Source organism: Gorilla gorilla, chromosome X (assembly GCF_029281585.2).
Source record: "Gorilla gorilla gorilla isolate KB3781 chromosome X, NHGRI_mGorGor1-v2.1_pri, whole genome shotgun sequence".
In the NCBI taxonomy this organism is placed as follows: domain Eukaryota; kingdom Metazoa; phylum Chordata; class Mammalia; order Primates; family Hominidae; genus Gorilla; species Gorilla gorilla.
Window position 1 is genome coordinate 115,936,022 of NC_073247.2, and position 72,089 is coordinate 116,008,110.

A 72,089-nucleotide genomic window follows, 5' to 3' on the forward strand; every position below is an offset into this window, starting at 1 on the left:
TTTAAGTAAACATTATACATACAGTGCACCAACTCTATGTACTGCTATCCGTATCTATGTCAGTATTTCTCACTGAGAAATATATGGAGGGACCTCTTTTTTTTTTTTTCCTGAGACGGAGTCTTGCTCTGTTGCCCAGACTCACTGCAACCTCCACCTGCCAGGTTCAAGCGACTCTCCTGTCTCAGCCTCCAAAGTAGCTGGGACTACAGGTGTGCACCACCACGCCCAGCTAATTTTTGTATTTTTAGTAGAGATGGTGTTACACCATATTGGCCAGGCTGGTCTCGAACTCCTGACCTCAGGTGATCTGCCTGCCTCGGCCTCCCAAAGTGCTGGGATTACAGGCATAAGCCACCGTGCCTGGCCTGGGACCTCTTTTTAAAAAAAAAAAATTCTCTCACACCCAAACATTTCTGTAAATTCTTTTTATAATATTTCTTAAATGTAAACAAACATTAAACTCTACATGTTCATAAAGCTCTTGTACAAATGTAACACCAAAGCAAATTTACAAATTGTGCACAAACTTTTTTACAAACTCAGTGTAATGTGTTATATATGATGAAACAAAACTGCCCTAGAAACGTGAACATACTACTGACTGGCAAGCATATGCTCTTGGCTTTCGGCTTGTAAGTATGTCTTGGGGTTGACTCCACTTTCCCATCACTTTATTCTCTTCAGACTACTGCAACCCTTCATTTTTTAGGAAGATGCCAAGTATGAGGTGCACCTCATTTGTCTTCTCACAGGATCATGACAATTAAAGTAGTATTACCTTATGCTAATTCATTGTGAAAATAAACTCAAATACATGTCCTAATCATGTGGCAGCAGTTAGTTATCATGTGGTCATACAGATACTTCAGAATATGCTTAAACACAAAAGTAAAACACATACTTGTAGAAACCTCACAGACTCTATCATTAGACTCCTCTTTAAAAAAACACCTACCTCTTATAGTATGTGTAAAAGGTATATATATTTAAATTAGACCACCAGGCACAGTGGCTCCACCTGTAATCCCAGCACTTTAGGAGACTGAGGCGGGTCAATCACTTGAGGTCAGGAGTTCGAGACCAGCCTGGCAAACATGGCAAAACCCGTCTCTACTAAAAATACAAAAAATAGCCAGGTGTCGTGGCACGTGCCTGTAATCCCAGCTACTCAGGAGGCTGAGGCAGGAGAATAGCTTGAACCCGGGAGGTGGGGGTTGCAGTTAGCCAAGATCACCCCAATGCACTCTAGCCTGAGCGACAGAGCAAGACTCCGTCTCAAAAAAATATAAAATAAAATAAAATAAAATAAAATAGACTATTTCGTTAGCTTCTTATTAACAGTTCCTGGTGCTATTACCTGAGTGCCTGCATTATCATGCAGCACTTGACTCTTGTTTCATTTGGATAATCAAGTCTCTTGTTTTTGGGGACTAAGCCATGGCCCATTCAGCCTCACTGGCCTCAGACCCCTGGGGATTGGTGCATTAGGGACCATAGAACAAATCATCATCAGCCTCACTTCCACAAGTTTTAAATTGGTCAGCCTCATTAGATATTAATGAATGATTCATTTTGAAAGCCACATACACAATGCAACACACCTTCTTGCAATCTCAATGAAAGAAAGCAGGCATGCTCAACAAACAACCAAGTAACTGAAGCAAGATAATATATACATTTTAAAGGCACGTTGGAGGAGCTGTTTTCGCTATAAATTGCATTGGTAGGGCAAGGCACAGAGTTTAATACTGAATGGGGCTTGTTTTAGTGACAACCCCCCACTTCTCCTGCCCTCTTTCTCTTCTTCCTCCTGCCTTCTTTCATTTTTCCCCTCCTTTCCGCCTATTTAAGTTCTATGCTTTCCTGAAGGATCAATGTAGTTTCTTCATAAATATAGTTAATGCAAAGAATTGCTTTTATTGAAGAATTATGCTCTTATATGAAAATGTGCTTCCTTTTATAAAATAGTATTAGGTAGTTTTAAAAATTGTCTTCTTTGGGCAAAGTAAGAAATTAGTAATCTTGGGTTTCCTCTATTTTTTTTTAATCGTACGCATCCAAGAACAGGAATCACTTGCCCAGAATATAGAGAAGAGAGATGAGATAAACAGCAAAGTACACTATATAACACCTAACAAGTTGATTCAAGTTGAACAAGTTAAGCTCCATAATATATTTTCTACGGGAGGGAGGGGGCAAATTAGCAGGAGTGCGTAAGTCTCCTTTGGGAGTCAGGGAAGGCTTCACTGAGGAGATAACGTTTGAGCTGGAGTTTGAAGGATTAGCAGGGGAGAAATGGCAGGGCATTCCAAGCAGAGTGCCTATGAGCAAAAGGCGCAAAGCACAAAAGAGTACGACGTGTCCAGCAGCTCTGAGTAGGCGAGTGGCTGCAGCGTAGGGTTCTTGGAGTTAGGTGACCAAGGGTGAGGAAGGGACTATTTTTCCTGCTTGGACGATTTCTCCTACAGCTCATTGCACGGTGCTGGGCACACACTGCAGGAGCTCAATAAATACTTGTTGAATTGGGACAGAATGAAAGAGTGCGCTGGGAACCAGGGCATCTGGATGCTTTCTCACGCACCCGCAGTGTGACCTTGGCCAAGTCCCTTTTCTGGGACTGCGGTTCCTGCTTAGTAATCGAGTAGGAGTGAGAAAGCGGAGGAGGAGCTTGGCCAGAGGCGCCTAGCCTTTCTAGCGGCCTGAATCCCTGATTCGATGCGTAGAAGGCGGGGCGGGCCGCTTGGGGCCGCGGCGGGCGGAGGTTCAGTTCCTCCTCCGGTCCAGCAGGGGGCACGGGGAGTGGCTTCCCGCCGCCCTTCCCCTCCTTGCGGGCGCCCGGCAGACTGCTGCAGTCGCAAGCGGAGAGCGCAGTGGGCGGGGCGGGCCTGGCCGGGCCGGGCGGCGGCGCTGCGCTGACGGGCTGAGTCTGGCGGCGGCGGAAGCTGCAGAGGCCACCGAGGCGCTAACTGGGTGGCCGGTGGGCCGCTGTGGCCTCGAGCAGCCTCTTCGCGCGGCCCCGCACCCCGCAAGCAGCAGCGGGCCGCGACGCCCAGCCTGCCAGTGAGCTGCGACGGGCACACCCCGGAGCGTCGGCGACTGCGGACAGGTTAGAGTGGGGGCAGGGGCGGGCGCGGGAGCAGCCCAGGGCCAGAGAGGGAGCCCGAGCCAGGCCATCTCCAACCATGTCCGACGAGGCCTCGGCCATCACTTCCTACGAGAAGTTTCTAACCCCCGAGGAGCCCTTCCCACTCCTGGGACCTCCTCGCGGGGTGGGCACCTGCCCGAGCGAGGAGCCGGGCTGCCTGGACATCAGCGACTTCGGCTGCCAGCTGTCTTCCTGCCATCGCACCGACCCGCTCCACCGCTTCCACACCAACAGGTACGAACTGCACCTGAGGGCAGGGGTGGATTTTCCACCTCTGGTCGCCCCCCGCTCCTGATCCTTCGTCCCGGGCTGCGCTTCCAGTCGCCCCCTCCCCCACCTGCTTTCGACCAGCGCTCATTCCCGGCCTCCTTCCCTGCCCCCCCCCTCCCTATTTTCACCCCTGCCCTCCGATTTTCCTTTCGACCGGCGTTTTACTCTCTTTTCCTCATTCATATTCTGGCTATAGCGACTCCTCCCTTCCCTACCTTCTCCCTCCCTTGCTTCCCTTCCCTCCCCCCATCTGTACCCTACGAATCCCAAACCCCCACCCTTGATTTTTAGATACGCCCCTGTTTGTATCCATCTGCAAAAGTTTAACCCCTTCCATTTCCGGTACGCTGTAGAGGAATTTGGATGGCTCAAGATCAATCCATAGATCTTTTGAAAAGTGGCGTTGAAAGGTGGGACATTTAAAGCTAGAAGCTTCATTTTCCCTATTTTTAATCTGTCTCACAGTCCTGTTCCCCCCGCCGCCACCACCTCTACCCCATTTTTTTTTTTAGTTGAGCGCTAGGAAACTAGTCGATTCTCTCTTTTTTCCCCCTCCTTTATTAACTGTTTGCCTTAGCGCTTTAGGCTCTGCCAAAATTGGTAAGCTTAAATCTGGAAGATTCCTTCATATGACATATCCCTTGGTTTCCTTTCCCTTTGAAGAAACAGAGTAAGGCTTAGGATGGACTGACTTACACAAATTTATTCAGAGGGTGTATCTCCTCCTAACTGATTTCAGTAGAAGGTAGTGTTCTGGAGACTTCTCTCATGCAAGCATTTACGTGTTAGATCAAATCTTGGGGAGTGGGTTGAAGACGTTCTAGATACAGCCTCAAGTTTTAACATAGGTGGATATTTGAGATACGTATACAAAGGGCTGGGGGTGTGTGTGGATAAGGCTCTAGGAGAGGGGTTCAGCTATGGAAAATACTGGAGATAAATTAAGAAATCTAGTTCTGACTTCTGATCCAAGTTTATGATGTGAGTTTGATCAAATTCTTCCATATTTTAATGTATTTAGCATATTTCTCCCCTCCCTTCCCTTAAATCAGTCTGTAGATTGAATGAGCTTCTACCAGATACAAGGAATGTGTAAAAGATGTTTCTTACATAAATGAAAGTTATAGTCTATGAGAACAAGGTGTTATAGTTAAATAATCAGAATATCAGTATAACACATCTCAAAAGGAAGTGGCAGTAAATTTATTATGACTACTCTAAATCGTCATTGCAAAAAATGAAGAAACAGGCCCAGAAAGAAAAGATTGAGTTCAAGGTCATAAAACCTAGTCAAGCAAATCCAAGACTATTCCTTTGAAGCCAATGATTAAACTTGGAGCAGAACTAATTGATCCAGTGTTACAAATAGAACTTACGGTTTCCTAGACCAACTCACAGAAGCCTATTTAACCCCTGATGTCACTGTAATGTGAATGTAACATATTCATGAAATCAAGTGTGCTTAGGGTTATTTATGTTGAAAAATAATGTAAAAGAATACCTTTGTACATATTTGGCATTTAAGTTTTGCAGCCTTGGAGCAAGTCACATACCCAGGAAAGTTAAATGATTTCAGAATGATCCTGCTGTGATGATGAGGGCAAGGGAGTGAGGGCAGAGGCTGTGGGTAAGTACTGCCAAAACTGGGTGGAGGTGATGGGGAGTGAAGTTATGAGAATAATATGTTTCTTACAACTTGTTCTGTTCCTCCTCCTCCTCCCCGTTTTTTCCTGTGTTTTCTTTCCCTTAAAGACTGTGGTGAGGTCAGGACTGTTTTTCAATGGGGCAGTGAGGAGGGGAGAAGGAGGTTCTTTGCAAGCCCCAGTTTTTCCAAGTCAAGCATTTTTCCTAGTTACTGCTTGCTTTTTTTTTTTTTTTTTTTCAACTTCCCTCTCCTACCCTACTTTTCGCAAGGCTTGGCATGGTGGCAGGGGTTCTAATGCTCTGTATCCTTTTCAGCAGAGAGTAGGGGAAGCAAAATTAGCGATATTCACAGCACATGATGTTTCTGTCCTAGGCTACCTTGCCTTTTAAATGTATTATCCTTCTGGAATGTTCTGCTTTCTTACCCCTCCTCAAGATGGTGCTTGAGAGGACCATAGGCTTCCAGCCATTTCTTTTCAGGGAGAAGCACACAGCTAAATCATATATCGGGCAAAGTTTAGGGAGTTCTTTTATTTTGGAGTTGTATGTGTCACTTTTTTCCTTCACATCACATCATTTGTCAATTCAGGCAACAACCCAAAAATCAGATTTCAAATAGTTGAGTGCTGAAATTCTGCCTTGGGTTTAGTGATTGTAAAACAAATTTTCATTGGAAGTAGGAAGCTTGTTAATTGGTAGATATTTGACTTAACCTTAATTTTGCTTCCTTCTTGGTACCTGATAAGAAAAATGTGGAGATTTTAAAAATAATGCACTTGATAAGGACCTTATGATTATGACAATTTTGTGCCTACTCATTTACTGGATTCTGGGCTATATTTGCAATTTTCATTAACAAAGACAGTCACAGCACTAACAGTCCCTGAGGTTGAATGGTTGCAATATTCAGATTTTTTTTTTCTTTAAAGACAGAGTCCTGCTCTGTCACCCAGGCTAGAGTGCAGTTGCACAATCTTGGCTTAGGGCAACCTCCGCCTCCTGGGTTCGAGCGATTCTCCTGCCTCAGCCTTCTGAGTAGCTGGGACTATAGGCGTGTACCACTATGCCTGGCTAATTTTTATATTTTTAGTAGAGACAGGGTTTCACCATGTTGGCCAGGCTGATCTTGAACTCCAGACCTCAGGTGGTCCACCCACGTTGGCCTCCCAAAGTGCTGGGATTACAGGTGTGAGCCACCGCGCCCGGCCCAGTATTCAAATTAAAGTCATTTGTGATGTAGGTTGGTATGTCACTGGTCTAGGTTCAGTAGAAAATACATTACATGGACACAGCCAGTTTCCTAAGCATTCATACCTTAAGACCTACATGGATTGGTCTAGAATTTTAGGAAAATAGAATAAATTTCAATAAGCCAAAAAAGTGAATGAATTTTTTAAAAATGTGAAATGTCAGTGTGGAACATATGTAGTGTTTAAGGCATTTTCTTTGGTTTTGGGGGCAGTGATTTTCTGATGTAAATGGAGGTTTTCTCTTAGCACTTCCAAACTATTGCATAAATCTTTTACTCAGTTACGTGATTTTAGAGCTCCGTTTTCAATAACCATTAACCAGAAAAACCTAAAGACTATTGTGTGCCTTTGGTAACACCCGTAGTTTTCCTATCTAGATACAGAATTAGAGGTACAGAAGAGCTGTGGGTTGCAGGTGGGAGAACCATGTTGGAGGAATTTGGTTTGGGGACTTGCTGAGACAAGTTGAAAATGGGGGGTTAGGATTTGGAGAAATATCCAAGCTAGAAATACAGATTTGGGAGTAATCAGTAGAAGTCCGTGACATGATAGAAGTGGAACTACAGGTTACAAAGGTTGAGAGAGTGGAAGCTTTTCAATAAATTTAGCAGGGAAAGAAAGGAGAAGGGGAGATGTGAGAATTTGAAAGAGAAGTAAAGGTTTCTTTTTTTCTTTTTTTAACTTCATTTAGTTTTTCTTTTCCAAGAATAGAGATGTTAGCTCCTTAGAAGCAGGCCACAGGAAAGGGAGAAATTGAAAATATAAAAGAAGGTGGGATGAGAGATAGAGATGATGAACTCAGAAGTCCAAATGGGATCATTAGCCTTAGAAATGACATAGAGTGTTTTTTACTTCCAAGGCAATAAAGAGGGCAGGAAAGATGGGTAATGAACCCAACACAATTGGGGTAGCTAGGAGGAAAGTAGGGAAGTTAAGTGGGTAGAAGAAGGGGTTGTATATTCTCTAACTTGGAACCTTGGTGGCCTGTTGGACTCCAGAATAGCAGCAGAAGTCAGGTTGGCTATATGGGGATTCTGGCAGAGAGTCAGTGGTGAATACAAGTACTGATGGGGCACTGTCCCCTAAGAATGAGTATATAGCATAGACTTCAAATGACCTTCATCAGCTTGGCAGAACTTTATTCAACAGTGCTCATTGGCTGGATTCTTATCTTCAGAAGTGGCAGTCAGGTCCACCTGAGAGAAAAGGGGTGCAGAGGAATGTGTACATGGTACACATGCTTTTCTTAATTTTAACGTTTAAATGGCTGTTTACCAAAATACCATTGAAAGTCCTTAGTCTGTATATTCTTGCTGAAACACCTTGCAGAGAAATGTTCTTGGCTTTATTTTTTTTTTAATTAAAATTTGGGCAGCAAGCCTAGTTACTGAGTTAAACACCGTGTTTCACTGGAATTCTTTTCAACATCTTTCAAGATTTTGGAGAAAGTCTCCTTTGAGAGTAATATTATGGTTGTAGCTAGAGTCGAAGTGTTAGGTAACTTTCTCTTAGTGGAATATAATGTAAGGGCTTGTAAATTTAAATAGTTTAGTGCTGAGCACACAATGGACATTCATTACAAGTTTGAAACTGACAGAACAGTCTGAAAGAATCACACTTAAATTTTTATTTAAAAACTTATTATAGAAAACTGAGGGCATATAAAAAACTATAGACCACTCATGATCCTTTTCCCCAAAGGTAACAACTATCAACATTTTGATGTTTCTTTTAATGTGTCTATGTACAGATATAATTTTTAAACATCAGGATCAGTTTGTGACCTGCATATTTGCTCCTATATTGTTGGGTGTTTTCCTTTTGAATAATCTGAAAATATGATTTTTAGTGATTATAAAAATACCATTCAGATATATCATTTAATCCTCATATTTTAGGGGCATTTATTTTCCCTTTTGGACTATTACAAATAGTATTGTTTGGACATATTTGTTCACACATCTTTTTTCCAAATTTCTGTTTGGGGAAGGGAACACAATCCTAGAAGGGGAATTACTGATTCCAAATGAATGAACCTTTTTAAACGTCTAGATGTACATAGTACTGCCAAATTGCTTTTAAGAAAGATGATGTCAACTTAGACTGTCACTAGCAATGGATGAAAGTACTTCCTACTTTGTTTTTATCTATATTGCCTTAAAATTATGATTTTAAAAATTTGCAAATTAGAAGATATAAAAATTTTGCCAGATGCATTGGTTCACACCTGTAATCCCAGAGCTTTGGAAGACCAAGGTGGGAGGATTGCTTGAGCCCAGGCATTTGAAACCAGCCCGGACAACATGATGAAACCCTTTCTCTACAAAAAAAAAAAAAAAGAAATGTGAAAATTAGCCAGGCGTGGTGGTATGTGCCTGTAGTCCCAGCTGCTGGGAAGGCTGAGGTGAGGGGATGAATCAAGCCCAGGAGGTCAAGCCTGCAGTGAGCCATGGTCGCACCACTGCACTCCAGCCTTGGTTGACAGAGCAAGACCCTGACTCAAAAAAAAAAAAAAAAAAGGAAGATATAAAAAATGTTACAATCTTTACTAGTAAAAAATACTATTATTCTATTTTATGAATGATTTGTTCAATTATGAGCCCAGTTTACTTGCTGCTGATAATTAAAAACAAAAGACAAAGACTTCTAAGAACATTCAGAACCTTGTGATGATTACAAATCTGAGAAACACACTGACTTTGCCCAAAGGTAAGAGCACAAAATGAAGCAAATTCCTGACTCCTTTGGCAGTGATCTAATGGTTAGATTACTAAATATGGCATCTTTTTTTTTTTTTTAAGGAATGTCACTATTACTCATGGAGAGAAACACATTTCTACAGAATTTTTACAAACTAAAAAGAAATTCTAATTAAAAACAATTATCTAACAGTTTTTCCTAGCACCGAACATAGTACTTGGTACATAGAAGATACTGACTAAATGTTTGTTGAATGAGTGAATGAATAAAGGGAAAAAAATCACATGTAATTTGAAGACACAAGAGAAAAATAGTTTGCTCGGGACATAATGTAGATAGGGCTTACTGTGTCCAAAATGTATTTTTGTTTTGTTTTGAGATAAGGCCTCGCTGTGTTGCTCAGATTAGAGTACAGTGGCAGGATCAGCTTGCTATAACCACAGACTCCTGGGCTCCAGGGATCCTCCTGCTTCAGCCTCCCGAGAGTAGCTGGGAATACAGACATGCACCACCTTGCTCAGCACATTTTTTAACTTTTTATAGAGATACTGTCTTGCTTTGTTACCCAGACTGGTCTCAAACCAGGGTATGATTCCTCTTCATAACTTTTATTGCAAGACCTGGGATAATTTGGTTAATTAAAAATTTTTCTAAAATGAGGATACTGTTCACCTAGCGAGCATGTGATGAAAGTAATATTACAAGATATTCTAGGATTCTTAGATGAATTTTATTTTTTTTACTATCTATAAAAATTTATTGACATCTACTTTCTATTTACTGAATTATAATAGTGTGTGTGTGTTTCAGTGTTTTAAAATGGTCTACCTTCAAAAGAAAAGGTACCATAAAGTTTTTCAGGTTGTCCAAATTTTGTATGTAAATCAAGAACTTCTAAAAGATTAGCCATACAAAATGGAGGAAGTTAAAAAAAATGAAGTGCATAATTTAAGAAACAGTAGATTTAATGAAGGATGAGACACGACCTAATAATAGGTAAATAACAGACTTTTCATAAGGAAGTCATTACTTCAGGAGCTTGTTAGTACTGGAAATACTAAATAATTATCTTAAGGATTAATTCTCTATGCTACTGGCAAAGCAATGAAGATTATCTTATTAATAGTATAAAACTAGTGGAAATTTACAAAGGAAAACAGATTGATAGATTTCAAGACCAAAAAAAGATCCAACCAAAAAACCCTGCAATAAATACTGTAGACAAAATGTTAATATCCTTAATACATAAAGAACTCTTACAAAATTAGTAATGAAAATATTAGCACATAGGAAAACACCATAGCGAAATAGCTAATAAATATTTAAAAATTTGATCTTGCTGGTAATTAAATAAATAAAACTTGATATAAAAATGTTTCTGTGCTGGTGCAGTGGCTCATGCCTGTAATTCCAGCGCTTTGGGAGGCTGGGGCGAACAGATGGCTTGAGCTCAGGAGTTTGAGACGAGCCTGGGCAACATGGCAAAACCCCATCTCTACAAAAGATACAATAATTAAGTGGGCGTGTTGCACCTGTGGTCCCAGCTACTTGGGAGGCTGACATGGGAGAATCGCTTGAACCTGGGAGTTTGAGGCTGCAGTGAGCTGTGTTTGTGCCACTGTACTCCAGACTCAATGAGAGAAGTGAGTCCCTGTCTCAAAAAAGCAGGAAGTTTCTGTCCTATAAGATAGGTAAAAAAATTTTTAGCAATTTTAGTGCTGTTAAGATTGTGATGAAATAAGCACTTTTATATACTGCCCTGGGGAGTATAAATTGATGCTGCCTTTCAGAAAGGTGTTGACTAAATTGATCCTTAGAAATGTTCATATTCTTTGACTCAGTACTTACCTTTCAAGCAACTGTATCCTGAGATAATATATTTTGATAAATAATTATAAACAAGGCTCATCTCAGTATTATTTCTAATATTAAAAAATTAGAAACAGCTTATGTATCATTGGGGAATAAAGTTAAATAAATTATGATACATTTAGTCAATGGAATATTATATAGGCATTAAAATTTTCAAGTAATATACTTAGGAAAATGTTTAGCATATTAATGTTAAGTGAAAAAAGCAATATACTAAAATATATATACACAGAATGGTTGCTGATTCTGTAAAAAATATGTATGCACATAAAAATAAACTACCAAAATATTATAGATTAGTTATTGCTGGATAATGGAATTATTGATCATTTTATTATTCATTCCTTTCTTTCCAGCATCTTTGCAATGAGCCTGTACAGCATTAATATGAAAAAGTTACTTAAATATAACAAATACTTCTTGAACATCTACCTGTGTAGATGCTTGTTAGTGCTTTTCTCTGCCCTGCAATGGCCCCACTCTTCCTTTAACAATAATAATAGCTGTCATATATTGGGCACTTTTTATGTGTGCTACAAGTGCTGTGTATGCATTCTCATGTGATCATCACGATACCTCCATTGGGACACAGACTTGGAGAGAGTGTTATTTGCTTCAAATCAATTAGCTAGGAAGTGACAGAGCAAGAATTTGAACTGTCTGATTCCGGAGCTTACTCATAACCACTATGCTGTATGCTTTGTTTATGGATGAAGATTTTACTTTAGTCCTAATTTAAATACTACTTTCTTTTAAAAATAGTGTACTACAAAAATTTTCAGACAGCTACAAAGGTAGAGAGAAAAGTGTAATGGACCCCATGTTCCTGTCACCCAGCTTCAACATTTATTCATATATGGCATCATGCTTCATCTGTACCTCTATGCACTCCCCAACCCCTGCCTTATTTTGAGGCAAATCCTAGACATGTATCATTCATAAATATTTTAGTATATTTCCTTAAAAGGTAGGGGCTCTTTTAAAAATACAAAAAACCTCACATTCCTTATAAATGTTATAAATATGTCCTGTTAATTATATCTTAAAATGGTATGGATTCTGTAGTTCTCTTGATTTCTTTCGTGTTGTGTTTTTGAAGGTGGAACCTAACTTCTTGTGGAACAAGTGTTGCCAGCTCAGAAGGCAGTGAGGAGCTGTTTTCATCTGTGTCTGTTGGAGATCAAGATGATTGCTATTCCCTGTTAGATGATCAGGACTTCACTTCTTTTGATTTATTTCCTGAGGGGAGTGTCTGCAGTGATGTCTCTTCTTCTATTAGCACTTACTGGGATTGGTCAGATAGCGAGTTTGAATGGCAGGTAAGTTTTTTTGTCCTTTTCTTGACATTGTTACTACCGAAGTAGAAGTATAAACTTTTCTTTTGATATTTTCATCTCTACTTCAAAGTAAATTTCTCTAATGTTTATCCAGTCCTGGAGATTCTCTGACATGTTTTAAGGTTAAGAATTGGATGGGATATCTTTATTTTTCTAATGTACCTTTTTGATGCTATAGATATCCTTTTGTAGATTTTTATGTTATTTAATACTTGCGTAATATTACCATTATTATATATTATCGGTACCTTTCTGTGCATGAATCCAAGCAAAGTTACACTTCCTACCCTATAATAAATAGCTTTTGTGTCCTTATAGGACAAATATCAGTCACATTATGTACCTAATATCATAAACTGTTATTACCATAAATACATGATTTTGGTTCTGTCATCAGAAATATATAATTTCTCATTTTGTATTCTGTTTGTATGTAGACATGTTTTTCGCCTGACACTTTTTTCTTGTGGCATATATACCATGTAAAATGGCTTTGTGGTAAATTGTTTGAAAATCCTGCCTTATAATAAGTGCAGTTTGTCAGAAAATTTAGATTGTGTTATTACAACATTCATATTCTGATTGTAAAAACAATAAAACATTTAAAGACGTTTTCCCTGCCTACAGCAAAGATTTTATTCGCTAGATAAACTCGAATGTCTGCTACGTTTGAAAGCCATCTGAATACTTGAAGTTTTATTCCAAAAGAAGGATTGAATATTATAATTTCAAACAGCTTTCAAATAATACAGAATGGCATCAAATTAAAAAAAGTCTCCAAGTCCCACTCTACTATGGTTACCACTGTTAGGAGCTTATGCAGATATAAGTATGTTTGCATACTGTTAAAAACATATGGGATTATACTTCATCCACTGTTTGGCCCTATGCTTTTTTTCAGCTAACACATCTCATTCTTTTCCATAACTGGATCATAATTTACTTAATCCATTTCCTAATTATGGCTATTTCGGTTGGTTTTAGTTTTTTGTTGTTATAAACAATGCTACACTGAAAAGATGAGATTTTTTTTTAAGAAAAAACGTAATTCACAACCCTTCCATTTTTGTTTTTCATGTTATTTGGATTAAAACATTTTTAAACTTTTTAAAAATTTGAGATGAAATTCACCATTTTCATCATTTTGAAATGTATAATTCAGTAGTTATTAATATACTCACAGTTGTTCAGCCATCACCGCTAATTCCAGGTCATTTCTGTCACCCCCAAAAGAAATCCTATACCCATTAGCACATAGTCCCAATTCTCCCCTCCCCCTTATCACCTGGCAGCTACTAATCTAATTTCTCTATGGATTTGCTTTTGTGGATATTTCATATAAATGGATGAATATGTGGCCTTTTGTGTCTGGCTTCTTTCACTTGGAATAATGTTTTAAAGGTTCATCCATGTCGTACCATATAACAGTACTTCATTCCTTTCTATGGCTAATATTCCATTGTGTAGATGTACAGTACCACATTTTGTTCATCCACTCATTACCTGATGAACTTTTGGGTTGTTTCTACTTTTTGGCTGTTATAAATAATACTGCTGTGAACATTCAGGTTCAAGTTTCTATGTGGATTTATATTTTTAATTCTCTTGGATATACCCCAAAGAGTGGAATTGCTGGATCATATGATCACTTGCTATTTAACTTTTTGAGGAACTGCCAACATGTTTTCCAGAGTGACTACACCATTTTACTTTTCCACCAGCAGCGTATGAAAGTTCCCATTTCACCACATCCTTGTCCACACTTGGCGTTGTCTTTTTGTTTGTAGCCATCCTACTGGGTATAAATTGGTATTTCATTATGGTTTTGAGCATCTTTTCATGTGCTTATTGGCCATTTGTGTGTCCTCTTTGGGAAAATATCTATTCAGATACCTTGCTGCTTTTAAAATTGTGTTATTTTACTTTTTATGGTTGCGTTGTAAGAGTTCTTTCTATATTCTGGCTACTAGACCCTTATCATATATGATTTGCAAAAATGTTTTTATTCTGCAGGTTGTCTTTTTGCTTGTTAGCATTTGTTCACTTGATAGTGTCCTTTGACACCAAAGTTTTTAATTTTGATGAAGTCTAATTTATCTTTTTTTGGCTGTACTTATGATGTCATATTTTAAAAACCACTGTGTAATCCAAGATGAGGAAGATTTTCACCTGTTTCCTTCCCAGACTTTTAGAGTTTTAGTTCTTACATGTAGGTCTTTGACCACTTTGAGTTACTTTTTGTATATGATGTGTAAGATAGGAGTCCAGATTCATTCTTTCTTTTTTCGTTTTTTTTTGTTTGTTTGTTTTTTTGAGACAGAGTCCCGCTCAGCTCAGTCGCCCAGGCGGGAGTGCAGTGACGCAATCTCAGCTCACTGCACCCTCTGCCTCCTGGGCTCATGCCATTCTCCTGCCTCAGCCTCTTGAGTAGCAGGGATTACAGGCACCCACCACCAAGCCTGGCTAATTTTTGTATTGTTAGTAGAGACGGGGTTTCACCATGTTGGCCAGGCTGGTCTCGAACTCCTGACCTCAGGCGATCTGCCTGCCTTGGCCTCCCAAAGTGCTAGGATTACAGGCGCATTCTTTCCTTTTTTAAGAGCAGAGTCTCACTATGTTGTCCATGCTGGTCTCGAATTTTTGGGCTCAAGCAATCCTCTCACCTCATCCTCCTGAGTATCTGGGACTACAGGCATGCACCACTGCACCTGGCTCACAATTTATTATTTTGCATGTAGGTATCCAGTTGTCCCAGCACCATTTGTTGAAAATATTATTCTTTCCTCATTGAATTATCTTGGCACCCTTTCGAAAATGAATTAATCATAGATGTGTGGGTTTATTTTTGGACTCTAAATTATATTCCATTGATGTATGTGTCTGTCCTTACGCTAGTTACCACACTGTTTTAGTTATTATAGCTTTTCAGTAAGTTTTGAAATTGAGATGTGTTAGTTCTCCCACTTTGTTGTTCATTATAGAGATTGTTTAGGCTCACATCTGTAATCCCAGCACTTTGATAAGCCGAGATGGGTAGATAGCTTGAGCCCAGGAGTTCGAAACCAGCCTGGGCAACAAGGCAAAACCCCGTGTCTTTAAAAAAAATGCAAAAATTTACCAGGCGTGGTGGTGTGCACCTGTGGTCTCAGCTACTCAGGAGGCTGAGGTTGGAAGATCGCTTGAGCCCTGAAGGTGCAGGTTACAGTGAGCTGAGATTGCGCCTTTGCACTCTAGTCTGGGCAACAGAGCTATTTGAGGTCCTTGCAATTCCATATGAATTTTAGGATCAGGTTGCCCATTTTTTAAAAAAGAGTAGTTGGAATTTTGGTAGAGATCACATTGAATCTGTAGATTGCTTTGGGGAGTATTGCCATCTTAACAATATTAAATATTCCGATTCATTAATATGAGATGGAATATCTTATTTATTTAGGGCCTCTTTATTTCAATGATGTTTTGTAGTTTTCAATGTCTAAGTCTTACACTCTCTTGGTTGAATTTATTCCTAAATATTGTATTCTTTTTGATGCTGTTATAAATAGTATTGTTTTCTTAATCTTATTTTCAGATTGTTCATTGCTAGTGTATGTATAGAAATACAGTTGATGTTAGTATATTGATTTTGTATCCTGCCAACTTTGCTGAAATCATGTTAGATTTAATAATTTTTTCCCATGTGTGGATTATTTATCGTTTTCTATATTTAAGATCATGTCATCTGTGACTAGAGATAGTTTTCCTTCTTTTTTCCTAATCTGGATGCCTTTTAATTCTTGCTTAATTGCCCTAGCTAGATCTCCTGTACGGTGTTGAATAGAAGTGGTGAAAGTGAGCATCCTTGTCTTTTTCCTAATCTTAGGGGAGAGGTTCAGTCTGCTTCTCAATGTGGTTTTTTAGTATTTTGTTAAGGAATTTTGCATCTATATTCATAAGGGATATTGGTCTGCAGTTTTCTTTCTCAGTTGTGTCTTTGTCTAGCTTTGGTGTCCAGGTAATACTGGCCTCTCATAAGGAGGTAGGAAGTGTTTCCTCTTCTGGTTAAAATTTTTTAATAAGATTTTCTCATTTAAGATACAAACTTTTTCATGATATTGATAATGAATTTTTCTTTTCTTTTTTTTTTTTTTTTTTGAGACAGGGCCTGGCTCTGTCACCCAGGCTGGAGTGCAGTGATGCAAAAATGGGTCACTGCAGAATTGACCTCCTGGGCTCAAGCAGTCCTCTTGCCTCAGCCTCCTCAGTAGCTGGGACCACAGGTGGGCACCACGACAACCAGCTATTTTTTTTTAATTTTTTTGTAGAGACAGGGTCTCACTTTGCTGCCCAGGCTGGTCTTGAATTCCTGGGCTCAAGCGATCCTTCCACTTTGGCCTCCCAAAGTGGTGGGAATACAGGCATGAGCCACTGTGCTCAGCCAGTGTCTCTCTCTTTTTTTTTTTTTTTTCTCAGTATAGACTTTGTATTTAAAATCAGACTACAAGGATTCTTAGTAAAGCATAAATCAGATGGGAGTCCTGATAATTCTAAGAAATATTTCTTCTGCTTATTTAATGTGATTTATTTAGAGTTATCATCCATAATGTTGCAAGGTGGCAGGCATTTTTAAATTTTAATTGCTGGCTTCTTCACTCGTTATGAGTAGTTAAGAGTGGAAAACCATCCCCAGCCGTTCACCGTTAATGTACATGAGTGACTATGATGTCAGAACAAAAATCAGACCTGCCTTAGTAATGTGTTTTCCCACTTGTGAAATTGGAATATGGATACTCTATTACCATGGATATCTGCTGTTTAAATATGCTGAAAGATTTAAAGTGCTGTCTTGTATTTGTGGGATTTTGTAATCATGAGCAGTAAATTATCCAAGAATATCATTACAAATTATATGTTAGGATTAATATGGATTAAAAATCATTTACTATAGTTAAAAAATTTGTATTACTTCTGTTATGATTAAAAACTACATCTGTTTAAATCTTTCTTTTTAACAGATGGTTTAGTTACTACTAAAGTAAATATAAATGATTTATGGATTCTCTGGGAAGAAAAATGCTCACTACTTAATAAGATGAGATTTTAACCTTAGAATGAATTAGCATCTTTGCATTTTGCTTTGCTGATAATTTTCTTTGCTTTCAGTCCTTTTGTTATTAAGGATATATTTGACTAGTCTTAGAGTCTGAGAAATTATTTCTATTGTTGATCAGGAAAGCTTAGAAAATTTAAACAGTGAGTAATCAGCTGTCACACTTGAAACCTAGAGGTGCAATCTGAAATTACATATCAGCTGTTACAGAAATGAGCTTACTCATAAAATTCTGCTGCATTCTGCAGAAAATATGGCAGAGATTTAAGTCTCCCTATGTTTCACAATTACTGATCATAATATAAATATGCCAAATATTGCCCATGAAAAATATGGGCTGGGAGTTATTAAGTATTTATTCTGAAATATAGTATCAGTTATAAAATGGAAAATTGCTGGTCTAATAAATATACAGGAGCCCATACAATTCTCCTGTACAACCACTAGTCTAATCCCGTATCTCCAGTTGACTACTTGACGTTTCCACTTAGATGACCTTAATATTTAATACTAACCCATTATTTGATGCTGAGTCCTTGATGCAGTGTTGCAACTTCCAGTTACAGTGTTTCCATGGAAAAAATAGACTCTGCTTAGTGACATGTCTTACAACTTAGTGAAAAATTACTATTGTCTGTCCAAAGGACACTTGTGCTTGCTTCTCCCATTATCACTACAAACTCTTTATATCCCAAATTGCATTCCTCTCTTATTACAAACTTACCAGACAGGCAAAACTGTTTAGCATAGTTGAAAGCATTAGATTGGTGTCCTACTTTGGATTCTGCCACTAGTCGTATGACCCTCCCCAGACATCATTTTTTTCTTATATGTAAAATGAGGATGTTGGACTAGAAGATCTTTAACATCCTTTCAGTTACCTTGCTATGAAAATTGAGGTCTTTAAGTGTATCACTCTGGGTGGGTTGTATGACCTGAAATGTCACCAATTTTTTTCTGGTCTCAACATGAGACTCTTTATTACCTTATCCATTCAGTTATCAAACAGCTTTGTAATTTTTTTTCTTTTTTCTTTTTTTTTTTGACATGTAATCTTACTCTGTCGTCCATGCTGGAGTGCAGTGGTGCGATCTTGGCTCACTGCAACCTCTGCCTCCTGGGTTCAAGCGATGCTCCTGCCTCAGCCTCCCGAATAGCTTGGACTACAGGCGCACGCCAGCACACCTGGCTAATTTTTGTATTTTTAATAGAGACAGAGTTTCACCATATTGGCCAGACTGGTCTCGAACTCCTGACCTCATGATCTGTCCGCCTCGGCCTCCCAGAGTGCTGGGATTACAGGTGTGAGCCACTGCACTCGGCTTTGTAAATTTTCATGTTATATTTTTCCTATCTATTCCCATTTTTCTTTCCATGTTTGCTTATTTTCATCCACGCCTAGATTACAAGAGCTTCCTATCTAATTCCAATCTTTCCTCACTCTATTTTGTCCCCATAGTGCTTTTTAGCTGATCTTCCCTGAAGACCAGTTTCATCAAGTTACTTCTTAGAAAATGTTATCGGCCTACTTCTGCATATCATATGACAGTTTCTGGTTCTTCTGTTGAGCTTTCAAATCCCTAGCACTGATTTTCTGTGTTAATCATATTGACATATGATTAAATGATACGATATCTAGAATATATGTCACCTCATACTATGTTTTTTTCCATCTATGACTTTACTAAATTATTCTCCTTACCTGAATGTCTTTTCCTTTTCCCCCTATCATTCTGAAACACTACCTTGTGAAATTAACCCAGGCACTTTAGCAACATGTGACATTCTCTGAGGGATTGTGCTGCTTTTTTAAGGGTCCAAAACCATGGCAAGGGATGGAAAAAGAAAAGTATATCTCTTTATTGAGTGTTGCCTGTGTGCCAGGCATGTTACCACATTTAAACCACTCAACAATCCTTTGAGACTGATGATGTTGACCACATTTTACTACTAACTCTGAGGCTCAAAGAAACAAACTAACCTACACAAGGTCACACTGCTAGTGAGCAGTGGAGCTGGGATTTGAACTCTGGGATCTTTTTACTTATCCCTGAAAAAAAAATGACCAAGGTACCATTAATTACCTTTTTTACACCCCTCCCTCCCCAACAAACGCATAAAGAGAAGTAAAGGTACAAATTTAAGTGCCTAGCAGATATTCTCCAAGATTTAGGTGAATTTTTTTTTATTATATTTTGAAAGTGTAGGTATTTCAAGAGTTCTTCCGTTTACCTCATTTATCAAAGGAACTTGATGTAGGGGAGGCCTTTTGTCTGATAAGAAGTATCTCTTTTTTTTTTAGGGGCCACAGGGAGATTTCTGATGTGATTTGAAGTCAAAGAGAAAATAGCACGCATTTTCTTTTTTGCAATTAAAGGCTGAAAAAGAGATGGTATTCATATGTGCATTCAGCAATCATCCTTTCATAACACCACCTAGATAACAATTAGGGTCAAGGGTGAACAGTTCAAGCAGTGTTAGTTAATGAGATTTTATGTTTTGTTTTCTTTTGTTTTTTTTTTGAGATGGTCGCTCTGTCTCCCACGCTGGAGTGCAGTGGCACGATCTCGGCTCACTGCAACCTCCACCTCCCGGGTTCAAACGATACTCCTACTTCAGCCTCCTGAGTAGCTGGGATTACAGGTGTGCACCACCACACCCAGCTAATTTTTGTATTTTTAGTAGAGATGGAGTTTTGCCATGTTGGCCAGGCTGGTCTCGAACTCCTGACCTCAGATGATCCACCCACCTCCGCCTCTCAAAGTGCTGGGATTACGGGCATAAGCCACTGCGCCCAGCCGTTAATGAGATTTTAAAAGAAGTTATACAGATTGTTGGTAGTCACTTATGTACTTGGACTTGTCAATAACTGTCATAGTGAAAATGTGGTTTTTAAGAGTGGTAGTTACTTATGGGGATGTAGAAAGAATGGCCTCTCTCTTAGACAATTTCATTTTAAACATCATAGTCATCTTTTGCATAGTGATTGACTCCTGTCTTTGTGGTTTCATTTATTTCTTTGTGATTGATTCCCCAGTGCCTGCCTGCAGTCCATTGCAACTCTCCCAAACTTTAATCCTGCAGCTTCAGCCCACTGCTAGATATTTCCATTGATGACGTGTCATCTGAAACCTAGCATTCATCATGTGCTGTGTTGTATAATTGTATGTCTGTGTTATTGTATTACTTTCCCAAGTAAAGTTTTTGTGTAAGGACTTAACACTGCTTTGAATCTCCTGTACCTATTATACTGCTGTGTACAAAGTAGGAGTTCAAATACATGTGATCGCAATAGTCTTCATGACTGAAGTAGCTCTTCGCTTTTTTGGTAACCGCAGAAGCCTAGAAATCATCCAGAGTTCAGATACAGTTGCAAGCTCTATAGAACCAAAACACAGCAAAAAGGTACTGTTTTATACCTTGTAAAAATGAAGTCAGTATATTTGAAAATTGTCATGTGCTCCTTGTAGAAGAAAAGACTTTACCTTTTTGATGAATGACTTAAATATATTTATTTAAAATTAAATCCATTCTAACTTTTGGAGGTAATGGATATATTTATAACCTTGGTCATGGCGGTGACCATGCATATACTTGAGTATATGCATATGTGCAAAAGTATACATAAATATATATAAAATTATAGCATGTATTTTTGCTGTTTGTCTTAAATTGATTTTCTGTATGTTAGGCTTGCTTTTATTTCTCCTTTGTCTACACTTTGTCTTCTATGATTTTTTTCTAATTTTTCTCTTGTAATACTTCTGGTTCTTAAAGTGTTTTACTTTATTTTAACAGCATATTTAAAATTATTTTATTATTTATTTATTTTTTGAGACTGAGTCTTACTCTGTCGTCCAGGCTGGTATGCAGTGGCACAAACATGTCTCATTGCAGCCTCAACCTCCCAGGTTCAAGCGATCCTCCCACCTCAGACCACAGGCATGTGCCACCACACCCAACTAATTTTTTTTCCTTTCTTTTTTTTTTTTAATAGAGATGAGGTCTCGCTATGTTGGACAGGCTGCTCTGGAACTCCTGGGCCCAAGCGATCCTCCCACCTCAGCCTTGCAAAATGCTGGAATTACAGGCATGATAATTTTTTTTTTTTTTTTTTTTAGAGAGACGGAGTCTCGCCACATTGCCTAGGCTGGTCTTGAACTCCTAGGCTCAAGCAGTCCTCCTGCCTCTGCCTCACAAAGTGCTGAGATTACAGGCGTGAGCTACTTTGCCCGGCCTTAATTTATTTTAATTGTCTTGAGGTTACTAATACAGACTTGAGGTCAAAGACCAAGATGTATTTGTCTTTATATTGACAGTATGTTTAGCACAGTCTCTGGCGAAAAGCCAGTTAGTGGTACATCATTCAGGTCTCCCCAGATGGAGACCAGTGCTTCTTATTCATTACAGTGTGGAGGCCCTAGTCATATTCTCATTATACATTAAAAACTTTAATGATGATTGACTCTTCGGTTACCATTTTAATAAGTCTTGATTATGAGTCTAAGCTTTTCAAAAACATCTTTCATTGAATAACTATATGCAAAGAATATATATTTATATACTTATGTTGCTGCTTTGTATAAAATAGGCATGGATCAGAATTAATGTCCTCTGATTCTATATTTGCCATTAGTCTTTTTTCTTTTTTTTTCTTTTGAGATGGAGTCTGACTATCTCCCAGGCTGGAGTAGTGCAGTGGCACGATCTCGGCTCACTGCAACCTCCACCTCCCAGGTTCAAGCGATTCTCCTGCCTCAGTGTCCCGAGTAACTACAGGCACACGCCACCACACCCAGCTAATTTTTGTATTTTTAGTAGAGACAGGGTTTCACCATGTTGGCTAGGCTGGTCTCGAACTCCTGACCTCAGGTGATCCACCTGCCTTGGCCTCCCGAAGTGCTGGGATTACAGGCGTGAGCCACCACGCCAGGCTGCCATTAGTCTTATATTAAATGAAGCCCTCTTAGCACAGCCAGCAGCATGTCAGTCTCATAAACTAACTTTTAATCGATGTGGAAAATATATTGTAGTATTTAAAATGTAGTCTGAAAAAATTTTGCTTTCCTTCCCCGCACCCTCCTTATTTTTATAAAGTTACCAGGCAGTGACATTGCCAGTGGGAGTGATGTACTTTCTGATGTCATACCCAGTATTCCAAGTTCACCTTGCCTGCTTCCTAAAAAGAAAAACAAGCACCGGAATTTAGATGAACTCCCTTGGAGTGCAATGACAAATGATGAGCAGGTAAAGATCTTGACATTCTTAATTAAAAGCTTTTATGTGGAGACTAGGTAAAGCTCAGTTTATTGCCTGTTTAAAGCTACTGGGGAAATGTGGATTGCTTACTAAATCTGAATTTGAGCTTTAACGGTTTTTCAGGGAACAAATATAACCTTAAGTGCTTCTGCTATGTAAACACATTATAATTGACATAATAAAGGATCAGAAGTTTTAGCAATGATCTTATTTGTTGTAATTTTTTCATCACATAGGTGGAATATATTGAGTATCTGAGTCGGAAAGTGAGTACTGAGATGGGTCTTCGGGAGCAACTTGATATTATTAAGATCATTGATCCTTCTGCTCAAATCTCCCCTACAGACAGTGAGTTTATTATTGAACTTAACTGTCTCACAGATGAAAAACTGAAGCAGGTATGTAAAGAAAATACAGATTATTTACCTATTAAAAATACCACCATCTTATAAAATGTAGACTAAAATAATCATGTGTAAATACATAGATAATTAAGGCCAAAATCACTGCTGCGAAAGGTAATATTAGAAAAAAATGATGGCACATTGATTTAAGAGGTTTTATGTACATCTCACCTGCCAGTACCTTTCTGGGATCAATGTGAATCTAGAACCTGCTTTTCAGTTGTATAGGATTTGAAATTTAATGTCACCACTTACGGAGTGGTTAGGTTAAGGTATAGATTTATTCTAACTCAGTTTACAGGAGACTAATTGACAATCAAAATACTAATTAATGAGAGCTATTCTTTGCTAAACAGCTGAGGGATTTGAGTAGTTTTATGCAGTAATAATTGAGCCAGGCTAGGGTGAAACCTAGTGAATTTTCCCTCTGCTGTTCTGAAATACGCATCTCTGGTACTCTGGTATCATCATCTTTTTTTTTTGAGACAGAGTCTCACTCTGGAGTGCAGTGACGCGATCTCGGCTCACTGCAACCTCCACTGCCCGGGTTCAAGTGATTCTCCTGCCTCAGCCTCCCAAGTAGCAGGGATTACAGGCACCTGCCAACACACCCGGCTAATTTTTGTATTTTTAGTAGAGATGGGGTTTCACCATCTTGACCAGGCTGGTCTTGAACTCCTGACCTCGTGACCCACCTGCCTCGGCCTCCCAAAGTGCTGGGATTACAGGCGTGAGCCGCTGCACCTGGCCTCTGGTATCTTCTAAATACAATTTTTGCTGTTCTTTTTCTGGTACGTAGCTGAATGAATACTTACGTTCTTATGTTCTACTTTTGATTTGTTTCTTTGTTTTGCATTTATCATTATTTATGAAAAATTTCTCTTATTTCAGTATTTCTCCCAGCAGACATACTATAATTTTCTACATTCCAGCAAATTTTTCATTAGTATGATAAATTGATGTCTTGCATTTGAAGACAGGTATTGTTGGCCCCTAGCTAAGATTTAGGAAACACCCTAATCTTAGATAAAATCAGCAGCTTACTTAAATTGTCTTAAGTGGAGACTTTTAACAAATGCCTAATCTCATCTATTTTATTTTATTGTTAGTTTGTATTTTGAGTGCCATTTTTTTACAGTCCTAAATTTCTGAAGGCGAGTAGCCTTCCATTTACTGATTATATTTTATGTGCTTTTAAAATCCAGCTCTGTAACATGTTTTCTAGCTTTTTGAGCATTGTCTATTTTCTAGTACTTATTTCTAAATTTAGCCTTTCTATTCTACCTTACGTATGCATCTGCAGCACTTTTGACAATCTTTTAGATTAAGTACAATATTATTTTTCCCCCAGCATTTTGAAGATAGAACATCAAGGTGCAACACTAACCAGTTTGTGTTTGTGCATCCCAAGGTCAGAAACTATATCAAGGAACATAGCCCTCGCCAACGGCCTGCAAGAGAGGCCTGGAAGAGAAGCAACTTTAGTTGTGCAAGCACCAGTGGAGTGAGCGGTGCCAGTGCCAGCGCCAGCAGCAGCAGTGCCAGCATGGTCAGTTCTGCAAGCAGCAGTGGGTCCAGTGTTGGAAACTCTGCTTCAAACTCCAGTGCCAACATGAGTCGAGCACACAGTGACAGCAACCTGTCTGCAAGTGCAGCAGAGCGGATTCGGGATTCAAAAGTAAAACGTCTAATCAATACAAAACTTTACCTTTCAATATTAACATTAGTACTCCTTCATATAAATTTCTTGAAGAGTTAAAATGATCCTGCTGTCTAGATGCCTGTGGGTTTTGGTCTTAATTGAACAAGCAGGATGCTCTGCTGTTGAACAAAGCACTCCAGGCTGAGTGCTTTGAAATGCTGTTTTGACCCACAACCATATTGCATTCAATCTTACCTGATTTTTGTGTATGTTTTAAGTAAGATAAATTGGTGGAAATAATGAGTTATTCTCAAGATTGCAATATTGACTGCAACTCACTACTGAGCGAATCTCACTACGTTGCTGATGTTGCTGTCTATTAGCTCCTAAGAATGTTGTGTATGTCTTTTGTGTGTGTTAAATGTTTTCTTAATGTTTTAATCTTAAATGTTTCTTCTTAGCTAATTTAAAAATCTAATACTTTCTATAATTTCTGTCTACTCTTTTCACAGTTGAGAAAGTTCTGTATAATATTGTCGGGCACTTAAAAAAAAAAAAGAAGGTATAAGTATATTTAGAATGGTCCTGTGGCTTAGCAGGGGAGTTTGATTCCTTGCAATGGCAAGAATCTGGAGCCAGTTTAAAGATGATAAGAGAATCTCTCTAACTCTTTAGTGACCCAGTGGTGACTTGAAGATACACAATGATTCTTTCCCTGGTTCTTAGGGAAGTAGTAGAAACATAGCCAGTTTTGTTGCTAAGGAATTTCTCTAGATATGTGGTCATTCCTTTTTATTATCAGTTCACCAGTGACAAGGATGGGAGTACCCACTGAGCTTCTGATGGATTTTTAAGATGGTATTCGCCTACTACAAAAAAGGCATGATTTTTTTTTTTACCTGCCATTGTAAGATTGCTAGTGTTTTTGGATGAAAGGCACCTGAGAATCATAAGTATTAGAGATTTGGGCAGTGTTCTTCACAGTTGTATTCAGTATTGTCGCCTAGTATTAATTATGTGTTCACTATGCATTTGTACCAATGTACCTTAATGGAATTTAAAAAAGAAGTCTTTGAAGTGACTTTTTATCTATCACTAGCCAAAATGATTATCTCAACCCTTCCTAATCAGAAGAGTCACTGGTCAAATACCACAAAATTGGAATCTTAATCATTTTTAAGCCTAAGCCAGTGGCTCACTTATTGGAAAAAGGATCATACTACAGAAGGATTTGAACAGCTCTTAAAGTTAGAAAATAGAGAATTTGATCCATAAAACATTTTGGGGTGGATATGCCAAAAACTAAACCAAACTGATTTAGAAATTTTTATTTTGACAGAAGCGATCCAAGCAGCGGAAGTTACAGCAGAAGGCCTTCCGCAAGAGGCAGCTGAAGGAGCAGAGGCAGGCCCGGAAGGAGAGGCTCAGTGGGCTCTTCCTTAACGAAGAGGTGCTGTCCTTGAAAGTGACTGAGGAAGACCATGAAGCAGATGTTGATGTTTTGATGTAATAAGGGTGAATTTATCAACGTTCTTTGTGAGCATTAAAATACTCCATCCTTATGGGTTTACATGCATCTTGACCAAAATTTTGGTTAGGGCTGTGCTGATGTACCATTAATAATTTAAGCCAGTGGTTCTTGGCAGGTGATCCCAAGACCTGCAGCTTCAGCATCACTTGAGAATTTGTTAGGAATGCATACTAGTGGGCCCCGCCCCCAGACATAGTGAATCAGAAACCAACAGGGAGGTGCCTAGCATTGTTTTTTTAACAAGTGCTGGGTTATTCTGATGCACAGTCTAGTTTAAGAACCACTACTTTGGGTAAACGTTTTGACTGTTTAAAGTTTATGGCGGTGAAGTGGGCGTCTTCAAAGACTAGTACTTACACAGTTTAGAAGATTTCAAGGTACTGCTGACAGTAGTTTATTATATCAGTATACATACATGTGTAGAGATCATAATTTAGTTCCCTTCTTAATGTTACAATTTCTTTGTTTACTTTTCCTAAAGGGCCATAGCATAATTCTTGATTCCTGGTGGAAATCTTTTCTGAGGTGTGGGGGTGGGCAAGGTGTGGATTGCTGTTTACGATAGTGCCTTCATTAGTTTTAGTTCTGTCTGTTTTCATTCATTATTGACTCAAAGGTATTAGAACAGGCCCTTATCTTTTTCCTATTAGATTTATTTTTGTTTTTTACTTTATGTAAGTTCAGAATCCTTTTTTAAGTGATGACTACTGATGAAATAATGTTACTAGTAGCTGAATTTTAGACTTGATGCTATGTTGATTAATATTTAAATGGTGAAAGTAATTAGGCAAAATAAGCAATTCTGCTTTTCTGTTGCTTTCAGAATTTTTAGGCTGTAAAATTGTCTCAGGCAGGAAGTCAGTCTATATCTCTCTCAAGTTCTTATTGTAGGTCATTTTTTTTTCAGCACAGCTCTAATTTTTAAATATTTGGTATAACAGCTTCTGGCATGTGACCTAGTTAATGTTGAAAATTAACTGATGAAAACCCTTGTAGATCTGCTAAACTTCTCTATAAATTGCTAGAAATATACAGAGCAATGAGATATAGAAAACACCTTAGCTTGTTGGTTATTAATAGAGCTCTAATTTTAACTGTGAAATCATGGAGTTTCTTTAAATGTTTTCCTAGAGTGTTTGTTATCATGAACATTAGAAATAGCGTTATTCCTTTTCTTCTACCACATGTCTTGAACATTCACATGGGTTAAAGAAGATGGAAACTGATACTACTGACAATCAAGCTGCTTTCTGACTTTCATAATTTTCTTTATATTGTGGATAGCATTTTGAAGGTGACCGTGATTCTGTAGGAAGAGCTGTAATCAATACTTTTCAAACTCTAAGAGTACAGAGGTTAGTAAGATTTCTACTTTTTTTTTTACTTTTTGTTGTGTCAAGTAGCTTATTAAGAAAAAGATTCATGACTTAAATTCTTAATTCTCAGTTGATACAAAGGCTTATAATCATGTGTTTTAAAATTTTGATTTCATTTTCGTTCCTTGAAGGTTAAAGAATGGAAACTGGGGATAAAAATTAATACACTGCAGCTTTGCCAAGGTCTGTGATATGGTTGTAACCTTTTAAAGACTACTAAAGTCATAATTTGAAATTTTTACTAAAATAAAACATATGTGTCTATGGTTTTCAGTTGGAGTAGTCTTTCTTACTTTCCCCCTCCCACTCTTTGGTTCTCCTAACCAGCTCAGAGGACCCAAAGAGAGCTTAGGGATAGACACCAGAATACTCTGTGGAGGTGGAACAACTTAACCTCACTGTTTTCCCTTCCAAGTATAGGAAGAGCAAATAGAGCATAGTAACTGTATCTAAATTCTCTACCTGCTCTTAGCAAAAGCAAAATCCCACAGAATGATTGCCTGCTGTCTTTACCTGTTCTTCAAGGAAAACAGGCCACTTTTGGAGACCATAGAGCACCATTTATCTGTCAAATACTTGGAAACTATTTACTTAACGGTCATCAGTAAAAAAACCCTAAACAAGGTCATGATATAATTTAAGACCAATTCCCCTACTCTCCCAATAATCACATAGTCTTATTACTTTCAATTTAACTTGAGTCACTATTAAGCAAGTTTACCAAAGTGCCACAAAGTTGATTTTTAACGTTTGTAAAGGTTTGAATGTTTATAGAAGTGCATCATGAAATTTTGTGTCAATCCAGATGAATTGTCATTATAGTACTATAAATTAGAGATAGTCCATAAAGTTGGGTTGAAGGAGATTGAAAATATTTCCTTTGATTAAAAGAAAATAATTAACTAACTTGGGCTTGCTTGTGATTGAAGAGGGAGATTAGATAGTCCTCTGTCCCCCCAAAAAAGAAACTAGCAGAAAAAGACATAAAAAGCTCTTTGGTGTCTGTTCATGTGCTGTACGTTTTTTCCGTTTTAATGTCTTGTGTAGATAATTCAAAGTTTGAACTATTTCTTTCTTGGAATAAGTAATAATTTATTCAATATGGTGTATCTCTGAGTTCAATTTAAAACAATCCAACTCAGTAATATTTATTTTTAAATACAAATCCTAACTAACCAATTAATTAATAAAAAGGCAAGACTTACTTGCTATAGTATTGGTTCTCATCTGTAGAGAACTGACATTGGAGCAAATTTTAAGTCTCCCCTTTGAAAATAAGCCTTGTTAACTGAGGGCGTAATACATTTCCCACAGATTTATCCAGAAACATTTTATTAGAGATCTTATAGTAGTATCTCAGTTCCTACCACAGCTTTCTAAAGGATGAGACTTGCATTTAACAAAATGACATATATAATATTTTTCTATAGTTTTTGCAACTGAATTAAAGGAAGGTGATGTATTATAATGTGTAGTGAGGTATAAACGGCTAGTTCATTCTCTCCCAACAAGAACTTAGAATAAAATAACACTTTTTTTCATGAGACTTACCTCATTTTTGTTAGGCTATGGCAGTTTTGTCCAGTTCCTCTGTCCCTTGAGTGAATTAGATATTGCTGAATTAATCTCAGAAACTGACCTATAAAATAACGACTCATTATAGATTGGGTGAACTTCTCATTTTATTTAGCTTTTAAAAGTGCTAAATCCTCTCATAAAGGAAAGATTACAGGAAACTATAGCGGTATCCAGATTCTGATGAGCTTTAAAAATTATAAAATATAGCAAATGTCTTCATATTTTAGCCAGAAATATTAGTACACAACCTATATAGAAGTCTTATTTGTTTCTGGGTTCTCCAGCAGAGACTTTTTGTTTGTGGCTTACTTTGTATAGCCTCATGTGCCTTAAAGGTGGTGAACTCTAGTTTTTGTCAATATCAGGCTTTTCAAAACTCAAAAACAATCCAAATGTTGTAATTTGTTTTGCATAATGCCCATGGAATTGGATATCAGTAAGCAAAGCCATTAAATTGAACCAATCAATGCTAATAGAGTATATAAACAAAAACCTTCAAATTTTAAGTTTCATTTGCGTAACTTTATTTTCGGCCTAGCTAGATCATTGAAGAGCCTTGAAAGTTATCTAAAGTATGGCTTAATGTATTTTTTTCCCTCTGAAAAAGATCATATGCCAGGATACTTCTTCAAACCAGATCACTTTTAATATCTAGAAAGATAATTTTCAAGGTATAGGCAAAAGCACTTCAAGGACAGAGATTATGTAGCAAGTTGATTCTCTAGGAATTCTTTGAACTCATTTGTGTAATAGCTGGAACACACTCCTTTTGCTTTCCTTTAACAAATGAACTTTTAGCACTTCTGTCTTCAAGGAAAAACATTTGTTTGGAATTGGTGGAGGGTACTCGCAGTCCGTTTATAGTTTGGGACAATTAATAGGAAAATCCCCAGTTGCATTCAAATAATAGTGTTGATGTTGAGGGCACTGACTCATTCAACATGTCTGAACTAGAAGTAAATTTAATTCTGAAAGGACTATTAGTTAGGAAATAAGTATTTGTATACATATGTACTGTGGTAACTTTGGATTCATTTTAAGTCTGATAAAGTAAGATAAACTTTGTCTTAAAAATAAAATTATGCTAAGTGAATAAAAACTGAGATATTTTAAGCTAGGCATCTTTGTTAGCATAGTATCCGGAACATAACTACTTATAATGCTTAGGTCTTATTTCTTTGGAAAATAAGTTACTTATTCCAAAAGCCTTAGAAGGAATTCTGAAAATTCTTCTAACTGGCCATTAAGAGTAAGGAGGTTGCATGGTACTGCTGAAGATCTGAGTTGACTCACTGAAATTTTATTTTCTTATTTTTTAACATTAAAATTATTTCTTTTTGGCTCTCCCTCTAGTTATTTTTTAAATTAAGGTAATTACTGTTTTAACCTAGAGCATATAATGGCAAATTAAATTTTAATTTGACACTCATACCGAACTCAGAAAAGCTTGTTTGATCTTCTCTAAATTCTGTATGTAGTACTTTTTTTAATTGTTACATTTCTTTGTTACATCTTTGTGTCCAACAAAACCTGTGGAAATCTGTGTTCATTTTTGTGGTGAGGGATGGGGGTGAAAAAGGGGAGACTTGCTCTAATTATGCATATACATTTGACTATGTAAAGGTAGTTGTAGACTATATGTATAAATAACAAGTTAACACTTAATATTCTAAATTGTTCTAAGGAACAGTGGCCTGAAGCCATGACTAGTTTTGTGGAGCTGCTGGCTCTTTTAACAGTAGCTGACTTATTGGATTTAAACTGAGACTGAAATTGAGATTTGTGGTTAGGTTATCTAGCTGAGGCTTTTAACAATGGAGCAGATAATGTCTGTTCCTGTAGTGGATCCATTTAATTTCCTATTTGAGTACTCTCACTTAACAAGTATTATCTATTCTGAACCTTTGTGTTGGGAATTTAAGGACTATTGTCAAAGGCTATTAATGGTAAACAAGTATATGCAAAACAATTCACATATGGGTAAAAATTTCAAATTGTGGGTTTTTGTTTTTGCTTTTTAGTTTCAAAGATTAGTTATGTAGCAGCAATATCATAACCAAAGCAAGTAGGAAGTTGACTGGTTTGGAGAATCTTCAAGTAGTTTTAAATACTGTAATGTATCAGATTGTTAACCAGGATTTTTTTTTCCTGTATTACTGCTAAATGTATTACTATATTAATGCACTTTTGTATATATAACTGTCTTCTGTACATTCTGTACTTACTACAGTGTATATAAAGCCTGTTTTCCCTGAAGCTGTGAGGGAATAACAATAGTTGTATCATAAGTCATTTCTATTTTGAGTTCCTTCTTGTACTTGAAAGTAGTTCAATAGTGAAATCTAAATGAGTGTGTATGGTTGTAATTAAAACTGGCAATGTGGCAGAGCTGTCTTTTGAAACTGAATACCAGAATGAAAAGTGTTGTTTTGGTTAAGAACTCTTATAATATATTATTTCTTTTGATGTACCCTGAGTTGTTACACAACCCACTCACTGCTGCTTACTACTTTATACTTTTGAGTCAGCTCCTTTCATGCTCTATCCCAGAATATTTACCAACAGAGGAGAACTGCTCTCTTTTCTGTTGCTCACAGTTTGGTTATGGCTTTATAAACTTTTATTTGGTGAAAACCCCAGATACCCAAATGTCATTGGCAAAACTTATTTTTTTTTTTCTGGACAGATCAGATTTCTAGAGAGAGCAGATTTCTAGAGAGATTAGCATTCATAGTAAGTGAAAATTGTCTAATTTTTTAAATCCATGCTATTACTGGGCAGTAGGTCTATTTTTTTTTTTAACAAAAAATAGATCTATTTTCCTTATATATTGATTTAGAATCTTAAGTTAGAATTTTACAGAAGAAATGTATGAGCAGTTCTATGTATGGAGGAGCAATTCAGCTTTTCAGCAGCAACTTTATCTTTTGCCACTAGAGGGAGATGTGTGGTTGCTTTCTCCTTTGGAGAATAGCTGCTTTGCTTTTGTTTTTAATTTCTAAGGTTGGAATAGAACTTATTCTCAAAATTCCTTTAGTGTTATTAAATATTTTCATTTATTAGTCAAAGGTAAGTTAATTAAGCTTGTTTAATGACGCCAATCTTATGCTTTTCTGTAATCTTCAATTTTTAATAAATATGAGTTAGATATTAAGTGAAATGTGCGTGTGTGTGTTTCTTCTCTTAGGTACTCTAGAGCTCCATATGTGGCTAGTGACTACCATAATGGGCAGTGCATAATGTACTATCCATTATGGTAGTCACTAGCCACATATGTCTATTTAAATGAATTAAAGTTAAGGTAAATTTAAAATGTAGTTCTTTAGTCTCCTTAGCAATTCTTCAGTATCCAGTAGCTACCATGTGGCTACAGGCTATTTAGTGTATTGAAAAGCATGAGATGTAGAACATTTCCATCATCACAGAAAGTTCTGTTGGACAGTGCTGCTCTAGAGATTTGCTGGTTTATGTAGTGACCATTATCATCATTTTATCAGTGAACAGTAATTAGTGGCTAAAAAACTGCTGCCCACAGTTAACTGTTGTAGGTGATTGGTGTGAGAGGGAGATTAAACTTTTTCTTTTTTTTTTGAGACAGGGCCTTGCTCTGTCACTCAGGCTGGTATGCAGTGGTGTGATCATAACCCACAACAGCTTTAACCTCCCAGGCTCAAGCGGTCCTCCCACCTCAGCCTCTGAAGTAGCTAGGACCACGGGCACATGTCACCACACTCAGCTAATTTTTTAATTTTTTGTAGAGATAAGGTCTCTACAAAAAAATGTTTTTTGTCTAGGCTGGTCTCGAACTCCTGGGCTCAAGCAATCCTCCTGCTTTGGCCTCCCAAAGTTCTGGGATTATAGGTGTGAGCCACTGTACCCAGCCTGTATTTCATTTTCTGCTTCATTAAAGCCACTACCAAATTTGAGAACTTGGTGGTTTAATGGAGAAATTTATCATAGTGACCATTTCATTTGACTATGAATAAGATTTAATGTTTGAATAATGTGAGAAGTTTGGGCCAGTTTCACAGGTTTTATTGTTGCAGAGTGCTGCCATGCAGCTTTCTCTGTGAGTTAGTCCTTCGATGCAAAAAAAAAAAAAGCAATTGTAAATGACAGTGCTGCGACACAGAACTGAATACATTTTAGAAGACTCCAGTTGTTTAAAACTATGCTTACAAATAAGTAGAAACGTGAATTTCGGAATCATTCCCTCAGTGTTTGTTATTATTATTTTTTTTTTGGAGGGAGGCGGGTGGCGATGGAGTCTCACTGTGTTGCCCAGGCTGGGGTGCAGTGGTGCGATCTCCGCACACCACAATCTCCACCTCCCCGGTTCAAGCGATTCTCCTGCCTCAGCCTCCTGAGTAGCTGGGACTACAGGCATCCACCACCACACCCGGCTAATTTTGTATTTTTAGTAGAGACAGGGTTTCACCATGTTGGCCAACGTGTTCTTGAGCTCCTGACCTCAGGTGATCCACCCACCTCGGCCTCCCAAAGTGTTGGGATTACAGGTGTGAGCCACCGCACCCGGCCCAAAGTGTTTTTTAATAATTCTTGTGAGAGCCTTCATAGTCACTGTTACTTGAGTTGGACAATCCTCTGCCCTCTCACCATCAGTTTGGATCTCATGGTAAGTGAGATGTTTGTATTACAGTATCCTTGTTTCTTAGTAATAAGTTGATAGATACTAGATTTAGGTATAGTGTTGCTTCTCTTTGTAATGAGCAAACATTTTAACATTCCAGTTTATTCCTTTGGTTACCAGGATCCTGTTACATGCTTTTTTGTCTTAAAAATATGTATTTAGATTGGATTTATGTATTTTCAACTTTGTATTATAAAGAATTTCAGCTGGGCGCGATGGCTCACGCCTGTAATCCCAGCAATTTGGGAGGTCAAGGTGAGCAGATCACTTGAGGTCAGGAGTTCAAGACCAGTCTGCCAACACAGCGAAACCCTGTCTCTACAAAAAAAAAAAAAAGCCAGATGTAGTGGCACACACCTGTAATCCCAGCTGCTCAGGAGGCTGAGGCAGGAGAATCACTTCAACCTGGGAGGCGGAGGTTGCAGTGAGCCAAGATCACGCCACTGCACTCCAACCTGGGTGACAGGGCGAGACCCTGTCTCCAAAAACAAACACACAAAGAATTTCAAGTAGAGAGAACAGTAAGATGAATCCACACATACCTGTATCTACTTCAACTCTTCTCACAGACAATCTTGTGTCTTTTACTCCCACCTACCCACTCACCTTACCTCAACTCCCAGTGATACTAAAGCAAACCCCAGGTGACATATTTCATTTTTTAACATGTCAGTATATGATTTTTAAAAGGTAAGGACACTTTTATTTTCTTGGAGACAGAGTCTCACTCTGTCACCCAGGCTGGAGTACAGTGGCGCAATCACAGTTCATTGCAGCCTCGGCCCAGGCCCAAGCAATCCTCCTTCCTCAGTCACCCAAGGTATTGGGACCACTGGGACCACTGATATGCACAACCATGCCTGGCTAATTGTTTTATTTTTTTTTAGAGATGGAGTCCCTGTGTTGCCCAGGCTGATCTTGAACTCCTGGGCTCAAGTGATCCTCTTACCTTGGCCTCCCAAAGTGCTGGGATTACAAGCATGAGCCACCACACCCGGCCTTCCCATTTTATATATAATTATGATGCCATCATCATACCTCCTTATTTATTATTTATTTAAATATACCTTGTTTATTTATAAATAAAAATAGTTCTGTAATATCAAATATCTGGTCTACCTATTTGAAATCAAAATCATAACCATTGTGTTCATTTCAAAATCGTCAAAATTATAACCATTTGTGTTAATTTCAAAATCATTCTGCATTTTGCTAGCACCAAGGTAGAATAGTTATTTTTACTATTACTTGATAGGTCCTGATGGTGTCTTGAGCACATTTTAATTGAAAGTGAGGTATCTATTATTCTTAGATAAAAACAGATTCCAGTTGTTTTCCTCACTACTTTGTTGTTAAAGCCACAGGATAATTTGAGTAGCAGGCAGGAAAGTAACTGTTCAAGATAAGCTGAGCCAGGTATTTTCTGTCCCACCTTACCTCTGGGCTTAATAATTTTCTTTTTTTTAGCTGAAATCGGCCCACATGTAACAGATTCATATACCTAGTATTTATTTTTAAAAAAATGTAAGGATCCCATGGGGAATATAAGGAAAAATAGACATTTCTAACCTTTTATTTATTAGAAATTAAATCTTTTTTAACAGATAAAACAGAGACTATTGGTTTTTGTTTTGCATTTTAACTTACCAGAGTATACTTTTCAAATAAATTATAAAATTTGAGAACTTGAAAGGACTTTGGAGATCATCTGTCTTGGTTTTCGAACTTGAGCAGTGGATCAGAATCCCCAGGAGGGCTTGTTAAAACACTGGTAGTCAAGCTCCACCCCCAGAGATTCTGATTTGAGTAGGTCTGGGGTGGGGCTTGGGAATTTGCATTTTTAAAACAGGTCCTATGTGATGCTGCTCATCCAGTGAACACACAGAACTATTGATGCAGCTCAGTCCCTTTTTCTCCCTCCCTGCAAATGAGAAAATTTACACTAGGAGGAAAGTTACTTCTTTGCCCAAAACTGGTTAGTGATACAGCCAAATCTAAATCTAAATCTTGAGGTGACTTACCCCAAATCCAGTGCTTTTACTATTATATGTTTTTTCCCTTCAGAGTAGTTGGCTCCAGAAGCTTTCTTTCGAGTCTCCTCTGCATATGTGAATTTTCTTGGTAGTAGTAAATCTTTTGTCTTTCTAGGGCAGAAGTTACTAACCTGGAGTCTAGCGATCAAAATTACTGGCAAAATTTGTTTGCTGATATGTTTTTCTAGAGAGGGTTTTGTATCTTTTATCAAGTTCTCAAGTGAATTTCCTTCCCCCTAATGACTAACATTGTGTTTTTAGGGCAGTTTTGGTTTTTGAAAATAACCAAGGGTCATTTGGAAGCTGTCTGGTGGTTGATGTGAGTGAGAAATCTGGAAATTTCTGGATTTGGCCAGTGAGGTATAATTTTTAAAGTAATTACGCTGTTTTTTTTGTGTGTGTATGTGGCCTTAAAACTGGTGTTTACATACTAGAGTTCCAGAAATATCTTGGGCAAGACAGCATTATTGGACTAGGTGTATCAGGGTGACATAGAATGGGGTGATACTAATTTGGATGTATTAGCTCTGGCTTATTGATTTAAAAGAGTTTTCATTGCTTTATAATCATAAAATGTACTCTAGAGAAATCTTTCACTAATGTTTTAGAAATATTGGGTTAGATTTCCCATAATCACTTACCAAATCCGAGATAACAGAGCTAGTTGATAATCTGAAAATTTGAATGAGATATAGGCTTTTTGATTTAATGGTCATTAAATCAGTCTCTTTATTTTGCAGATGAGAAACTTGAGGCCCAGAGAGGTAAAGTGCTTCATCCAGATCACATGGCTGGTTGATGACAGATTAAGGGCTAGAATCCAAGTCTCTGGAGGTGTATCACGCTGCATATGTCATGCTGTTACTTTTCACAGTGGTTTGCACACTTGTACAACTCACACCAAGAAACTGGGAGAAACCACCTTAAGATTTTGGTATAGAACAGTGGTCCCAGTGTGTGGACCATCAAAATCAGCATCACCTGGCAATTTGTAGGAGGTACAAACACTCAGGCCCCACCCTAGACCTACTGAGTGAGATGTTCTGGGGGACGGGCTCAGCAATCTGTGTTTTTTTGTTTGTTTTTTGAGACAGGGTCTCACTTTGTCACCCAGGCTGGAGTGCAGTGGGGCGGCCACCACTTACTGCAGCCTCAACGTCCTGGGTTCAAACAGTCCTCCCCCCTCAGCCTCCCAACTAGCTAGGACTACAGGCATGTGCCACCATGCCCAGCTAATTTTCGTATTTTCATAGAGACAGGGTTTCCCCATGCTGCCCAGGCTTGTCTGGAACTCCTGAGCTCAAGCAATCTGCCCGCCTCATCCTCCCAAAGTCCTGGGACTACAGGAATGAGCCACCGCACCTGACCAGAAATCCATGTTTCAACAAGCCTGCCAGAGTATTCTGATGGACATTTAGATTTGAGAAACACTGATATAGAGTAGTGTATCTTTGGCTGAACATCAGAATCATCCGGGAACTTTTAGAAAACACTGGTGCCAGACCGGGCATGGTGGCTCATGCCTGTAATCCCAGCACTTTGGGAGGCCGAGGTGGGCAGATCACCTGAGGTCAGGAGTTTGAGACCAGCCTGGCCAACATGGTGAAACCCCGTCTCTACTAAAAATACAAAAAATTAGCCAGACGTGGTGGCGGGCACCTGTATTCCCAGCTACTTGGGAGAATAAGGCAGCAGGATTGCTTGAACCCAGGGGGCAGAGGTTGCAGTGGGCCAAGATCATGCCATTGCACTCTAGCCTGGGCTACAAGAGCAAGACTCTGTCTCAAAAAGACAAAGAAAAAATACTGGTGCCTGATGTTCCCTGTCCCTCACCCAGACAAATTAAATTAGAATCTCAAAGGTGAGGCCTGGGTATTTATTGTTTTATAATAAACATTCTATTTTGGAATAATTTTAGATTTACAGAAAAGTTGTTACAGATAGTACTGAGATGTCCTGCATACCTCTCACCCAGTTTTCTTTAATGTTAATATCTTAATGTAATTATAGTACATTTGCCAAAACTTTGAAACTAATGTTAGTACATTACCGTTAACTAGAGACTTTATTAAGATTTCACTAGTTTTTCCACTAATCTCCTCTTTATATCCCAGAATCCAATTCAGGATCCCCTTGCATTTAATTGTTATGTCTCCTTATCCTCCTCTGGTGCCTGATGTTTCTTAGTCTTCCCTTGCTTTGCTTTTTTTTTTTTTTTTTTTTTTTTGAGATGGAGTCTTGCTGTGTCGCCCAGGCTGGAGTGCAATGGCGGGATCTCGGCTCACTGCGACCTCCACTTCCCGGGTTCAAGTGATTCTCTTGCTTCAGCCTCCCAAGTAGCTGGGATTACAGGCGCCCACCACCACGCCCAGCTAACTTTTTTGTATTTTCAGTAGAGACAGAGTTTCACCATGTTGGCCAAGCTGGTTTCAAACTCCTGACCTCAAGTGATCTGCCTGCCTCAGCCTCCCAAAGTGCTAGGATTACAGGTGTGAGCCACCATGCCTGGCCCTTTCCTTGCTTTTCATGATCTTGACCAATAGGAGAATTGGTCAGGTATTTTGTGGAATATCACCCCTCAATTTGGGTTTGTCTGATGTTCTCATGGTTAGACTGGGATTTGGGGACTTAAGGAAGATTACCATAAAAATGAAGTGCCATTCTCTTCACCTCAAAGATATATACTGTCAACATGGCTTAACACTAGTTATGCTAACTTCTATCACCTGGCTAAGATAGTGTTTGCCAGACTTCTTCATTGTAATGTACTATTTTTCCCTTTCTGTACTCTGTTCTCCAGAAGCAAGTCATTCAGTCCAGCCCACACTCAAAGGGGAGAGGAGGCTCCACCTCCTGAAGAATGGAATATCTACATATATTATTTGGAATTCTTCCATATGAAAGATTTGTTTCTTCTGCCTACTTATTTATTTTTATTTTTATTTTATTTTTGAGACGGAGTCTTGCTCTGTTGCCCTCCCGAGATGGAATGCAGTGGTGTGCTCTTGGCTTACTGCAACCTCTGCCTCCCAGGTTCAAGCAATTCTCCTGCCTCAGCCTCCCAAGTAGTTGGGATTACAGGCATGCACCACCATGCCAGGCTAATTTTTGTATTTTTAGTAGAGAGGGGGTTCCACCATGTTGGCCAGGCTGGTCTCGAACTCCTGACCTCAGGTGACCCGCCCACGTCGGCCTCCCAAAGTGCTGGGATTGCAGGCGTGAGCCACCGCACCCAGCCTTTATTTATTTATTCAGTCATTCATGTCAGGACAGATTAATGGATGTTTATTTTATACTTTCGGTTGTAACCAAGTACTGTTATTTTGTTACTCAAATTTTTCCAGCTTTGGACGTTAGAAATTCTTAAAGCTTGGCTCCAGTGTCCCTTTGACCTGCCCTCATCCTTTTGTATTTTGAGCAGTTCTTTACTTTCTGGCACTACACGATGCCCCAGCCCTAGAGTTAGCCATTTCTCTAAGGAGCTGAGCACCATTTGATTCTTTTATTTTGACATAGGGTCACACTCTGTCACCCAGACAGGAGTGCAGTGGTGTGATCATGGCTCATTGCAGCCTCAATCTGCTGGGCAAGCAATTCTCCCACTTCAGCCTCCCTGAGTAGCTGGGACTATAGGCGCAAGCCACCACACCTGGCTAATTTTTCCATTTTATTTAGAGACAGTGCCTCGCTGTATTGGCCAGCCTAGCCTCAAATGCCTGGGCTCAAATGATCCTCCTGCCTCGGCTTCCCAAAATGCTGGGATTACAGACATGAGCCACCATGCTTGGCCCTGAGCACCATTTTTTAAAAGACTTTAGGAGATTTTAATGCAGAATAAGTGTGGGAGCCACTGATTGAGGATGAGTCATATTCTTCGGTAGACCTCCTAATGCCCTGATCAGACCAAATTCTTATTAGGTATCCTCAAAAAATTTAGTCATCTTTGATTCATTCCTCCCCCTCCTTTACCTTTATGTTCAATCTTACCACCAGAGCTGTTTTCTCCTCAGGATCTAGAGCAATACTCCTTAAACCTTAATACACATAGGTACTTGTTAAAATGCAGATTCTGATTCAGTAAGTCTGTGGTAGGACCCCAAGATTCTGTGTTTCCAGCAAGTATCCAGGTGATATGAGTGCTGGTGATCCATGACCCACACTTTGAGTAGCAGCAAGGGTCAGAACAAAGTTCAGACAACTTAGGACATTTCAAGAGCCTCCGCTGTTTGCCTGGCCTCAATTTACTTAGTGCATTTGTTCATTTACTCTACACTCAAACCAACCAGTCTACTCAGCATTTGTGGTCTGCAGCTTCTCATGTGGCTTCTAATGACTGTGGCAATTCATGCCCTGTATAATTCCCTTCCCTTGGGCGTGGGCTGGACCCAGTGACTTGCTTCTGATCAATAAAATACAGCACAAGTGAGGCAGTGTAGAAAATTGTTGTCTTGCTCATGCAATCATTTGCTGGCATTCTCTTCTGTCCTCTCGGTCGCTGGCTCTGATAAAGCAAGCTGCCATGCTATGAGATGCTCTGTGGAGAGGGCCACATGGCAAAGAATCATGGAGGAGGCCTCTGGCCAACAGCTTGTGAGTAATTGAATCCTGCCAACAGTCATGTGAGTGAGCTAGGAAGTGGATCCTTCCCAGTAGATTCTTGAGAAAAGTGCAGCCTTGTGAGACCTGAGCTAAACACCCAATCTAAGTAATGTCCGATTCCTGACCCACAGAAGCTGCAAGATAATGTGTGTTGTTTTAAACTGCTAGATTTTGGGGTAATGTGTTATGCAGTGCTAGGTAACTAGTACATCATTTACTAAAAATATACAATGAAATGACTTCCTCTTGCATCCTTTTCATCGTGCAAAGGAAAACTCATATGCTGCTTCCTCGTTCATTTATTCAGCAATATTTGTTGAATGTCTACTAGGCACTATGTTAAGCACCATGAGATGAGTGGTAAAGAAAAACAGATACAGTTTCTGCCTTCACACAACTTACATTCTTTTCTTTTCTCTTTTTTTTTTTTTCTTTTTGGAGACGGAGTTTCGCTCTTGTCGCCCAGGCTGGAGCGCAATGGCGCAATCTCGGCTCACTGCAACCTCCACCTCCCAGGTTCAAGCGATTCTTCTGCCTCAGCCTCCCAAGTAGCTGGGATTACAGGCACCTGCCACCAGGCCTGGCTAATTTTTGTATTTTTAGTAGAGACAGGGTTTTGCCATGTTGGCCAGGCTGGTGTCAAACTCCTGACCTCAGGTGATCCGCCCACCTTGGCCTCCCAAAGTGCTGGGATTACAGGTGTGAGCCACCACACCCAGTCTACACAGCTTACATTATTTTGCATAGGTTTTCAGTTTCCCAGAAGAGGGAACCAATATGCATTTCATTAAAAGAAAGCTAATTTTAATGCCAAGAAAGTAGGAAGGACATAATCTAAAGAAGCTGTATGGAAACTTTTCTACGTTGTTATATTGATCATTTTGCTACAGACCAGTGAAAAGTTCATTATAGACCAGCACAGGCCACATGTAGGCTGCTGCTTCTAGGCACTATTCAAATGTTTATGTACCTTTATTCAGCTTGTATGTCATTCTGCCTTACAATTAAGAAGGTTTATTTCTTTCCCACTAGTCCACATTTTCATTTTTACATCCTTGTGGTTCCTTATGCCTGTGTAAAGAACTTTGTTAATTTGATATTATTAATAGCTTTGTCAATCTGAGATTAATGGAGATTTCAGTTCAAATAGTTTACTTTAAAAACCCTAACACCATCGGGGAGTACTTACTGAAAGCTTTGTAAATCCCTGTTCCTTTCCAAATGATTTTGGTCATGATAATGATACTTATTAAGGTTACAAGTTCCAGTCATTGCAAAACAAAGCAAAGCTATTTAAAGGCTGATGAAATGAAGATAATTTGTGATTCTTAAGTATCTTATTGACATGTATTAAAATTCTGGACTAGTTATCTTAGTATTATATTATCCAAATTTTATCTGTAATGTATGTCATTTTATATATCTGCACAACACCCGTATGATAAAAATGTGCCAAAATATATATAAGGGGATCATCATTTGAGCTTAATTGCCCACAAATTTTCTGCATACTCGGATACTTATGTCTGCTTATAGCTAGAATAAACTGATTAGCTTATAAATTTAGAGCTTCTAACTGCCTTGCAAGGGAGAAATAGTCTCTCAGTGAGCCTGGTAACACTGATTTGTGATTAATTGTTTTACTTAGTTGATTCATCTATGATCACAGTACAACAAAAATGTCATGTTCACTTAGCAGTGTTAACTCCATTTACCTCGTGTGCATTTAGAAAACTGCCTTGTCATCAGTATAGTATGAATATGTCTAAATAAGATAGTTATTGAAAGATTTATTTCCGGCTGGGCATGGTGGCTCATGCCTGTAATCCCAGCACTTTAGGAGGATGAGGCGGGAGGATCACTTGAGGTCAGGAGTTCAAGAACAACCTGGCCAATATGGCGAAACCCCGTCTTTACTGAAAATACAAAAAAAATTAGCCGGGTGTGGTGGTGGGCGCCTGTAGTCTCAGCTACTTGGGAGCCTGAGGCAGGAGAATTGCTTGAACCTGGGAGGCAGAAGTTGCAGTGAGCTGAGATCGTGCCATTGCACTCCAGCCTGGGCAACAGAGTGAGACTCCATCTCAAAAAAAAAAAAATAAACGAATCAAAATAAAAATAAATGAAGATTTATTTCCACTGGGAGTATGGCCATTTAAAAATGTCCTAAGGGCTGGGCGCGCTGGCTCATGCCTGTAATCCCAGCACTTTGGGAGGCTGAGGAGGGCAGATCACCTGAGGTCAGGAGTTCAAGACAAGTCTGGCCAACATGGCAGAACCCCACCTCTACTAAAAATACAAAAATTAGCCAGGCATGGTTGTGTGCACCTGTAATCCCAGCTACTTGGGAGGCTGAGGCAGGAGAATTGCTTGAACCCAGGAGGCGGAGGTCACAGTGAGCCGAGATGGTGCCACTGCACTCCAGCCTGGGTGACAGAGTGAGACTCTGTCTCATAAATAAATAAATAAATAAATAAATGTATGTTTTGGGCCGAACGGGAATGAAGGTGGGCAGACACTTATTAGCCCTTAAACCACTTTTAAGCAATGTAAGAGTCAATACTTAAAAGTCAAAAATAAGATTATATTTTAGGAAAAATTAAAAGCATAGAATCAAGCAATACTGAGGGAAACCACTGCTCTCACAGACCTTTAAGACAAAACACTTTAGTATCAGGCCACAACAAAAGTCAGAACAAGAGGAGAAAAAGTCACAGAAGTTGACAAAAAAGCTAAAACAGAGAGCCATCATCTCCAGCATTTTTAAAAGAAGAGAGCAGAGAATAGTGAGACAACAGTTGACCCTCTGAGACATGAATCCAAGAAGCTCCAAAAGGCACTGGTTATACCATTAAAAGCAAAATTTCCCATAACTCAGCAAATTAATACCTTAAGATAACCCAGTTTATTAGACAACAGTCTTTCATTAAACAGCACAGCTCCTCATAGAGCAGGGCTAAATTGTAGACAGTGCACCCACAGTCAACAATGTATGGGCTCTTAGCGACTGTATTTATACTCACTTATTCCCACTTTCAATTACATGCAAATTAAGGGGTGGGTTAATGCAAATTGAGGGGATGTCTTATTAAGAACTTTCTAAAAAGAGATGGTAACTTCTGGGTTGTTGCCATGGTGTTTGTAAACTGTCATGGTGCTAATGAGCAATGAGGGCAGCTCAGGATCACTTTAGTTACCATCTGCTGGTTTCTAATGGTTTTTTCATTTCATCCTGTCAGGACTGGAAAATAAGGGCTGACAGTCTCCTACCTGAGAAAGGTGTATGTTTGCCAAAAGACATATGCTAGAATATTTATAGCAATACTATAATATCCCCAAACTGGAAACGAATCAAATGACCAACAGGTGCATGGATAGATTAATCAGGGTATATTCACACAATGGAATACTATACAATCTTGATCATGAATTATCTACAACTATACCCAACAATATAAATCTGTCTCACCAACATGATGTTGAGCAAAATAAACCAAATACAAAGGAGTACATAGTACGTGGTATTAAAAGAAAATTAAAACTATGTTGCTAGGACTAGGATAGTGGTTACCTTTATGGGTCTGGGATGCCTGTAATGACTACAAGGGTATTTGAGGGGCCCTTCTGGGGAACTGGTAATTTTCTACTTCTTGAGATGACTGTTGGTTAGTTAAATAATGTAGTCTACTTGTAGAAAGTCAGTGAGCTGTACACTAATGTGCAATATTCTGTATGTATATTTCAATAAAATGCTTCAAAATGAGCATTTAAGCCAGAAGGCAATGATTGCAGTCAAAATATTCTAAGGGCTTATACAAGGTCCTTAATTACATTAAATTTTAATTTTATTTCAATGAATATTTAAAATTTTTATTTTAAATTTGAATTTCAAGGATTGTTTACTGAAAATAAAAGAGTAATTAACTTCCAAATCTGTAAAGGGAAAAAATGGAGCAAGAAAAAAGAATCTTTAAAATCTAAAAAAGGCAAGAAAAGAAAAAAAAAACCCACAAAGTGGGATGAATAGAATGCACAAAATGGCTGAAAGAAAATCAAATATATTTTTTAAAATAACAATAAATGTGAAACAACTAATGTTAAAAGATTATATGATTAAGTTAAGGGAGAAGAAAAGCAAATGCTCTTTGTAATCTCTTTGTAATAGACACATCTAAAACATGAGGACCCGTAAAAGGTGAAAGTCAAAGAACGGGAAAAGGTATATCAGGCAAATAATAACCAAAAGAAAGGTGGTGAAACTACATTCACAACAAGCAAAATAGACCTGAAGGCAAAAAGCATTACTAAAAATAAAGAAGGTTGTCACTATGTAATAATGATAAAAGGTTCAAGTCACTAGAAGAATATAGCAGTTCTAAACTTGAATTTGCCTAACAACATAGTTTCAAAAATATAGACAGCAAAATTTACAGAACTACCAGGAGAAATTGACAAATCTACATTATGGTGGGAGTTTTAAGCACTTTTCTCTATTTTTAGATTGAACAGATAAAAATTCAATAAGGATATAGATTTAAACAACACAATTACTAAGCCTAATTTAATGGAATATATAGAACACAATCCCAATTATTACAGAAGTCTCAAAAAGCCCACACGGCATTTTTACAAAATTTGACTGCAGACCAGGCCCTAAAACATGTCTGAACATTTTTTTTTAAATATCATCAGGGCACATTTTCTGACCACAGTGCAGATAAACTGGAACCAATAGAAAATAATAATTAGAGAAAAACACATCTTTGAAAGTTTGAAAATGTACTTCTAAATAACTCATGGGTCAATGAAGAAGTAACAAATTTAAAAATACAGCTGAATAAAAATGAAAGTACTATCCAACAAAGTGGTGCACAGCTAAATTATCTCATGGGAAATGTATAGTCTTACATGCTTATAAAACGAGAAAAGGCTTCAAAATTGATTATTAACTGTATAAATGAAGAATTCAGAGACAGAACAACAGAATAAAACTAAAGAAAATAGGAGCAGAAATGAGTGAACCAGAAAACACTAAATAGAGTCATTTTTGGCAACTCCTTTTTTTTTTGAGAGAGAGAGTCTTGTTCTGTTGCCCAGGCTAGAGTGCAGTGGCGTGATCTCAGCTCATCAGCTCACTGCAACCTCTGCCTCCAAGGCTCAAGTCATCCTCCTGCCTCAGCTGGGAATACAGGCACGCGCCACCACGCCTGGCCCCTAACTCCTTTCTTTAACTCACACCTAAAACCCATTCTGTCAGTAAACCCTGTTGGCTCTACCTATAGAGTTTTCCAGAATCTGACTATTTCTTACCACTACTGTTGTTACCACTGAAGTCCAGGCCACCAACACATTACTTGCCTTTAGACTGTGATGCAGGTTTGACCCGTGACAAAGGAAAGTGGGAAGAAAGGAGAATTGGGGAGGAACAGCCTCACATTGCAGCATAGCTCTGAAAAAAATCCCAGCCAGCCAAGTAGGGAGCTCTGGTGCAAAGCTCACCCATGTGTAAAGATTGTCCTGTGCTGGCCATAAATGGTGAGCCATTGTACCACCACTATGTTCAGTCATAGGCTGAGAACTACCTGGGAAGCACATGGCCTTGACTCTAAAACTGAACAGACCCTAAAGCAACCTGCAACTTGAGGCTGTCAGATAATTGCACCCCTTGACTAGTTTCTCTCTTGAAGGGAGATCTGAATGGTGCACCTTCATGTCTGCCATAGTAGGCATTTTTCTTAGATAAAATCACACAAGACTCGGGACACTTAGAACAGGGCTTGACAAATTATGATCTGTGAGCCAAATCCAGCCTGCTCCATGTTTTTTGTAAATAAAGTTTTGTGGGAACACATCCATGCCTCTTCATTTATTGTCCATGGCTGTTTTTGTGCTACAATGACAAAGTTAAGTAGTTGTGACAGAGACCATATGGCCCCCAAGCCTAAAATATCACCCTTTACAGAAAAGCTTGCAGATTCCTAATGTGTAAGGCACTATCGAATCTATGGAGCTATACATTTGTTAGGAAGAGTAAGACGTATGCACAAATCCTTAACAATGCCAGCGCTATCTTATAATTTTTATTCTTTCTACTACATGTAAGCCCTTTGTGTGTATAGAAGGAAGTATTTAAGAAGGGTAGTTCTATGTTCCGATTTAGGCTTTCAGGTTTATTGTGACTGCTCTATGGAGAAAGTATCATAGGAAGGCAAAGATAAAAGCAGGGAGACCCGCTAGGAAGCCATTGGTATAGTCTAAGCAGGAAATGATGATAGTTTGGATTAGGATGACGGTAGAAATGGAAAGATGACATCTTATGAGATTAGGAAAACTGTAAGAGAAATTGGGTATTGTGGGAATGAAAGATTCATTTTTGACATGTTGAATTTGAGATATGCAAGTGGAAATATCAAACAGATCATTAGATATAGGAGACTGAAGCTGAGAAATGATCTGGTTGAAGATGTAAATTTGGGAAACAGCATATAGGTAGTATTTCAAGGTAGGACTGGATGGGATCATATAAGGAGACAATGCAGATGGAGAAGTGTTTCTCACAACCAAGACTTGTGACAGCAAATTTCAGATGTTGGAGAGAGGAGGAGAAGTCAGAAAAAGTCCAGGCTAGTGTTTCTAGAGAGAGGGAGTGTGAAATGCTGCTGAGAGTAAGATGAAGAAGAAAAGGGTCCACTGCATTTGACAGTATGAAGATTGTGGTGACCTCAAAATTAAAAAAAAAAAGAAGTTTTTGTGGAATGCTGATGGACAGAGGCCAGAATGTGGTGAGTTTAAGAGAGAATGAGAAGCAAGGAAGTGAAGATAGCCAGTATAGAGACAACTCTGTGAGAAACTTTACTGTGACAGGGAGCAAAGAAATAAGGTGGTAGCTGGAGGAGGCTGTGAAGTCAAGGGGAATCCTAGAGTCTTTTCGAAGGCTTTTAAGTAGAGTGGTGACCCCATTATAATTTGAAGAAGACTGAGCATCCTTACCTTCTTTTGCAGAAGAGAACTTACAGAGACAGATCCAGAAGAGAGAGAATTAGGGTCTCAACTATGGCAATGGCAATGAGGATGGCAAGGGGGGAACAGATGCATTCTTCACTGTATAGAAGCCAGTTACCACAACTTATTTTTGCTGAGATTTATGTATGTTAGTCACCCTTCTCTGAGGTGTTTCTTTCTCGAACACACAACTCACGTATAGAGTTTTTTTCCTTTTCCTCTAATACTTAAATTAGCATTAAATGTTAGAGATGGAATGAAACTAATAAAAACTAATTCGCCAGCTCTAGCCGCACACCATGCAGGCTGCTGCATCGCCCTTGTTTGTTTTGTTACTTAGACTTTGGAATCAGAGAGAATGGGCTACCATAGCTGTCTCTTCCACTTTTCTCCTGTGTGATGCTGAGCACATTTGTGAGTATTACGGGAGGTAATATTTTAAAAACGTTTCTAGCAACATTTCCACTCTGGTATTGGTGGACTAGGGATTTGGGCAACCCTCTCACTGAAGACAATTATGAAAAGTATATGTGTGTGTGTGTATGTGTGTGTGTGTGTACGTGTATCAAAGCAATGAAGAACTGTGGGGATCGAGATTCAAAAGTCTAAGAAAAGGCAGAAACTCGTAGAAGTGAATCTGGCATTTGGACAACTTTTCCTCTAAGGCCTCTCTTGATTCCAGAAGAAACATCTAAATGACTGAGAATCCAAGCAGTGCTATGATAGCTTCAAGTGGAAAGGGGGTACAAAATCTGCAGTCCAGAGCTCAGCAAGGACAGTAGGGCCTGGCAACTCCACCCCCCTGCCCCCCACCAACTCTTGGTTGGGACTTCAAAATGCTGTAACTCTAGGAATAATGGGAAACCAGAAATAGATTGACCCTTGCAGGATTTAAAGACCAGTTTCTGATAATCTCAGTCATTGAAATGGATCAAGATAATTCCAGATTGCTAGGGACTCTGAGCAGGGCAACTTCATTCTAGGCCTCAAATGATCTTTTGCATTGTTCATATATAGTGTTCATCACTCACTCAAAATTAACCATGTACAAGAGAAAACAAAATGTTGTGAAGAAAAAACCTAGAAAAGCAACAGAGGCATTCAGAAGGTATTTGTGCCTAGGATCACAGGCATTTAAAAAATATTTGTTGGGCCAGGTGCAGTGGCTGATGCCTATAATCCCAGCACTTTGGGTGGCTGAGGTGGCAGGATCGCTTGAGTCCAAGAGTTCAAGGCTGCAGTAACCTATGATCAAGCTGCATCCCAGCCTGAGTGACAGAGAGAGACCCTGTCTCTAAATTTTATATATACATATATATATATATATATATATATATATTTTACATGTGCATTATATACTGTTTACATATATTATATATATATATATGTTTGTTGGAAGAATGAGTTGTAAGTATTATTTTTCTCATTTTACATATAAGTAAATCAGTACTCAGAAAGGTAAAGTATCCTGCCCAAGGTCACACAGCTACTGAACTGTTGAGCTAGGATTTTATCTAGATTTGTCTGATTCTAAAGCTGTTGATTCTGTTCTCTACAGTGGCAGATTACATATGTTAGCTTATTTAATCTTCACTATATCTTCATGACCTCAGTATTAGTATCATCTCTATTTTATAGATGAAGCAGCTGAGGCTCAGAGAAATTCGAGATCACACCCCGAGAAACTAGTTGAGCCGTGACTCAAATTCAGGTTGATCTCATTTTCAAAGCCTTTGCTCTTAACACCACATCACAGGGTTGCATATACACTTAGATTGCCTTCTGTCAGAGCAGAGTGCAACTACAGTGTTTTCATCTCAGGTTTTAGTGTCCAGAAATCTCCTATTCTAACATTATGTACTTTGCCTCTTTTAAGGTGGCATCTTCTCCCAATAAATTTACAAGTGGGATTTTATCTTTGAAACTTCCATGTTATAGATGATGGTTAATAAAACTCTGGACTAGGTTTGGGTTTGATTTATGTAACCTCCTCCCTGAGGCTCTGTTGCTTGATCTGCAAAATAGAGCTAATAACACCACCTACCTCATAATGATGTTGTATGAATTAGTGCCTCACAATAGAACTGTTAGCATATCATTATTGTTAATGATGCTTCTGTTCCTGCTTTACAGAAGGGGAAAGAGAAGAACGAGAGGAGTAAGGCACTCATCTGTTTTATGTTGTGTTCTCCAAGGTTTTACTTGAGGAACAAGTGTGCTTCAGGAACATGAATGGATTTTACTCTTGTTGTTCTTTTAGGATAAACTCTAACAGTTTTTCTTATTATTTTCTTACTCAATAACCCATTGTTTCTCTCTCTTTTTTTCATTTGTTTGTTTTTGTTTTTGTTTTTGAGACAAAGTCTGGCTCTGTCTCCCAGGCTGGAGTGCAGTGGCACAATCTCGACTCACTGCAACCTCCGCCTCCCAGGTTCAAGCGATTCTCCTGCCTCAGCCTCCCTAGTAGCTGGGACCACAGGCACCCACCACACCCACCTATTTTTTTGTATTTTTAGTAGAGATGGGGTTTCATCATGTTGGCCAGGCTGGTCTTGAACTCCTGACCTCAAGTGACCCAACCACGTCGGCCTCCCAAAGTACTGGGATTACAGGCGTGAGCCACCACACCAGGCCCCATTGTTTTTAACTGCTTTTTGGATCATGTACATCCTCATCTTAGCATCTGTGACTTTCCATGCTTTACAGTCCCCTCCAAGGAGGGGCACAGTTCCCTGTGCCTCGGATGACAGCACTTATTGCTCCCTAACCCAGCCCCTGGGCTATGCGCTGGCTGCTCCCGTCAGGCCCTCAGAAAACTGAGGTCATTAAGTCTTCTACCCTACTCTCCTTATCTGGAAAGCTAATTTCTCTTCTGACCCATGGCTATGTCGTTTAAGACCTGGCTGGAGATTCCTATCTTCCAAGTGTCTCATTCATTTATTCAATGAATATTTATTGAGTGGCTACTCATTGGGGATATAGAAATGAGCAAGGCAGATAAGACCAGCTTTCTTTCCTGGCGCTTCCATTCTAGGGAGTGGGGAAGAGAGGATGAGGGAGGGAGGAAAAGAGTGAGACAAAAAGAAAACAAATACAACAATTTCAGATACTCAAAAGCACTATGAAGAAGATAAAATCAGATAATGTGATGGAGAATGTGTCAGTTAAGACTGGGGAATACTGAGGAGGGGAAATTTAAGTTTTGACTTGAAAGACAAGATTAGGAGCAGCCATCCATTCCTGGCAAAGGGACCTGCTAAGTCAAAGAGACAGCACAGAGCACAGCACTGCATACAAAACAGGCACTTTGTAGATTCTTGTTGAATGCATAAGGATGGCTGCCTATTACCTTGCTTTTCAGGTTACAATGTAATTATTCTCTCTGTAGGAAAAACCGTTCATGATTTGAAAATATATATATTTCTCATCCAAACACTGTCATTGATCACACTAAATTTACTTAATATCCACAGAGACAAGAGAAGGGAGAAACTCTAAGGCCACCAAATAGATCTGGCCAGCCACCAGCCACTTCCATTGGATTGGCTAACTAAACCTTGTGGCCTTGCCAAGGTCCAGCTGGATTCATGGAAGCACAGTCATATCCACAGAGCACTTTACAGGGGCACCCACTTCCCAGAAACAAGATGGTCCTAGGCCAGGCATGATAGCTCACACCTGTAATCCCAGCACTTTAGGGGGCTGAGGCGGGCAGATCACTTGAGATCTGGAGTTCGAGACCAGCCTGGCCAACATGGTGAAACCCCGTCTCTACTAAAAATACAAAAATTAGCTAGGCCTGGTGGCGTGTGCCTGTAATCTCAGTTACTCGGGAGGCTGAGGCAGGAGAATCGCTTGAGCCTGGGAGGCGGAGGTTGCAGTGAGCCAATATCGCACCATTGCACTCCAGCCTGGGCAACAAGAGCAAAACTCCATCTAAAAATAAATACATAAATAAAAGCACAGGCAACAAAAGCAGAGACAAATGGAGCTATACCAAACTAAAAACCTCTGCACAGCAAAGGAAACAATCAACAGAGTGAAGCGACAGTGACAATCTGCAGAATAGGAGGAAATATTTGCAAGCTATGTGGCCAACAGGGGATTGATATTCAGAATATACAATGAACTCAATAGCAAAAACCAAATAATTCAATTAAAATGGGCAAGTGAGCTGAACAGACATCTCTCAAAAGAAGACATACAAATGGCCAACAGATACATGAAAAAATGCTTGACATCCGTATTCATCAGGGAAATGTAAATCAAAACCATAATGAGATATTTCATTCCAGTTAGAATGACCTAAGTGAATCAATGCAAGAATAGAAAACCAAATACCAAATGTCCTCACGTGTAAGTTGGAGCTAAACATTGGGTACTCACGGACAAAAAGATGGCAACAATAGACACTGGGGACTACTAGAAGGGGGAGAGAGGGATACAAGGGTTGAAAAACTAACTGTTGGGTACTATGTTCACCACCTGGGTTTTGGGATTATTCACACCCCAAATCTCAGCATCATGTAATATACCCAGGTACCAAACCTGCACATGTACCCCCGAATCTAAAATAAAGTTATTTTTAAAAAGACAAAAATAACAAATGCTGGCATGTACACAGAGAAAGGGAAATTCCTTTTTTTTTTTTTTTTTTTGAGACGGAGTCTCACTCTGTTGCCCAGGCTGGAGTGCAATGGTGAGATCTCGGCTCACTGCAGTCTCCACCTCCTGGTTCAAGTGATTCTCCTGCCTCAGCCTCCTGAGTAGCTGGGACTACAGGTGCACACCACCACGCCTGGCAAATTTTTGTATTTTCAGTAGAGACGGAGTTTTGCCATGTTGGCCAGGCTGGTCTCAAACTCCTGGCCTCAAGTGATCCCCCGGTCTCGGCCTCCCAAAGTGCCAGGATTATAGGCGTGAGCCACCATGCCCAGCCTGAGAAAGGGAAATTCTTATACACTGTTGGTGGGAATGGAAATTAGTGCAACCATTGTAGAAAACAGTATGAATATTCCTCAGAAAACTAAAAATAGAAATATCGTATGATCCAGCAATCCCACTACTGGGTATGTGTCCAAAGGAGAAGAAATCAGTATGTCAAAGAGATATCTGCATCCCCATGTTTACTGCAGCATTATTCACAATAGCCAAGAAATGTAATCTTGACTAAGTGTCCATCAACAGATGAATGGATGAAGAAAATATGGTATAAATACACAATAGAATACTAATCATCCATAAAATAGAATAAAATCATGTCATTTGCAGCAACATGGATGAAACTGGAGGCCATTATGTTAAGTGAAATAAGCTAAGCACTGAAAAATAAATACCACACGTAGTCACTCATGTGGAAGTTTAAGAAGTTGATGTCATAGAAGCAGAGAGTAGAATAGTGGTCACTGAATGATGGGAAGGGTAGTGGGGAAAGGGTGATGAGAGGTTGGTTGGCAGATACAAAATTACAGCTAGATAAGAGGAATACATTCTAGTGTCCTGTAGCACTGTAGCTCAACTATAATTTAAAACAACTCATATTTTATTTTATATATTTTCATATATTTTCAAATAGCTACAGAGTGGACTTTGAATGCTCCCAGCACAAAGAAATAATAAATGTTTGAGGTGATGGATATACTAATTAGCCTGATTTGATCATTATACATTATATACATATATGAAAATACACTGCACCCTATAAATATGTACAAGTATTATACATCAATTAAAAATACCAATGGGGGAGGAGAAAGAGAGAGAGAGAGAGAGACAGAAAGACAGAGAGACACAGGAGAGAGACAGAGAGATAGAGAGAGAGAGAAATTCTCTGGGGAGCTTTTAAAACTAACAATGTCCGGCTGGGTGTGGTGGCTCACACCTGTAATCCCAGCACTTTGGGAGGCCGAGGTGGGTGGATCACTTGAGGTCAGGAGTTTGAGACCACCCTGGCAAACACTGTGAAACCCCGTCTCTACCAAAAAACACAAAAATTAGCCAGGTGTGGTGGTGCATGCCTGTAGTCCCAGCTACTCAGGAGGCTGAAGCAGGAGAATCGCTTAAACCCGGGAGGTGGAGGCAGTCAGCCAAGATTGTGCCACTGCACCCTAGCCTGGGCGACAGAGTGAGTGAGACTCTGTCTCAAAAAACAAAACAAAACAGCTAACAATGTCCCAGCCTCATCGAGACCAATTAAATCAAAATGGTGAGGGAGTAGATCTGGGCAGCAGTAGCTTTAAAAACTTCCCAGATGATTCCAATATGCAGTCAAGGTTGAGAACCAGTGATCTGAGTGGTAGCAAATCCTTTCCCCTGGGACCACAGAGACATGGCAAGAACCTGGGAGGCTGCAAAGGAAATTCAGTACATTGAAAAGACAAGTGTATTTCATTGTGATTTTGTACTGGAATAAGCCTCACACTTTTAGGCTAATTTTTCATAAATAGCACTTTAATCCCTCTGCAATTTGAGGAACTCAGCAGAATTCATTTCAATGCAATAAACATGCAGTTGTTGCCAACCGTAGATGTTCTCTAGACCTTTTGGTACCTTCAAAAATAATGATATTAAAAACAGTGGCTACAATTTCTTGTGTGCTAACCACATGCAAAGCTCTCTGATCCCATTTTCTCTCTCTCCCCTCTCCCCCTCCATCCTTTTTTTGGGGGGGGGCAGGTATCATGTCGTGATGGAGTGCATCATGGCTCACTGCAGCCTTGAACTCCGGGCTCAAGCGATCCTCCCACCTCAGCCACCCAAATAGCTGGGACAACAGGTGTGTGCCATCACACCCAGCTAATTTTTAAAACTTTTGTAGAGACAGGTTGTCCCTGTGTTGCCCAGGCTGGTCTCAAACTCCTGGGCTCAAGCGATCTTCTTGTCCGGGCCTCCCAAAATGTTGGGATTACAAGTGTGAGCCACTGCACATGGCCACATTTTCTCATTTAATCTTCACTGTAACCCTATGAGTGGGTACTATTATTGTTGCCATTTTAAAGATATTCACTCTAAGTCACAGAGGGGTTAAGCAATTAGTCCAGATTACACAGCTGTAAGTTACAGAGCTAGGATTTGAGCCATGGCAGAAAGACTCCCGACCTTCACTGTCTAATGTGGTAGCCACCAGCCACATGGGGTTATTGAGCACTTCAAATTTGGCTAGTCCAAGTTAATATGTGCTGTCAACTTAAAAAATACACCTGGTTTCAAAGAATATAAAATAGAATATAAAATATTCTATATAAAAAGAATATTAAACAGAATATTAAAAAAGAATGTAAAATATCTCAATAATGTTTTAATATTATTACATGTTGAGATGATAGTTTAATATAAGTCAAAATATAGGACTATACTTAATTTTCCATGAATCTTCTTATTTTTAAAATGATGCTATTAGAAAACTTAAAATTACATATCCGACTCACATTATTTTTCCATTGCACAACTGCTCCAGTGGCAGCATGGTAACCACGACTTTTGCTTGAATCAGAGATTAAGCAGATTATTCATGTTGGCAAGAAGCTTACGGTTTGAGTAGGAAGAATGTAAGAATCAAGTATTTATCTCCAAAATTATATTATAATTAAGTGCTAGGAAGGAGGAAGGAGAGAGAATTTCTAGTGTGTTATGTGGCAGGGGAATCTTTAAGCGGATTATTAGATTAATCGTGAAGGTAAGGATAAGGGGATATATGGGGTACATTTGGAAATATGCTAGAAGTCTAGTTTGGGGCGTATGATACATCAAGAACAGTAGAAGATGAGGCTGCATAAATAAGTGAGGACCAATTCCTAGCAGGCCTTGAATACCAGATCAAGGAGTTTGGACTTTTGTTTTCCATTATAGGGAGCCATTGACAGGTTTCAAGCAAGAGAGTCATAAGATGACTTGGCTTTAGGGATGTTAGTCTTCCAGCTCTATGGTGGGTGGTAGTGGAGATGGGACTGGAGACAAAGAAACTGGTGGTAGGGAACAGTTAGAAAGCTGTACCAATAACTCAGAAGAGAGGAAATGAGTGCCTGAATTTGATTGTTGGCTGTAGAAATTAGGAAGGCATGGAGTGATTTGGAAAGTTCTGCCAAAGGAGAATCACTAGATTTGGCAGTAGATTGGGGCAGGCCCCAGAGAGGAACTCAGGTACGATTCAGTAAATGCAAACAGTGGTGTTTCCACAGATTTGGAGACTGACAAAGCAGTTCAAGAGGGTCAGGGTCTCCTGAGTTCTTTTTTTTTTTTTTGGGGGGGGGGGGGGGAGGGGAGACGGAGTTTCTCTCTTGTTGCCCAGGCTGGAGGGCAGTGGTGCAATCCTGGCTCACTGTAACCTCCGCCTCCTGGGTTCGAATGATTCTCCTGCCTCAGGCTCCCGAGTAGCTGGGATTCCAAACGTCCGGCACCACGCCCGGCTAATTTTTTGTATTTTTAGTCGAGATGGGGGTTTCACCATGTTGGGCAGGCTGGTCTTGAACTCCTGACCTCAGGTGATCCACACGCCTCAGCCTCCCAAAGTGCTAGGATTACAGGCATGAGCCACTGCGCCCGGCCCAGTCTTCTGGGTTCTAGACATAACATGGTTGACCTTAGACTCCAGGCTGGCCCCAAGGCATGTGAAGGATAGAGGGAGGGAGGAAGGGAGGAAAGAAGGAAGGCAAAGCTTGACTCTCTGGGAGCTGGGGACATCACTTCCCTCTGGCCTAAATTTGCCCATCTTGAAAAGGGGAGATAGCAGTAGATGATCCATAAGTGTCTCCCCAACCCCACCATGAGGCCACTATTCTAAAACCTGTGTTGATAGGAGTAGATGTCAGTAAGGCATAATAAACTTACCATCTGAAATTACATACCAACCCTATTTTGTTCTCAAGATGTGTCTTTATTAGCTACATTTCCCTTCTTGTGCCTGTGATCAATAGTCTCCAAAGAAAATTTTCTATTGCAACAAAATTATAGGTGAAAATTTGGTGAAGGGGGAGTGGGATGGGAGAACATGTAAAATATTTAAAGATCACTAAAGATACTTTGCTGCCCAAGAAACTTCAATGACTACGATACAAAGGGAAAAAAAACATAACCACAAGGAGTTATGGAACCAAAAGTGATAAGCATCAGCTTAAAACTTTCAGGCCTTTGCTTCTTACTGATTCTAAACAGAAAAAATCCATAAACCATAATAGTGCTCCATTTAAATTACTTACAGCAAGTGCTGCTTTTCAGAGCCTGTCAGACATCATGGTGCTCTTTCAACTGCACTTTGAGTGTACAAAGCAAATCAATATGGATAGAAACAGTTGTAATTTTGGCCAGTTTACAAGTGTATCTTTTCACTGCATACAATCAGTTTTGATGTAAATGGTTCTAAATACACATATATTTGTGTGTGAACAAAAGTTCTAAGAAAAGGAATTTGGAGGAAAGACTTTCTTGCAGTGAACAGTTTGCAAGCCAGGGAGATGCAGCCTTTGGTATAAAATGAAGACGCATTCCAGAGAACAAAAGCAGGGTTCAAGTTTTATAGCATAAGCTCCCACCCAGGTTCCTAATCATGCCCATTTATGCAAATAAAGGATTCAAACTCTCTTAGTTCCAATTGGCTGATCCCTGATTAGTCGAGGCAGGTGAGCTCTGATTGATTGGTTCAGGTGAGCTCTCATTGGTTGGTTCATGTAAACTCTGGAAGTCCCAAAGTTAAACAGAGGTGAGTTTTTGGAGGAACTCAGAGTAAATGTGTGACCTCTAGTCAGCAAATGGCCACTTGGCTGTATTTTAAATTTAGGCCTAATTAGCCACTTGGGATCCATCTTGAAGAATTGGGTTTTTCAGGTTCACATGACACATGGTTTTCTACATATACAGCTCTGCTGAAAAAGGGAATTGATCCCCACAGTAGGCACAGCTCTGTCAGACTCCCTCAGAGGCTGAGCAGAGAAGGAGCAGGCCAAGAAGGTGGAGAAGATTAAACAAATATGGTTTCAGCAGAGTGGACCATAAAATGCCCCTTCCTCTGGCAATTCCACATATCTCAATATAGAGCCAGTCCTTGGCAAAATTGCCCAATGGGCAGTTAGAGAAAAGGGTAGAAGCCTTGAATCAAATTGTATCATGGAGGCAGGGTAGAGAAAGTGTGAAGAAGAGTGTGTCTCTGTGGCCTGTAACGATTTCAACAGATAATTTGACAGCTTGAGCACTAGGAAACAGCTTGTCATCCAATACCCTTCCACCAAAATTAGGTTGCCATAGTTGTCATTGTCATAGTTGTGATGGAGCCCTTACTCCAGTATTTCTCTAAACGGTCTAGGAACCACCTGCATCAGTATCAGAGATTGAATGAAGCTTTTTTGAAACATTGATTCTCTGATTCCTATGTTGGGCTTCAGATACATTGAATTATATTCTTTGGGAGTGGGGCCTAGGCACATGCATTTTAATAAGCTCCCAGGTGATTGAACGCATTATCAGAGTTTGAGAACTACTGCTTCACAATATAAGACTTTGAGGTGTACATCATGTCATGTGTAGTACTTGGCAGTGTTGCTTAGTGAAGTCAAACAATTCTGATAAATGATTGGTTTATACATTACTTGCTCAAAGTGAAGTGCTTAGCTTTCTTCTCCTTCTTAGATCTGCAATATCTATGAACAATATCAGAGTGATAGACTGAAGACTGGGCATAGGCAGAGAATGTTACTGCCTTGAAAGAGAAAATTGAGACTCTAGCTTCAACTACCTCAACTTCTTCCTTGACTGAGGCTGTTCTTACAGGGAGAATGTTCAGCCTGTTACCATCATAATGTTAACTGCAGATTTTTCAGAGTTATCCTTTAATAGATTAAGGAAAGTCCCATCAATTAATCAGTTGCTAAGAGTTTTTTTTTATTTTAATCAGGAATGGAGGTTGGATTTTGTCAAATATTTTTCTGCGTCTCTTCAGATGATCAAATGTTTTTTCTTTTTCATTCTGTTAATTTGGTAATTACATTGATTTTTGAGTGCTTAAACTTTGTGCTTTAGCAACTCATGGAAGATTCCAAAAGTTTGCACCAGTTATTCTCAGCCAGAGATAATGGCCTAGCTTTGATTCTACATTATTTGTTGAGATCATCTCAAAAGTTAGATTTTTTTGCTCGTTTTGTTGTTGATTTCTTTTTAAAAAGTAACATTCCTTGTATTAATAGAGACTGAAAAGCTAATATGTTTTGGGGGCAATATAAAAACATAAAAGCTTTAAGCAATTGTTCACTATATACTTGTATCTTATAATATGGGTGTATTGTATTTCCATTTCGTTAACTCTAAAGAGTTAACAAATCATACCCATTTTCTGTTAGTTTTATTATTTTTCAGTAAATTACTTTTAACTCCCTTACTTAATTCTAAGTACCATTTCCATTTACCATCTGAGTATATATGGAGATAACATTGCAATTTATTTCTTACGTTAACCTGGGTTCATAGGTGACATCCAGTTCTATTTAGCCAAAGGGGATTAAGTGATAGACACACCAAACTAGATGCTCTTGGAAAGTTTATTTTGATTATGTAGTAAGTGTCCTGATGTACAGTAGTTGATGTCTGTTCACTCACTCTATTTAATGTCTCTTCTTTTTCATGGTTGTTTGGGCCTTAATTTTAGGCTAGTTAGTAAAGCTAACAGTGGAGAGGATTTTAGAGTAGCTCTTTCCACTGAAAGAGAATCTGTTGGTGAACTTATATTTTAATTTCTTGGCTTGCTTGACGTATTCTTTTCCATCTCTTTTCTTGGGTCTCCTGTTTACTCAATGCATATTTGACAAGGAATTGCTATAAATACCCAGAATTATCTGACTATAAAAAATCACTTTCAAATTATTTAATTGTTTGCATCTTTCTTGGTTGGTAGAAACATCCCAGAACACTTAGTAGTAAAGAGGGAAGAAGGAAGTTCCATTTTTCCATTTAAGATTTTTCTTTTCTTTTTGGTGGGGTAGATGGGCATAAATAAAATGTAATAAAGTATTAATAGTGAAAGGATAATAAAAAGAACACTGGTATTGTATATTCAGGTGACTTAAAATTTTCTGTTATAGAATTAATTTTATTCTTCAGGAAATTCTTAAAAGGAAATTCTAGCAAGGTAGTAATAATGTGGATGAGATGATTCAAAAGGTACCCAAGGAACTGTCAGCGATGTCCTAAAGGTGGAGGATGTGAACCTGTTTTATTTTGGTGGAGAGAGTTGGAGGGGAGTTAGGAGGCAAAGTATTGCAATCAGGATTTCTAGACAGATGTTGTCATGTGTAATTAGTATGTCACCTATTTTTCTTTTCTTCACTATCAGTAAAATATTACTGAGTAACAACCAAGCACAAAATCTCAGTGAGACAAAGTGATATGCTTATTTCTTTCTCTTTTTTTTTGTTTGGGAGGGAGGTGGGAAGACAGGGTCTCACTCTGTCACCCAGGCTGGAGTACAGTGGTGCAATCATGGCTTACTACAGCCTTGACCTCCCAGGGCTCAAGCGATCCTCCCACCTCAGCCTTCTGAGTAACTGGGAGTACACCACCATCCCTGGCTATTTTTTATAATTGTTTTTATAGATGAGGATCTCACTATGTTACCCAGGCTTGTCTTAAACTCTTAGGTCCAAGCCATCCTACTGCCTCAGCCACGCAAATTGCTGGGATTACAAAAGTGAGCCACCATGCCAGGCCTAATTTATTATATATTAATTAAGGGTTGGCTGATCAAGGCAGCTTGGCCGGGCAGCCATGCTTCAAGCTATGGATCTGACTGGGGTTGGTTCACCACTGCTGGTTAGTTCTGATCTGCTCCAGGTGTGTTCATTCTGGGGCTCAGGATGAAGGTGCTCTGGCTACCCACGGAAAGCCCTTCTGGCCATGGCAGAGACACAGAAGTAAGTGAACAAAGGATCTCTTTAGACATTTGTCAAAAGACAATATACAAATGATCAATAAGGACATGAAAAATTGTTCAACATCACTAGTTATTACAGGAATGCAAATCAAAACCACAATGAGATACCACTGCACACACACTAGGATGGCTATAATAAAAAAGTTAGATAGTACCAATTGTTGGTGAGCATGTGAAGAAATCATATACTGCTGTGGGAATGTAAAATAATACAACCACTTTAGAAAACTGTTTGACAAGTTCTTCAAATGGTTAAACATAGAGTTACCATATAACCCAAGAACTCCACTCCTAGATATATACTCAAGAGATCTGAAAACATACATCCACACAAAAACTTGTACACAAATGTTTAAGTAGCATTATTCATGATAGCCATGGAGATATAGAAACAACCCAAATGTTCATCAACTGACAAATGGATAAATAAAATGGGAAGTATCCATATTATAATGGAATATTATTTAGCCACAAAAGGAATTAAGTTCTGATTCATGCTACAACATGGATGAAACTTGAGTACACTGTGCCAGGTATTAAGAGGCCAGTCGTAAGGATCATGTATTGTGTGATTCTTTTTATATGAAATGTCCAGAATAGGCAAATCCATAGAGACAGAAAGTAAACTCCTGGTTACCAGAGGCCAGAGAGGGGAGTTGGAGAGAATGGGGAATGGCTTCTAATAAGCATGAGGGGGCTCTGTTTGGGATGTTGAGAATAAAATTGATTGTGGTGATCATTATATGACTCTACTTTACTAAAAGCAACTGAATTATGTACTTTACATGGGTGAATTATATGTTATGTGAATATCTCAATAAAATTAATATACATACATACATACATATGTACATAGAGAAACATGCACTGCCTCTTAAAGTCTGGTCTTGAAATTAGCACACTGTCACTTCTACTTGTATTCTAATGAACAAAGTAAGTCACATGGCAGAGCCCAAAGTCAAGAAGTGGGGAAGTGCATTTGGCCTTTACTAGGAGGAACAGCAAAGTTACATGGCAAAATACATGGACACAAGGTGAGGTGAAGAATTGATGCCAATAATTTAATCTACCACACCACACTAATATTTTCCCTTTTTCTTCCTATTCATGTTCTAGGCCTCATTCAAAGACCACACAACAGCTGGCCATTACTGCTACTGTATTGAAATATTCAATATGGATACCTGAAAACAACACTTAAATAACTACAATTGTTTTTCTTTCCTTATAAAGATTGCATCAAGAATTGTGCTCCTTTAAAATTTTTTATGGCCGGGCGCGGTGGCTCACGCCTGTAATCCCAGCACTTTGGGAGGCCGAGGTGGGCGGATCACGAGGTCAGGAGATCGAGACCATCCTGGCTAACACAGTGAAACCCCGTCTCTACTAAAAAATACAAAAAATTAGCCGGGCGTGGTGGCGGGCGCCTGTAGTCCCAGCTACGCGGGAGACTGAGGCAGGAGAATGGCGTGAACCCGGGAGGCGGAGCTTGCAGTGAGCCGAGATCGCGCCACTGCACTCCAGCCTGGGCGACAGAGCGAGACTCCGTCTCAAAAAAAAAAAAAAAAATTTTTATTTGGACAATTTTTTCCCCATACTTGGATTTTCTCTGCAACATCTGGTTAAAATGGGCCAAAATTTTCATATTCAAAAAGGATCATGTTCTTTTTTTTTTTTTTTTTTTTTGAGATGGGGTCTCACTCTGTCACCCAGGCTAGAGTGCAGTGGCGTGATCTCGGCTCACTGCAACCTCCACCTCCTGGGCTCTTGCAGTCCTCCCACCTCAGCCTCCTGAGTAGCTGGGACTACAGGTGCCTGCCACCATGCCCGACTAATTTTTTGCATTTTTGACAAAGACGGGGTTTCACCATGTTGTCCCGGATGATCTCAAACTCCTGAGCTCAAGCCATCCCCCCACCTTGGCCTCCCAAAGTGCTGGGATTACAGGTGTACTCTGTGCCCAGCTAGGATTATGTACCCTGTGCCCACCTAGGATTATGTTCTTAAGATACATCCTCCAGGGCAATACAAGCTTTCGTGAAATAAAAACAAGTGGAAATTACCTAATTACCTGCTTCTGTCTCTCTCTCTCTCTCTCTCTCTCTCTCTATATATATATATATGTATATATATATAGACACATAGAGACACTCTATATATATAGACACATAGAGACACTATATATATATAGACACATAGAGACACTATATATACACACACACACACACACACATACATATATATATATAAAATAGTTACCTAATTACCTGCTACTTTCTCTCTCTCTATATATATATGTATATATAGACATAGAGTGTAGGAGGTAATTCATATATATATAAAATCTATATTGATAGATAGATTGAGTGAGTGAGTGAGTGAAGGTCTTTCTCTGTTACACATGCTGGAGTGCAGTGACATGATCGTAGCTCACTGCAGACCTGAACTCCTGGGTTCAAGTGATCCGCCTGCCTCAGCCTCCCAAAGAGCTGGGATTACAGACATGAGTCACCATACCCAGCCCTGCTACAAAATATTTAAAACAACTTGGTTAACTCCAGTGCTGTTCATTGTAGTAGTGCAACTGGGACTTTCATCTGACACTTCAAATAAAAAAAATGTAAATACGCTTGCTGGACAGTAAGAGTAGATCCCAGGGAAACCCAAACTCTTTGATTGCAGTGAGATTTTATTTTTCTTTCAATAAGTATATGAGACTTAAACTCTTTGTGGGCATTTATTTTTCTATATAAAACATAAAAAAAATTTATTATTCATATTATTCAACTTAATACATACATCTCTATGCCAAACTCTGATTATTGCACTGGGATAAATTTCTAGAAGTGGAATTGGCCAGGCATGATGGCTCACATCTGTAATCCCAGCACTTTGGGAGGCTGAGGCAGGAGGATCATTTGAGCCCAGGAGTTTGAGACCAGCCTTGACAACACAGTGAAGATAGCACGTAGAAAAAAGTAATAACTTATTTCTAGCTTGTAGTACTTACAGCGGATTAGGTGGTACACATACAGATTTTATGGTGTATTCCTGCATTGCTTTTTTAAACAGGTAAACACAATTTCCCAAACATTAGATGAATACTTCTGATACTTGCTAATCTATATTTCTCTCTACAGTATCGTGACGAACCTCAGTGATACAGAAGAAGTGTTTTAAAAATAAAAGTTAATAGGCCGGGTATGGTGGCTTACGCCTGTAATCCCAGCACTTTGGGAGGCCAAGATTGGTGGATCACCTGAGGTCAGAAGTTCCAGACTAGCCTGGCCAATATGGTGAAACCCCATCTCTACTAAAAATACAAAAATTAGCCTGGCATGGTGGCACATGCTTGTAGTCCCAGCTACTTGAGAGGCTGAGGCTGGAGGATCACTTGATCCTGGGAGACAGAGTTTGCAGTGAGCTGAGGTTGCACCACTGCACTCCATCCTGGGCAATAGAGCAAGACTCTGTCTCAAAAATAAATAAATAAATAAATAAAAGGTAATAGAGATCAATTCTGAATTTTGTAAAACGTTTCAAGCTTTTGAAATGTGCATACCTTCCTATCCAGTAGTTCTACTTCTATTTTTTAAAATTTTTTGTAGAGACAGGTCTCACTATGTTGCCCAGTTAGGTCTTGGACTCCTGGGCTCGAACGATCCTTCTGTCTCAGCCTCCCAAAGTGCTAAGATTACAGACATGAGCCACCACACCTGGCCAATTCTACTTCTAGAAATTTATTCTAATGCAGTAATCAGAGTTTGGCACAGAGATGTATATATTAAGTTGAATAATATGAAATTGCTGATATTTGACCATTTTTCACCTTCAACAATGACAATTATATATGGTTTAATCTAATGCAAAGATGTTAATCACAGTGTTAATTATGATGTTGATAGCTAGGGATGAGTGAAATGTCCAACAATAAAGTATTGGTTTAATAAATTATGGCAACCCATATAGTAGAATTCTATGAAGCCACTAAAAATTGTAATGATTGAAATGTATTTTTATTGTCACAGAATGAGGAGGTTCCTGATGTATTAGGAGAAAATGATATCATAAAACAGAATGTATAATAAGATCTAATTTTTATTTAAAATTATATAAACATATATTTAGATTAAAAAATTAGAATAATATACACCAAAATGTTCACGGTAATTATCTCTTAGTTGTAAGATTGTGATATGGTTTGACTCTGTGTCCCCACCCAAATCTCATCTTGAATGGTACCCCCATAATTCCCACATGTTGTGGGAGGGACCTGGTGGGAGATAATCGAATCATGGGGGCAGTTTTCTCCATACTGTCCTCTTGGTAGTTAATAAGTCTCATGAGATGTAATGGTTTTATCAGGGGTTTCCACTTTTGCATCTTCCTCTCTCTCTCTTTGCCTGCTGCCATCCATGTAAGACGTGACTTGCTCCTCCTTGCCATCTGCCATGATTGTGAGGCTTCCCCAGCCACATGGAACTATAAGTCCAATTAAACCTCTTTCTTTTGTAAATTGCCCAGTCTCGAGTATGTCTTTATCAGCAGTGTGAAAATGGACTAATACAGATTGTATGTCATTTTTACAGTCTACATTAGGATTTCCGTTTTTTTTGTTTTTGTTTTTTGTTTTGTTTTGTTTTGAGACAGGGTCTCATTCTGACACCCAGGCTGGAGAGCAGTGGTGCAATCTCAGTTCACTGCAACCTCTGCCTACCGGGCTGAAGCAATCCTCCCACCTCAGCCTCCTGAGTAGCTAGGACTACAGGCATATGCCACCATGCTTGGCTAAATTTTTATATATTTTTTGTAGAGACAGAGTTTCACCATGTTTCCCAGGCTGATCTCAAACTCCTGGGCTCAAGTGATCCACCTGCTTCAGTCTCCCAAATTGCTGGGATTATAGGTGTGAGCCACCGTGCCTGGCCTGTATTTTCTAATTTTTGACAATAGGGTATAATTTTATTATATAAAAATCAATTCCATGAGAAAATAATAAGTCATGATCATCTGTGATAGGAAGAGACAGAAAGAATTTTGGCCCCATCTCTACAAAAAAATTTTAAAATTCACCAGGCCTAGTGGTGCAGGCCTGTAGTCCTAGCAGCTCAGGAGGCAAGAGGATCACTTGAGCCCATGAGGTCGAGAGTACAGTGAGCCATGATGGCAACATTGCACTCCAGCCTAGGCAACAGAGTGAGACTCTGTCTCAAAGGAAAAAAGAAAAGAGTTTTGGAATCTGTATGGTTGAACCCAGTATTATTTTAAAGTATGATGCACAATGAAAAAGGTTGCATTTAGGAAATCTTGTTTCTAGCTTATAGTACTTACAACAGGTTAGATGGTACACATACTTCTTAGCTAGGGATTCAGGCCACCCCAAAGTTGTATTATACGACAGTGTTGCTTCCCAAATACTGTTCCCACCCTCAACTTTGCTCTTCTTTTCTCCCAAACATACTCCAAATGGCCTCACCTCTGTTCCTTTGAGTAGGCTGCTCCTGCTACCGGAAATTTTCTGCCCACCTTCTCTGTTAGTTGAAATGTCATTTATCCTTCAAGGTTTAAGTAACTGTCACCTCTTCCCTGAAGCTTCCCCTAATCCCTCCATTCAAAAACGAACCACTTTTCTCCTCAATCCCTTCCAATAACATTCGTTAGCAACCGCTGGCACTTGCCTAATATCCCACTGGTTGCTGTCTGCTGCTGGAGGGCAGGGACTAGGTCTGAGCCATGTCCGTAACTTCTAGAGTCTCCAGAACAGTGTCACGAACCCACTGGGCTCTCCAATTTGGGTCTGGCAAGGCTTGTATGATCTGGCTTTTGCCTGCTGCCTTAGCCTGATTTATAGCCACCCTCCTCCTTTCTGCAGCTACACTGGCCTTTTGTCAGTTCCTCAAATGTGCCAAGTACTTTCCTCCCTTGGGGCTGTTTCCCACACTGTCCTCTCTGCCTGAAATGCTTTCTCATCCATTCTTCATCTTGTTAACTCCAACTCATCCTTCTCTCTCTGCTTAAAACATCACTTCTCAAGAAAGCCTGCCCTGACCTCTCAGAAAAAAACCTGCATAGTTATCACCCAGCCACAATCTCATAAGCTTGTAGTCATGGGAGAAGGGGTGAATGAGGGAAAGTGGAGGACTCCAGACTCACCCACTCTCTCCACCACCATGACTAGGAGACGCACACTAAATGCCTGCCCTGTGGGCTGTCAGTCAGGAGGGTAACACAAAACCTGCTCCTTTTCTAGGATGCCCTACGCCTCCCAGCCTATTCCTTTGCTCCTTGGGGCATAATGATTTTTAAGACTCTCCCAAGCTTCTCTCATTCAGAAGAGCAGCAAAATGTGTCAGAAAGAAGGATCAGATCATGTGGGTCCTAAATCTTGATTTGCTGTGGAGAGGCCTCACATCTTGAAACCTTGTGAACTTTTGGTCCTTGGCGATCAGGAATTTGAGATTGGAACGAAGTAATGCAAGTGAAGAATAAAGTTATTGGAACTCAAAGGTAAGGGTGGAGAGTAGAGAAAAAGCACATATAGGAGCAGGACCTGTACTAAGGAATATTAGGGCAGAACGACGGCGTTCTAGTTTTGTTGGTTTTGGAAGGGCATCCCATGACATTCGACTGCTTCAGAGTTGTGAACATTGCCTAAAATTAGCCTCTTATTCAGAGGTTACAAATTGGCAATTGCAGGCAGAATCTGGTCCTCAGACTTGTTTTATTTTTTATATTTATTTATTTATTTATTTATTTATTTATTTATTTATTTATTTATTTTATTGAGACAGAGTCTCACTCTGTTGCCCAGGCTGGAGTGCAGTGGCACAATCTCAGCTCACAGCAACCTCCGCCTCCCAGGTTCAAGCGATTCTCGTGCCTCAAGCTCCCGAGTAGCTGGGATTACAGGCTCACTCCACCACGCCCAGCTATTTTTGTATTTTTAGTAGAGATGGGGTTTCATCATGTTGGCCAGGCTGGTCTCGAACTCCTGACCTCAAGTCATCCACCACCCTCCTGGGCCTTCCAAAGTACTGGGATTATAGGCCTGAGCCACTGCGCCCGGACTTCAGACTTGTTTTAATTGGCTGGCACAGTGTTAATAAAACATATTTTAATTAGTCACCAACATTAAAGATTGGAAGATTTCATATAAATGTTTTACTTCTGGTTTCTCTTGAAAAACCAAAAACTCTGGCACCCAGCTCCACATTCCCATCCAGGACAACAGTCAGCTGGAGTTGAGTAGGGGCTGTTCATCACCTTTTTTTTTTTTTTTTTTTTGAGATGGAGTCTCACTCTGTCACCCAGGCTGGAGTGCCGTGGCAGATCTCGGCTCACTGCAACCTCCACCTCCTGGTTTCAAACAACTCTCCTGCCTCAGCCTTCTGAGGAGCTGGAACTACAGGCGTATGCCACCACGCCCAGCTAATTTTTGTATTTTTAGTAGAGACAGAGTTTCACTATGTTGGCCAGGCTGGTCTCGAACTCCTGACCTCAGGTGATCCACCCGCCTTGGCCTCCTAAAGTGCTGGGATTACAAATGTGAGCCACTGCACCCAGTCTGCTTCCCTTTTATGTTACCTGACTGGCTCTGTAGACATTTGGGTTTGAAACCCTTTATTTATTTATTTAATTTATTTTTTTTTGAGATGGAGTTTCACTCTTGTTGCCCAGGCTGGAGTGCAGTGGCCAATCTCGACTCACTGCAACCTCTGCCACATGGGTCCAAGTGATTCTCCTGCCCTAGCCTCCTGTGTAGCTGGGATTATAGGTGTGCACCACCACGCCCGGCTAATTTTGTATTTTTAGTAGAGAGGGAGTTTCACTATGTTGGCCAAGCTGGTCTTGAACTCCTGACATCAGGTAATCAGCCCACCTCTGCCTCCCAAAGTGCTGGGATTACAGGTGTGAGCCACCGTGTCCGTCAAAACCCTTGATTTTTTTTTTTTTTTTTTTGGAAGGGATTTGTTGTTGTGGTGGTGGTGGTGGTAGTTTTTTTTGTTTGTTTGTTTGTTTGTTTTTGTTTTGACAAAGTCTTGCTCTGTCACCCAGTCTGGAGTGCAGTGGTGCAATCTAGGCTCATTCAAGTCTTGACCTCTCGGGCTCAAGAGATCCCTCCTACCTCAGCCTCTTAAGTAGCTGGGATGACAGGTGCACACCACATGCCTGGCTAATTTTTGTATTTTTTGTAGAGACAGGGTTTCACCTTGTTGCGCAGGCTGGTCTCAAACTTCTGGGCTCAAGCAATATGCCCGCCGTAGCCTTCCAAAGTGCTCGGATTACAGGCGTGAGCCACCACACCCAACTTTAAGAGTTTTATTATGGGAAATATCAATCATACATTAAGGTTGAAAGAATGGTAAGATTAGCTCCCATGCATGCATCACCCTCTTTCAACAATACTCATTCATAGCCAACCTTATTGCATTAATACCCTCACCCATTCTCCAACTCCCCTGTCTTCCCCCACCCCGTTATTTTGAAGCAAATCCAGACATCATATTATTTTATTAGCAAATATTTTAATATGTTTCTCTAAAAGATAGACCCTTTTAATGAACAGAATCACAGTATCATTATCACAGTTAAAACATGGCCAATTCTTTACTATTACCAAATATCCAGTCTGATCACTATTTAATTCTTCTCTATGTTATTCACCACATTTGATTTCATTTCTTTGAGGAAAAAGAAGTGGGAAAGGTAGGTCTGGGAAAGGGAAGTGGGAATAGAAATATGAATATGACACTTTGATCTCCAGAAGGCCATGGATGAAATGATTCCTTATGTCTGTACAATACGTTTAACTCTTTACACTTTTCTGATTTTTTGAAATATGTCTGATTTCACTTGATCCCTAGAACAACTTTGTATACACAGCAAAGAGTATTGTGCTTAAAATTTTGTGAGACAAAATAGATACAGTGGGTTAAGTGGTTTGTTTAACTTACAGAGATAGTAATAGAACTGTAACAAGAACATAGACCACCTGACTCCTAATTAGGCCTCTTTCCATCGTGCCACATATGAAAGATGGCAGGAGAGGTTACAATGTGATGATAGGAGACAGTATGGAGAGATAGTAGTGAACATTTCTGGAGCACTTACTCTGTGGCTGGGGGTTATACTATCTACATTACGTATGTTATATCATTTATTCTTCTCATCCACTCTCTATGATTCCACTCTTATAGAGAAGGGCACTGAAGATATGGAGGTTAAAATGTTCCCAGGAAAAAACAGCTGGAAGATGGCAGAGCTGGAATTGGCAGCCAGATCATTGTAATACTAGCATCACAGTGCATGACCACTGTGTTACACTTGACAAAGCACAAGTTCTGGAGTCAGACGGACTTGACTTTGAATCCTGGCTTTTAGTCACTTTGTGACTGTGGGTAACAGCTTCCTCATCTTTAAATGGGATTCAGAGTACCTAACTCTTAATGTGAAGATCAAATAAGATCATCTGTGGGCCAGGTGCAGTGGCTCACGCCTGTAATCCCAGCACTTTGGGAGGCGGAGGCGGGCAGATCACTTGAGGTCAGGAGTTCGAGACCAGCCTGGCCAACAGCAATCCTCCCACCTTGGCCTCCCAAAGTGCTGGAATGAGCCACTGTGCCTGGCCCCCAGCTAACTTTTATTGGCCTCAGAGATGGGCTGGTTGCTTGAGGTCAGGAGTTCAAGACCAGCCTGGCCAACGTCTCTCTAAAAATACAAAAATTAGCCAGGCATGGTAGCACACACCTGTAGTTCCAGTTACTCGGGAGGCTGAGGCATAAGAATCGCTTGAACCCAGCAGGCGGAGGTTGCAGTGAGCTGAGGTCGTACCACTGTACTCCAGACTGGGTGACAGAGCAAGATTCCATCTAACAAAGAAAGAAAGAAAGAAAGAAGAAAAGAAAGAAAGAAAGAAAAAAGAAAGAAAGAAAGAAAGAAAGAAAGAAAGAAAGAAAGAAAGAATCACCCATGTAAATTATTTAGTACATCACCTGGCACAGAGTAAAGGCTCAATAAATGTAAGCTACCGAAAAAGGGAGGAGGGAGGTTATAAAAGCACTATCTCCACCAATGTGTCCCAGCCAAAGGAAATTTATCTCCTTTCTGATCAGCCCCTTAAACTAGTCCCATCTCATATTATCCCAGCAATATGTGATTCATAATCAGCGTTTCTCTACATTTTTATACTTGGAATAAAATGACAGTATATTTTATACTTTGAAATTAAAGAGCATTTTAATTCTAAAGATTTCTATTCTCAAAGGCACAATAGGTTTGCTGTGGAAATTCCAAGTCCAGTCTGCTATAAGCTGCATGGGCTCTTGTCCTTTCATCTTATGAAACATTTGAAAACTAGTACCAAGTGATTCTGGGAAAACTTTTCTGTAGTTGAAGGAAAAGATGTATAATTGAGAAAGTCCTTGGATGGTGTGAAAATTGTACAAATTTCATAAATGTGGTGGGGGTGAGGGAGTAAAAGAAGTGTGATTTCCAGCTTCCCCTATTGCCCCCTATCTCTGAGCACCTACAGATTCCCAAGTATTTTAGGCAGGAAAGTAGGAGTACAAAAGTGGTTAGGCAGGACTGAACAAAAGTGGTGCAGCATGTACCAAGCAGAAGCAATTAATTTCCAGAAAGATGATTCCTATGTTCCAAGAGCCAAGAGCCAGAAGAGGCAGGGGCCGTGGCCAGGTCTGTTAACTTTTTTTTTTTTTTTTTTTGACAGAGTCTTACTCTGTCACCAAGGCTGGAGTGCAGTGGCATGATCACGGCTCACTATAGCCTCAACCCTCTGGGCTCAAGCAATCTTCCTACCCTAGCTTCCTGAGTAGCTGGGACCACAGGCGCTGCCACCATGCCCAACTAATTTTACATTTTTTGTAGAGATGGGTTCTCTCTCTGTTGCCCAGGCTGGTCTCGAACTACTGGGCTCAAGCGATCCTCCCACCTTGGCCTCCCAAAGTGCTGGGATTAGAGGAATGAGCCACTGTACCTGGCCTCCTGCTAACTTTTATTGGCCTCAGAGATAGGTTGAGGGCAGAGAGGAACAAGGTCAGTGAAAGAATAATCCTTTGCACAGCTTTTACTGAGCAAACCTATTAGTTTCCTGTAGCTGCTATAACATATTATCATAGATTTCATGGCTTAAAACATAAACTTATTTATCATATGAGCCTGGGTATGCTGGCTCATGCCTGTAATCCCAACGCTTTGGGAGGCTGCAGTGGGAGGATCCCTTGAGGCCAGGAGTTTGAGACCAGCATGGGCAACAAAAAGAGATCCTGCCTCTACAAAAGATATAAAATTTGCTGGGTGTGGTGGACATGCCTGTAGTCCCAGCCTCTTGGGAGGCTGAGGCGGGAGGATGGTTTGAAATCCGAGTTTGAGGCTGCAGTGAGCCATGATGGAATGATTGTACTCCAGCCTGGGTTAGAGTGGGACACTGTTACTAAGTGCGGGGGGAAAGGTATCAGTGGCACTGCATTCACTTCTGGAGGCTCTTGGGGAGAACTTGTTTCCAGCCCAGCCCACATTCCTTGGCTCCTGGCCCCCTCCTCCATCTTCAAAGCTAGCAATTGTGAGTCTAGATTTTTCACATCTCATCATTCTGACCTAGCCACCTATTCTTCTTCCTTTCTCTTTTACTTTTAAGGACCCTTGTGCTTACATTAGGCCCACCTAGAGAATCTCTCTTTCTCTCTCTTTTTGACAGATGAGGTCTCATCTCTCACTCTCCATTCTCTCTCTCTCTCGTTTTTGTTTGTTTGTTTTGCTTTGTTTGTTTTTTACAGATAAAGTC

At 39.5% G+C, this 72,089-nt stretch overlaps 1 protein-coding gene across 2 annotated transcripts; it reads left to right on the top strand.

The window, feature by feature from the left end:
• Positions 1 to 2,773: 2,773 nt before the first annotated feature.
• FAM199X (family with sequence similarity 199, X-linked) lies at positions 2,774 to 27,792 on the top strand. Of its 2 annotated transcripts, none has more exons than XM_004064637.4 (6): positions 2,774 to 3,382; positions 11,984 to 12,203; positions 22,405 to 22,554; positions 22,803 to 22,964; positions 24,382 to 24,648; positions 25,952 to 27,792. In XM_004064637.4, the coding sequence occupies exons 1-6, from the start codon at positions 3,186 to 3,188 to the stop codon at positions 26,120 to 26,122; spliced, it is 1,167 nt and encodes a 388-aa protein (XP_004064685.1). In that variant the 5' UTR covers positions 2,774 to 3,185; the 3' UTR covers positions 26,123 to 27,792. The 2 variants fall into 2 exon arrangements, with proteins under 2 accessions (XP_004064685.1, XP_018875177.1); XM_019019632.3 differs by having other exon boundaries at positions 2,804 to 3,382; positions 24,382 to 24,519.
• Positions 27,793 to 72,089: the final 44,297 nt, after the last annotated feature.

Excerpts from the sequence above, each read along its gene's own strand:
- FAM199X (XM_004064637.4), top strand. The coding sequence starts at position 3,186 with ATGTCCGACGAGGCCTCGGCCATCACTTCCTACGAGAAGTTTCTAACC. Across the intron at positions 12,204-22,404 it reads ATAGCGAGTTTGAATGGCAG|TTACCAGGCAGTGACATTGC; the intron begins GTAAGTTTTTTT and ends ATTTTTATAAAG. Across the intron at positions 24,649-25,951 it reads AGCGGATTCGGGATTCAAAA|AAGCGATCCAAGCAGCGGAA; the intron begins GTAAAACGTCTA and ends TTATTTTGACAG.